This window comes from Dufourea novaeangliae, unplaced genomic scaffold (genome assembly GCF_001272555.1).
Source record: "Dufourea novaeangliae isolate 0120121106 unplaced genomic scaffold, ASM127255v1 scaffold105, whole genome shotgun sequence".
Classification (NCBI taxonomy): Eukaryota; Metazoa; Arthropoda; class Insecta; order Hymenoptera; family Halictidae; genus Dufourea; species Dufourea novaeangliae.
The window spans coordinates 18,997-80,052 of NW_015373975.1; the positions used below are offsets into that span (position 1 = coordinate 18,997).

The 61,056-nt window shown below is 36.6% G+C and overlaps 3 protein-coding genes across 3 annotated transcripts in view; 2 read left to right on the top strand and 1 right to left on the bottom strand.

The window, feature by feature from the left end:
* The window catches only part of LOC107187091 (putative inorganic phosphate cotransporter), a 22,510-nt gene extending 11,263 nt beyond the window's left edge, over positions 1-11,247 (bottom strand). Inside the window, exons 1-3 of the mRNA XM_015575095.1 lie at positions 11,166-11,247; positions 2,529-2,662; positions 1-218 (exon numbers count right to left, since the gene is read on the bottom strand). The exon at positions 1-218 is cut by the window's left edge and continues 83 nt beyond it. Coding sequence (XP_015430581.1) covers positions 1-218; positions 2,529-2,662; positions 11,166-11,247 — 434 coding nt within the window. The remainder of the gene's footprint in view (positions 219-2,528; positions 2,663-11,165) is intronic.
* An 11,590-nt stretch (positions 11,248-22,837) lies between these two features.
* Positions 22,838-52,512, top strand: LOC107187093 (zinc finger protein 43-like). The gene is made up of 6 exons (XM_015575098.1): positions 22,838-23,062; positions 24,434-24,575; positions 40,601-40,756; positions 46,047-46,307; positions 50,401-50,570; positions 52,300-52,512. Exons 1-6 carry the CDS (start codon positions 22,838-22,840, stop codon positions 52,510-52,512), a joined length of 1,167 nt encoding a protein of 388 aa, XP_015430584.1.
* Positions 52,513-57,817: 5,305 nt separating this feature from the next.
* Positions 57,818-60,565, top strand: LOC107187092 (flap endonuclease GEN-like). Its single transcript, XM_015575097.1, has 6 exons — positions 57,818-57,975; positions 58,055-58,328; positions 58,404-58,690; positions 58,956-59,117; positions 59,192-59,357; positions 59,426-60,565. Exons 1-6 carry the CDS (start codon positions 57,818-57,820, stop codon positions 60,530-60,532), a joined length of 2,154 nt encoding a protein of 717 aa, XP_015430583.1. The 3' UTR covers positions 60,533-60,565.
* Positions 60,566-61,056: the final 491 nt, after the last annotated feature.

Here is a 61,056-nt window from a genome sequence, read left to right on the forward strand (position 1 = left end):
GCGATAACTCTTGAAGTACACACAGCTCCCCAACCACCATAAGTGGCTGCTACGGGAACGAAAAGGGTAACCACGCCGCAGACAAACAGAGCGAGCGAAAATAGTTTATGAGCCCCCCAATGTTGTGCTATTATGCTCCCAATAATTTGTGTGCACACGTAACCCCAGAAGAAGGAGCTCAGAATTACGTCCTTAATTGAATTATCCCATGGGAATTCCTGTAACACATAAAACAAATAATTAATTAATTTAATTACTTACGTTGGCCTTACTCGTTCAATTACACTTGTAACAAATGTTATACAGGGTGAGTCATTTAACCCTTTCATTATCACTGTTGCCATATGGCTACGTATTTTAAATTACGAAATAACATAACGCTATCGTATATTTTTTCATATCTGTCTTTGATATAGCAACCTAGGATGATTTCAATGATTTTTAAATATGTTGTCTGGGGCATGATTCTGAACAACTTCTTCCTTAGATACAATCGACGGACGGCCCTAGTTTCTGTGGTAATCGGAAGAAACTGTCGGTACCACTACAGTGAATTCTGCCTATAATTGTGCGTTCTTAACAGCGTACACATACTACAGGCTTGATTGTATCATATGATTTATGTTTTTATTTATTTAAAGTCACATCAACTTTGCGGTTATTAGCGACTACAGTGTCTGAATACATAATACTTAGCACGTAATACAATACATAGTACATGGTAATTTAATCATTGTACACATACATAAGTATCGGTTGCAGTGACTACTTACTTGGTCGGATAATCTCAATTTGCAGCTTTATATTCTATCGTACATATTAATGTCTTTAAAAAAGCACAGGGGGTTTTACATAATTTTCGGTTATTAAGAATTAAATGAAACCCTGGTGGAAGATTACCTGGTGGTTCTTTTATATAAGACATTTCTGCAGTTGCAGTGGTTGCATTTTTTAGCTCTTTTCTGGTTAGTAAGTATATGTGAGTAAGGTTGGTATTTATTCAATTCTCAGTTTCGTGAGAATCATCTGATCTTTTCTGTTGAACAGGAGTGCTGGACTTTTTTCTGATAGGTTCTTCCGTATTTTATGTATGTTGGATGTGGGCATACTTTTCCAATGATCGTTTTCCATAGATATCAATCTCTGTTTAAGATAAGTTTGGAAAACTTTGTGGAAAACTGGTATTTGTTGGTTATTTTGTTGGATCCTTATTGGCTGTATGTTAGAGTTCCGGACATTTGGATTGGTGTAGTTTAAAATATAATGTGTTTGGATTTTACTTTTAGTTTATGTGCTTCATCGATAATTTGTTGTACTAGTGAGTGTTGTTCCTTTTAGATGTTTTGGGGGTGCAATCGTTGGCTGCTTCAAGGACTAGATTTTCAAATTTGTTGAGATGGCTGTCAATTTTATGTGGATTGATGTTTTGTGAATACCGCGTGTCAGTAATTTTGTAGTATTTGGTATTTTTAAATGTAGTCCAATCTGCCCTTTTAAATTTTCATCTTGGTTTAAAGATGGTTTCTTCAATCATGCTAATTCTATAAACAACAAGTTTTTCCTTAGCAAAAATGTTATTGGAGGCTTTGTTAACAAGATATTAGCGAAAAACCCCGACCAATCAGAGCGTCAGTCTGTCAGCTGAGTTCCCACGATAATGTTGGCTACCAATCACAGCCCGTAACCAACGTTACCTTGGCAATTCGGCCGGCAAACTCGCGCTCTGATTGATCGGGGCTTTTCGTTAATATCTCGTTAACAATGCCTCGGAAAACATTTTCGCTAAAGAAAAACTTCAAATCACCCCACGAGTCTCCCATTTCCGGGTTCTCCAACATTTTTGTTAGAGCCTGTATCTACAAACGCGAGGGGGACACCATCGAACACGGACCAAAATGCTTTTCTCATAATTATATAATTTTCTGTAAAAAAATGAAAAAAAAATTGGTCACAGTATGTTCAAACTCCATTGATTTTCCATGGAATGACCCAATTTTAGAGTGTTCGCGAATTAAAAAAATGATATTTAAAAAATAATAGTCACGGAATACGAACATATTGTTTTCAAATTTTTCAGACTTCAGCCAGGAGTTAAATTTAAAAAAGGGGATATTTTAATATTTTTACACTGCAAAAATAACTTTACGTATAAAACAGAAAAGTAGTTGAAAACGATGATCCTTTACAATTGAAATGAAATAAAAATGAAGTTCGTATCTTCAATGATTGCAGGGATAAATGTTCTTTTGTGAAGCCTGTTTCCGTCAAAATCGGTGAAAATTGTCATATTTTTAGGTCTGGAAATTTTTAACAATTTCGAAACCAGTAAAATGATGACTCCTCCCCCCCTCCATTTTCATATGGGCTATAACATATTTCAATTTAAGGAAAATCCTAGAAATCGTGTGCAAAAGTAAGCCGCTTGGCATGGAATGATCCATACATATTTCAATTTTATATAGTATCGAATGATAAGATACGCGAAAGATAAAATGAAGGAAAGATAGAAATACAAAAAATAGTCATACTTCATAATCAGGATTCGCAGTGGCTGCATTTGTCATCGCCTCCAATGTTACAGATGTAGTAACTCGAATTGCATAGCAGCACATGAAGCCTAACGCCATTAAGATGATTTGCACATGTCTACATCCGAATGAAGCTGTAAATCACGAAAGGCATGGTACGTAATTATAATTTCTTAGGATAATGTCCTTAAAAATGCTGTAAGACATTGAATATATACACAGGACCGGTTATGATTTTTTGTGGCCCAGGGCTATTAGATTTTCGGTGGGCCCCTTGGTTGAAAAGCAGGGGAGGGGGCAGGGGGTTTGGAATACAGCACAAAAATATACATAAATCTTACAAAATTGAAATTTATTCAATAAAATTAAATAATATTTTTATCATAACGAAATGGAAGGTTCAGATCGGGGGCCGCCTGGAATCTGGGGCCCGGGTCTACAGTCCCCCTTAGGTCCCCCTTGATCCGGTGATGTACATACAATATATAGATAAAGTATAGCATGCAGAGTGTTTGTAAACTCTAGATTAAGGTTAGTGCAGGTATACAATAATTTGCCAAAGGAAGTAGCTTTCAATTGTAGCCTTCAAAGTGGCTTAATCCCTTAAGTGTGAAAACAAGATAAGAGATGTTAGTTTAACGCTACGAAACTTCTCACGACCAGGAATTGGACAACAATATACAGAGACATAGTAATAAGTTTTGTAGCGACCTTTGCACTAAAGTCGGTGGGCACTATATAGTGTCCTCGTAAAACCATTAAGTTCTAAAAGTACCCCGTTGGGGTAGCCGAAACTACAATTTGAGATGCTAGAGCTTCTTCAGGACCGTGCAATGTCAATTAGGTGTTACATCTAGTAGTTTCAGAACCTCTTTCCGTTGCACATTTTTTCTGATCACCACTCCCGGAAAAACGAACGAAAACCTGCAATTCAGCGACACGTGGAAACCACGCGTGTAGTCGACCTTCCAAAACGTCTAGCGCTTCATCAATAATTTCCAAAAACCGCATAGGCGACTCGATGATTCTCGAAGTATCGCGAACTAGCCCGTTGCTACCCCGAATCTTCGACACTTCCTAATAAAGGTGGGTAGAACCTATAAAACGTTTGCTCGAAACCGGGGAGCAGCTCTCTGCTTTTTGGTTCTTGTCTTGTTCTTCTACGATGAGTACGTTCGTTCGTTCTTCGGCAGTCACGGTTCGTTCCATCAGGCCTGTCCAAGTTGGACAGTCCAACATGTGGCCCGCGAGTCATTTCGCCAGACGACGCGGTCCCCACCATCACTCAGTCCATTCCCCACTACTCGCTTGCGCTGCGATGCGATCGTGGGGCAAGAGGTACGTGCGGGTAGGAATTTCTGGAGCGTCGGAAGTGGGGACAGTCAGAGCATGTACACACGCTTTCTTGTCTCTATAAGTCGATCGTAAGACTAGTGTAAGTTCAAGAAAGAAGACGTCGATCATCCGCCGGAGGATCTTCATTTTATTTTCAGATAGACTCAAGAAAGAAGCCATCCGCCGAGGGAAATCAACATTAAAGCGTTTAAATTTAAGTTACTTTTAAGTTATTTGTAAGACTTTGTACAAAGGGAGGTAGTTGAAACTAATGATTCCATCGATTTAACTACGGTTACATAGATGGGATTGGGTTCAATCTAGCTTTCTTTGGGTGTCTACTCGCAGCAACCTCCTCGTGGTGAGACCCGGGCAATTGGTATTATCTTCGGGAAAGTATTGTAAACCGAAGGTAATACCGAACTAATGTCTGCGAACTTAAAATTAATTTCTCTAGTTATAAGAATGAATGTAAGATCGAATATTTTTGGTGAATGTTCTATCTTACATAAAACTTAAAATGTTTTAAGGCTACATATACGATAGATAATCTTTGTTTATTATAAGGATACGTAAAATAAAACTTTGTGTTTCAATTGCTTTTTTGATACGTATTACTCACTTATGTGTGATAATGCAGAATAGAAGTATGTTATTTGTATTTGAGAACATATAAGCCTTTGTTGTCACTGTTACACTGTTGTATTAACAATGGAAAAATAATGTATTTCAATTAAATTTACATAATAATATTATCGTGTTTATAATAGCAACATTAATCGTTATTACTTTCCTGTATTCGAAAAAAAAAATAAGTCTTGCAGGACTAGAACACAAAACCTCTTTCTACTACGTTTACTTTTCAGCGAACGAACAGAAGAGTTTGCGATCATCGTTCTATCGGTGATTTTCGAAGATATTGAGCACTCAAAGTTACTGGACCATTTTTTATAATGCACGTATGATTAAACAGTATTTTCATTTATTCGTCTTTATTGAAAACAATGTAATCAATAGTGTGAATAAAATTGTACCATACAAAATGATTAATAACTAAATTTGCTTAGTTATCTTATTTATGTATAAAAGTGTAGAAAAGCATGGGTTAGTGATTGCAACAAATAATGTGCTGGACGACAGAGTGGGGTGCGCGCACGTGGGTGAGAAATACGTGTGAGCGAAGGGTGTTCCTATGCTACAATAAAATAGCCTGCAATAAACGAACATTTATCTTTATACATTTAAGAAACTGTGCATTAAAAACAAACACAGTGGATTTCACTTTGGTTCATTATAAACGTTTTATGGAAAATATATATTTTAAAGAAAACATTAATAAAATAAACATCATTCCTTTTTTTTTGTTTTTGATTTTGAACAGCTTGGACAGCATTATTCACGTCTTATTGCGAATAATTTTTTTTACTCACCTTTCCCTTCGGCATCTTGAAAGTCTTATTGTTATAAAAAATTCCCGAAACACAGGCAGTAAAATAGAAAGGTGATTTTTAATGAATATTCAGTACGCCAATCGCTTAGGTTGTGGTTGTGTCCAAATAATATGACATTTATGTATGAATTATGTAAAAAAAACTATGAGCTTAAAAAATTTAATATTGTTATTAATATAATAAACACAAAAATACCTACTGTAATATAACGAAAATAGTTTTGTAAGTCATACACTAACTGTCTGCTCGATGCTCCTCGAGTGACTGGATAAGCGTCCAACGACTACGCAATCAGCATTCTCATGTACCAGTAAATAAACTCGGTAATTTCGAGATCAAAAGAAAAAGGTTTCATTAAAATAAAGTTCGTCTCATTTCTGGAGACTTTCATAAGTTCATGTCGCCTCAAGTTCATGATTGCTAAATAATAATATTTTTTTTAAATAATACATCGCGATTTTGCAAATATTTTTGTATGATTTATGATAAGAAATAATCAAGGATAATTATTTTCTATCCTGAAGTTCGCTATCAATTTTTTAAAATTTAATATTAACAAAAATTCACGATAGTGTCCAATCACCAGGACGTGTCCAATCACTGGGACATTTATCTTACAGTTTAGGTGGGCCAACAACTCCCATAAGATCGTAGACATAGAAATATACACTGCGCATCTCCCTGAAAAGGGCGTCCCAAGTTTAGAAAGAGGTTGTTACGTACGAAGGCACTCACATGACCTTTTAACCTTATCGGGAATTGGAATCCATCCGGCTAGATTACGTTCTTACCGACGGGGTGTTATGGCGTGACCAGATTTTCTTGAAAAACTGATTCCGTTGAAGAACAGGCGTGTCCCCCACTACTTTTACACTCGAATTTCGGGGTATAAAAAGGGACGCGTACAGCTCATCAGCGAGTCATACTCCACTTCATTTCGTACGCTCGCCGTGAACGGACCATAGACATATACAGGGTGTAACAAAAATGTTGTTCGACCCAGAAATAGGACACTCGGAGGTGATTTTGAACAACTTTTTCCTTAGAAAAAATTTAATTTGAGGCTTCGTTAACGAGATATTAACAAAAAACCCCGACCAATCAGCGCGCGAGTCTGCCGGTGGAGCTCTCGCGGTAGCGTTGGCTACGCGCCGCGCTTGTCCTACGAAGCTTCGAACAAACAATAAATTGATTCGAACTCACTCTTTCGGAAATTCACCTGCAGTTTACAAACCTGTGTCACTAGGTCACTGGACCGATTCTGGGCATCGACGGACGAAATGGTTTATGGCAGGGTAGAGTCCATGCCACAGGTGATCGCAGGTATGCGACACCAGCCGACGTTAAGAGTCGCAACATCAAGTGCGTGCGGGTTCTTCCACTGAATATGCATTCACTTTACTTCACGACCACCAACAATGATCACCTGACACGATCAATTAATTTATTTCTCATTTAACCTGTTGTTCCTACGTTACGAACATTGGTGGTCCTGAAAGGGGCCGATTTGTATCAGTTTAGAAGGTGCTCCACGTAGCCAAATGCTTGCAGAGCAGCAGCCGCATATCCGTTAGTCTGTGGGTACCACCAGAAGATTGCGTGATACTACCGTGAACTGAACATCTCTATCGCCCGATTGCGAACCGACTGACAGAATTTTTCCGAAAGAGCTTTTTCTACTCCCAAGTAGTTTCTCATCGTTACATTATGAGTTCACTCCCACCGCGTCAACAAGATTTAGGTAAAAAGAATCCAGCGTTCTAGGAAACCACGTGCTTTGCAGAAGTGGAACGAACGAACCATCGTGCAGTTTCACCGAAACGCGGGCTTCGTTAATTTACTGCCAGGATACCTATTGCTTCGAGATAGAAAACAGACCTCACGTGAATCGTCTTGAAAGGGTCCGAAGAAAGGACTTCAAGTCAGGATCAAGAAAGGACCTTCCCTTTCAAGCGCTTCGGGTAAACTGCACGACGGTTTGTTGGTTGCACTTCTGCAAAGCACGTATTTTCCTGTAACGATGATTTCTATTTACCTAAATCGGGTTGCCGTATTCGGAAGGAACTCACAATGTAACGATGGGAAACTACTTGCGGGTAGAGGAAGCTCCTTCGGAAAAATTCTGTCAGTTGGTTAACAATCAGGTGATAGAGATGTTCAGTTCACGGGAATATTACGCAATGTTTTGGTGATACGCACAAAATAATGGAAATGCTGCTGTGCTAACGTTTGGCCACGTGCAACATCTGCTAAATTGGAATCAATTGGCTCCTCTTGGGGCCACCAATTTTCGTAATGTAGGAACAACACGTTCGTTTAAAAATACATTAAGTGACCGTGTCGGGTGATCAGTGTTAGTAGTCGTGCAGTGAAATGAATAAATACTCGGTGGAATAACTCGGATGCACTTGACGTTACAACTTTTAACTTCCGCTGGTGGCGTGTACGTGCGAACACCTGCGGAATGGGCGCTAACCTTCTATAAACCGTTTCGTCCGTCGATGATCACGATCGGTCCAGTGACCTAGTGACACAGATTTGCAAACTGCAAGTGAATTTCCGAAAAGGTGAGTTCTATTCAATTTATTGATGATATTATTAGACTGCTGATTGTATGCATTTATAACTTATAGGACTATGTGGACAACAATGAAAGACAAAACTTTGATCAAATTCATTGAGTTGTCCATTTTATTCTGAACCCGAAAAAATATTTTACAGAAGAAAGAAATTCCTACATTTGTTCTTGTCTTTGTGCATTACTTTACACAATGTTATATTGCATAAAACCGGCAGTCTAGTGATTATTACTTGTTTAATTTAACGCAAGCTAAGGTTTATTTTAGGCGATAATTCTGCAAGCTACTGTACGTAAATTTTTCTTCGAGCTTTTTAGAGAGACATATTCATTATCAGTAATAGTGTTGCCAGTTATTAATCTACGGATTTGTATCTCAATAATGAACTCCGATCACTTCTCGTTCATTTTCTGTTACATTACCCTTTGGTTAATACGTTATTTGAAAAGGAAATTTACATATTCCTTATCAACACTTGAAATAATTATTATTTTTGATTCTGTTTAAAAACAGGACTATGTACAGTGGACACTAACTATATTGCCACTAAACATATTGCCACGTGAGGCACTTCCCTTTTACACGTACTTTCGCGCACACAAATTCGCTATCCCACCACGTTACGTACGCCGGCGCACCAGCAGAATCCAGCTTTTGCGCAGGCGCCGAGGACGAGACTACAACGGCAAAACTTAGCATGGAGGGGGCTCTGAACACATTGCCATTTTACTCCCCTACAGCTCCGACCATGGCAATATAGTTAGAGTCCACTATATTCGTCTTCTTACGTTACACATAACTTTGCTCTATTTATACTTTATTCATTAATCACTTTAAATGACATACAAAAGATGATAAAGAGTTCGAATTTATTTGTTACGTCTTTTTCATTTGCTATTATGCGCAGTTTCATTCGATGCATGCCTATTTGCTTGTTTGTAGCTTCGTAGCAAAAGCGCAGCGCGTAGGCAATGCTATCGCGGGATCTCGACCGGCAGACTCGCGCTCTGAGTCGGGGTTTTTTGTTCATATCTCGTTAACAAAGCCTTGGGATTCCAAGACCTCCATTCCAAGGACCTTCAATATTTTTATTACACACTGTATATTTAATAAAGACATTAATATATTTTACACGGCCACCTCCTATAGTAAAAAGAAAGAACTGCATGGTATCACAAAAGGAAGAAGACTACATAGTAGTATTAATGTTGAATATGTATAGAAGTTCTACAAGTTTCCTATTTCTCTATAAAATTATTCAGATAAATTCTATAAAGATTACGTTGTTTATTCGTTTAGGCACTTTTACTTAAAGAACGTTTTATTAAAGTATGTGTAACAAAAAAATGATTTTTATCCATTTTTTCACTTAAATCGCACTTTTTTAGAATCCTGAGGGCTTAGAAAAATTCTGCTGTGAAGGTAGTTTTAATTTTAATTTGTATTCTTCTGTGAAGATAGCTTTCGTAAAAATCGATGAAAGTTACCAGCTTTGAGGGTGTGTATTTTTTAAACAATTTTGTAACCAGTGAAATGATTACTTAAACCTCCTCTATTTTCACATGAACTATAATATATTTCAATTTGAGCAAAATCGCAGACATCGTGTATAGAAGTGATCCACTTAGCGTAGAATGACGCATATATTATTATGTAGTGCGGTTATCCTTACTATTATTGTCCTAAGTAGTTTTTAAATTTTCACGGTTCACGAATGAACACAATAATGAAATTGCAAGTGAATTCATTCAGGAGACTTGATCCTTTTAGTATTAAAAATTGCATAATTTGAAAATTTATATTAAGACTGTACAATACGTTCAGAATAATTTAATTTTATTTGATAGGTTCACTTTTAAACAGAAAAAAAAATGTTCATATTACAACTTCAAATAGTTCATTATTACTCGAGTATCAAGCGGTATCACAAAATCACTATTAAAAATTTTGCAAACAGTACGTGGTATGTCACATTGTACTTATACAAACAAACAGCTGTTTCCTATGTTCATTATATTCCATGGTCAAATAATGCAGAGAATGCGGACAAGCAATTCGTTCGTTTCACATCTTTAGGACTTCGCAAGAAATCTGACATTGAAGAAGCGTTCACGTCATGTTTTGGAATTCAAAGCGATTCGTCACGTTCGTATTCTATACGCGTTGCACGAAAATCCATTATCTTATAATGCGTTGCTTGCAATCGTACACCATACTCAGAACTGTCCTTGCGATTTGACAAGTCGAAATTCAAAGATATTTAACATAATCTATTGAAATTCACTTCATCACCGTATGTTAATCTTAAGAAAGTAAGAATTGCACAATTTATAGAAAATATTTGCTCGGAATCGAGATTTCATCTTACAATGTATAACTGAGTGGTGGCAGTTGATAGTTAGCTACATGTAAAGTATTTTCTAGAAACGAATTTTCTTTGTAATGTATTCAAAATGCTCACATGAAAAGATATTTTGCGTTATTCATGACTTCGCAGTTTATAATTGCAGACAGTACAATTAATTTTCTAGTGTAATGCACCTAATGACCTAATTTTTGTGTGTGAAATTTAAAATATCTTACTTAATGTGTGAAAACACTGTCGTTGGCATAAAATTTCCAAAGTGATACATGTAATAATACTACAGAACTCTTTGATAGGTGTACCTACCAAATGTTAAGTTTTAAAACAAGTTCTAAAAAAACCATTTAAAGAATAGAAATTGTGTGGACGAAAATTAAATCAGTATAGATGAATATCTTAATAGGTCTAAAAAATGATTACTCGAGTGGGAAGCACGCTTGTAAATAAAGACAAGCGAGGCTAATCTTTGCAGAAGTTGTAACAAAAAACGCCTTATCTGTTGTTAATGTTACTAAGTTGAAATCAGATTAATTTCTACATCATCTCTTGAAATTACCAACATCTTCGTTGAATGCTTGCATTTTATCGTAATTTATTGATAAGGTTTTAACGAAATATATCGGTTCAATTTACAAATGGGACGCAAACGTTTAGAAAATGATCGTGATATTGAAGATAAAAGAAACCAGGAAAGTTAAAATTATAAAGAAAATAAACCTGGAAATTGCAATTAAAACTTTTTCCTGCAATCATAATAAATCAATCATCGAATGTTTTGTCATGTTTTATAGGAGAAAATCGAAAAGTTGTTTCTATTTCTTGGCCAATGATATTTTTGTTATTATAATCTATTGAAATATTATGAGAGCTATGTAGAAAATTAAGATATAAATCTGATGGTACGTACCTTCAGGTTTTGTGGCCGGTATTTTCATTTTTTCCGAGATCGATATAACCGATACTCTCTTCATGGTGTACGAATGCGTCATTGATTGATAACAAAATTCGTCTGAACACACAATTTCTTTGGTAGAGTCGAGTACTAAGTTAACTTGCGAAAAAGGCACTACGATCCATCAATCGGTTGATCGTGGCTTTATAGTCCATCACCGAAAAGGGATTCTCCCACTCTTCTTTTTTAACTTGTACGCTTTGTGAGTGTAGATACATATGTATATACCACATATACGTATCATTTATATACTACATATATTTATACATACACCTGTACATATAGACATTACCGTACATATAGATATTATATAGTTTATAGCCGCATTATAATAATTTTTCTCAGGTTGAATTGAAAAGTATAATAAATATTGCTATAAACACATTATGTGACATAATAGTAAATTAAATGATATTCAATTGTTTGTCATTCAAGTAAATTAAAAGACAACTGCAGTAGTAATTCGGTAGAAATTTTCAATAACGAAAACTTGAAGGCAAGGTATATATATTGTAGAGAAGTAAAAGTGTATTCTTAGATTATGAAGCAATTTATAATTGCATTGGTCAAGTTTTAGATACGAATCAAAACGATTTCTAGAACGATAAATCTTCGTTGACGGACAAAATCTCGTGACACAATAAGTAATATTTACACCGATAAGATTTCACATGAGAATCACAGTTCATACGAATATCTTAACGTAAGTGTTACGATTAGTGCAAAATGGAGATTTTTATTTAACCTACATTAAAAATGTATATTACTATTATGGATAAATGAACTTGTTATTAGGTGTACATCAAATAATTTATTCATACTTTTCAATATTACTAAAAACCTATCACTTAGATCGTAAATGTCAATACATTACAATACACAAAACATATTGTAATATTTTACTTCCATCTAACCAACAAATTAAAGAACGAAATTTTTAAACCATACACGAGCCTACAAGTTGTTATATGTGTATTTAACCTCTGTTTATAACGATATATAGATACTTTTACATTCATCACATCCCAAGTTAGCCAAATCTGCAAAGCCAAATTTTGTCCAATGTCTATTATAAAATTATGGCTACAAGTTTGATGCAAGAGTTGCGATAAACACCTTGCGCGCAAATTGGTAGCAACATATGCAGCAAATTGGCTTGCGTAAACCTTGTTCCGGTTTTGCCCTCAATTTGACATAGGTCATGTTGCAAGATTTCTGCCAATTTGCTTTACCATTTTGTCAGCTGGCGTTGCCTGCAAAACCCAAATCAAATGCGGAAACAGATGGCTATGGTGTTTTAGACAACTTTTGTCATTTATTGCTAGCAATTTGCTCGAAATTTCTACACAACTGCTAATCAGGGCCGTTTAATATAATTTTTGGAGTTAGTTATTTATAAAGTCTTCATTGTATCCATTAACATATCCCGATTTTAACTTCATTGTCACAGCAGAAAATTTTCTATTTCAATCAAAGCATTTAAAGTTGTACTCAACAGTAATTATCTCTCAGTAGTCTGCTCTTAAGATATCGATCACGCTGTTTAAACCGCAAGTATGCGTATCTTTTCATTTCAACTCATCGTTATTGTCTGTTGGTATTATGAATAATTGGCATCAATGTTAAATCAGATAAAGTTAAAAGGTAAAGAGTCAATGTCTATTATTCAATGTCTCTTACTCCAAACAAAAATAAAACAGAAGAAGCAGAACTTTTCAATTATACTTCGTAGACAGAAAAAGAATTAAATTTTTATGAAATTATGTTTTCATAACACATAAGAAAATTTAATCAAAAAACTCGATGCCTCGAAAAGTATACACACACATCGGTAAAAAATCAGGTCTTCAACAACATATCAAAATTGTTTGTTCTACAAAAAATCTTCTATGCCATTGTTACTTTTGGAAAATAATTTTCATTTTTCAATCCTATTCAACCGTGCGCCTGGCAACGGAAAACACCCTAAAACTCCGTCTGTTTATTCCTCAAGAAATAGGGAGAGCGTAATCTCGACCAACTGGATTGCCACCAAAGACAGAATCACGACACACTCGCGACCGTTTAGGATTTCCTTATTAGAAATTCTAATGAAACCCCCACCATGTTTTGGGACTATATAAACCCTCTGGTTTAAACCCTCCGCGGACCAGAACAGTACAGTTACTGGTAGAATCAAGATGTATTATACCCGATAAAGAATTGGTTGTATCCAGTGAGATTGAGATTAAGTTCCCTTCCGAATCATCAGTTAATCTTATCGAATCCGCGAGTTCGGTTGAAGTTCTATTCCGTAATTATTTTAAACCGCTCTTATCCCTGCATTGCCAGTGCGGTAACACCGAGCATTCACTTGGAAATATTACACTTATACTTTACTGCGACAACATTACACCACACATATTTATACCAAAGACTGGTATAAACAATTTTAACTAACAATTTTATTCCTCAAAATTCATTGGTTTAGTAATTATTATAGTCGTAGTTGACCTTTCCATACGATACAACTTTACCGCTCGAGTTGTATCTAAATTTATACAACGAGTTACGAGGCTTAACTAACATTTCTTGCGGCTTCCTTTCGCATCAGGCTTGTCCTCGTGTTTATTCGTCCTAGCGGCCTCCTGCCTTCGCGTCAGATTTATCCGTGCACCTCACTAACAAACTGATAAACCATATTTCTTGGAAAACCTATACCCGTCGATCTCTCGTGCTGCTCGCGACTCTGACTCGTAACACCATATTAAGGGGGGAGACTCTGTGGGCTGTGAGCTGTGTCCGTGCGCTCACACAAACAACGGGAACCGTGTATGTATACATTCGATTTCGTAAAATCTAACTTCTGCCTCGATAATTGCATCAATGAAGTTTTCACAGGTATAGTACTCACGGGTAGACTTCATAAATAATATAATATTATGAGCTCGCCTTGTTTTTTCATTTATTTCTTCTGTGCATGGTAGATTCCAATTTAGAGACTCTATTGTTTACATCACTCGGTGTATTATTCAAAATTTCAAGATTCGATTGAAATATATTTAACTCTTTTATAAGTTTAGAATATTTCTATAGGAAATGTGCATTAGTTTATAATGAAATACACGATAGAGTATGAACACAGTTTCTTTATTATATGGCAAACTACGGAGCACGACTGTGTGGTTTGGAAGCCAACACGAAAGGAAAGAGCGAAAAGAAAGTCGCACGAAAAAGGACCTCTGTTGGGTCCACTTGAGGAAAACTAAAAATAGATGCGACCGCCGTTTTATTGCTCAGGCCCTTTTCCGAAGGAAGACTGAAGGCCTTCGATCTCTGACCTGAGGACCGTTAACTAAATGACACTGTTTGTATCCTTCGACACTCGGCTTATTTTTGTCACCAGATATTCCAACAATTTCGATTCGAAGAAATCCTTGATTTTCTCAAACAGATCGTTGTTTTCGCCTTCGCGACTTTGTAGAGGACTTTGTGAAGCAGCAGTGGTTGTCTTTTCACCGTACGTAAGGAGTTTTCCATTATCCCATGGATGAGCATATCGTTGTAGATATGAATTCCCCGGATATGAAGAAATGCCACAATTACTGTAAGTAACTGGTTTTAACACCGATGTAGAACATCCTTTACATATGATTCTTTTTGACGACATAGTTTAGTTTCTTTTTAAAGGGGGGACTCCGTGGCCCGTGAGCTGTGTTATGCACTCACACAATCAACGGGAACTGTGTATGTATACGCGATCCACGAGAGAGACATTTGATTTCGTAGGAATCAAAGTGAGCCTCGATAATTGCACAAATGAACTTTTCACGGGTATAGAACTCAGGGGTAGACTTCACTACAGGGTGGTCTGTTCCTTAGAAATGTTAATAAACATCGTACGTTGAAAGAATTAGAATTTTAGAAAGCGTGCGACTGTGACAGACGCCGATGAAGCACACAAGATGGCTGCTCAAGTTACATTTTGTCAAATATCACAAGATTTAGTTGTTTTCTCGTCAAAAGCTGATCAGACCACCCTGTACACCACTGTCACACTATTGTAGAAATCCGATTTTTGTTAATTTATCACTTGTGGAAGGCGTAAGTTGGATTCTACGATTTGACGCGTCCAGACTCAGGAATATACAGTGGTATAGTTCAAAGAATCTCCGCTAGGGACGCTTATGGTATTTGTCAGTCACTTTGGCCATGTTACCATGAGCATCGATAAAACAGAGGGACTCGTTGGCCCGCTTGTAATCGGATGTCGCGCGTCCACCAATCAGGTGTGGGAAAAGGCCCTTCCTGCCGCATCGCTCAGTGACTCCGTGTCGTGTTTGCGCCGGATAGATAAGAATTCCAATTATTAGTTATTATCGCACTTCTCATAAAACAAACGACAGGACCTTGTTTTCCTTATAACATAATCGGCGGTCTCTCATAATTCTTTCAATACATATATTACAAATATAACATTTCCATTAATATTACAAAATAGTGTTGCTACTTTAGTGACGCTGACGTTTAGGGGCATCAACCCCGATGGTCTACACCTTGACATATGTTTGCAAGGACACTATCTCGAATAGAGACAATCTTATTGACCGCCTTCAGTTTGTATATTTACTGTCTATATTCATTGTGAGGTTTTCCTACCATTACTTATGACTCGTGCACGCAAGTGAACTGTGTCCCATAAAACGAGGATCCGCATCACAGGTCCTTCCTACCTTTAGTGGCAATTTTTACGACACAAAGGATAATTAAAAATACGAAACACAATTTGCATGCCTAAAGTGTAATCAAATTTTATATCCTTTACACCAGGCTTGGGAATTAACTGCTTGTTTAAGGCGACATTTGTATCGATAGGTTTCCATATCACCCATGAGGTACTATTGTCAATACGCTTTTTGTCAGTGGTATCCCCTGTAGGCCTATTCCACTGTGTTACGTCCTACTCCATTTGCCCTGTTATTGCTTTCCCAAAATTGTGTTACGTATAGTATATCCAACGGGGCTATTCGATGAGATTCTCCTGATGAAAATAAGTCCAAACCCGACATAAATCGGACTATTTTTTAGAGCATACAATTTGTATCGCGATTGTATGTGTTTTACCATGTTTAATTATAATTAAATTCCAAATGCATTAATATGTACATTTATGGAATACATGCAAAAGTATTTATATTATTCAATTATAATGTGTAAATTTATTATAACATCCTTACATCTTTTTTGCAATACCATTCATTTAAAAAATGTAAAATGTGACACCAAACTAATATAGAATAAAAATTAATAAAGAAAAATATAATAGAGTAAAATATCAAAATAGCGCTGCACCAAGTGGTGTCGATAGTGGAGTAAATACTTTAGAATATAGAGAGTACAGTATTGTTTTAATCGCTTCTGTTAATTTAACTATTTTAATTTATGTACTGTTTTGTTCAATATAAAAATATTTTATATCAGACTATGTACTGACTTAATAAAGTAAATACAATCATTCAATGCTTATGTTATGTTACTGTAAAAATATAAATCTAGTCATTAAAATTTCATTAGGAAATTTCCATTTGTTAGCATTTTTAAAGGTTCTTCATTTTTTTCAACTGCAATTTTCAAACGAAAAATTAGAGTCTAGTAGAAAAATAGTCAGAATACAGCGACAGGTGTATATGAATCTGACATACTGTCTGAACTTCCATGATATCAGATGACGTGCATCTGACGTAGGGCTCTTACTATTGCTCGGATTTTCGGATATCCGAGTCTTGAGTATCCGAGTACTCGGATACCCATAAATCCGGATACCGAGTATCCAGCTATCCGGATATCCGGATACTTGTTTCATTTTGATTCGAGTATAACAAACATTCTTGGATGTCAATACACTTTCGAATTTTTTATTCAAAACTGTCTCGATGAATAATTTACTATGTGGTCGCGGTCGAGCCATGCAGATTTCGGCCGTAACAATTTTCGTTTAAGTTAATATTTTGGGAATTATCGCAGTGGTTCCACTTATGCCACTTCGAATAATTGAAGTTAAAATATCTCTCAAAATAATTGACTTTTCATATGAACAGGTTAATATTGTTTGTGCAGAATTACGAGCTGGATTGACTGACGCAATAAAAAATATACAATTCCATTTAAAAAGACAAACTTGACCTTCATATATCATCTACGTATCCACTTACAAAAAAACTAATTACGTAATATTATGTCCTGCTCAAAACCGTTGAACTTTGATCTGAAACATTTTTTACTAAAATTATTACTTACGTAGTAATTGAAGTGGTTCAAGTTATGTGCTCCACCCTGTATATTCGAGTCGTCATGATAAAAGATCCGAAACCAAGTACTCGGATACTCGGATCCAAGTACGAACATCCGGATACTCAGATCCGGACTTCGATTCGGATTTCGAGTTATAAGGAGTAATCCGAGTACTCGGATATCCGGATAGTAAGAGCTCTAAATCTGACGTCAGTTTGCTCATAGGGATGTATACATTCGCGTGTCATGCTTCATAAGTTCTTTTGAACCGAAGCATTCCATATTTTTGTTCCCGCCAAATCATGTTAAACACACGTGACACGAACAAGATATATAATGTTTCACTTATGCTAATAATATCACAGACGAGATACAAGAATAGACCTAACATTTTATGGGACTTGGTGTCCAACGAAAATCACGCTGGTTCTAGCGCACCTCTACATAAAAGTTTACGATTTCAGGAACTACGCTCGATACTGTGATAACACACAGCATACACACACACACACACACACACACACGTGACTGCATATAGCGATACATACATGCATTATTGTCCCGGTTTCGCTAGCAGGGAATGGAATACTGAAATGGTACGGGGGCTTCTGACGTCCCCGAAGCATGGGACAGAAAATCACATTTCATATTAGGTCTATTCTTATATCTCGTCTGAGATAATACTCAGAAATCATGCTTTATCGGTAACGTTGAGTAGTAACATTACAACTGTAATGGGGCTCTAAAGCCCTTCAAACTGGGCAACATTGACCCAGAGAAGTGGGCCGAAAAATGTCGGCGCAGGTTCTGTATTATACACTAGGGTGGCTCTTATTTTCAACTTCCGAATTTTTTTCGCGGTGGCCTCCCAAAGTAGTTCGAATTAATAAAAAAAATAATCCGTGTGAAGTTTGAGCTCGATGGGATAAGGGGAAATGGAGTTCCTGGGCCATAACCATTTAAATAATTACTTAAATACACACAAAATCCATATTACTCGAGTATTCTCTAAGTTAATGATTATATCAGAAAACATGCCAGACAAGTATTCAAATGTGCCTTGATTATTTTTTATGAATGAAGACCAAAAAAATATGCATTTGAACGCTAAAGGACTATTTCTATAAAATTTTTCAAATTTCTTGAAAACTGTACAATTCTTATAAATTGTTGTAATGAATGTTGATAAATAATGTATAATAAGGAATAAAAAGGTTAATACGAAAAAAATGGTTAATTCGTCTTCAACTGTATCTGTTTACAAAGGTTGATTTTCAGAAATGTCTCTTCTTTGTAATCAGGAAACTGTTGGCGATACTCGTTTACAATTTGGTGAATATACTCATTTTGCTCCTCATTTTTCGTAAATAGTTTATTCTAGTGTTCAATTAATTTAACAGCCCTCTACCGTATCATTAACAACTCGCAGTTTATTAACTAGTTCTAGCCCTTTAATAAAACATCTGTTTTCAGATCAAGTTGATGGTTCAGTCTATAGAAATTTGTCATCTGATTCAAATCTTTTATCAAATGCTGTAGTTTTGCTGGAACCATAAGTCAGTTTGACTGTAGGCCGGGCTACTAAAAGATTACTCAAAAGAATAAAAATAACGAAAGTACAAAACTAAATTTACGAATGTTTGACCGTATCGTCCCTTCGTTGTTCCTAAAACCTCGAGAAAAACATCTGCTGATGTACCCATTGTACCATATATTTCCTTGTCTAAACTAGTCTAAACCAACCTAATTGGAAAATAATTTAAAAAAATAATAAACTGTATGAAATTCTCAAGAAATTAAAACAATTTTTTGAAATTATCGTATAGCGTTCAAAACACAAATTACACATTTTTTCAGTCTTCATTGATAAAAAACGATCAAGGCACATTTCAATTTCCAAACAAAAGAACAAATTTTACAATATCTTCCAGACATTTTTATTTTTTCCGAAAATCGTTTGTCGCACGAAACAAAGTAGTAGAACATATACTACATAACTCCTTGTCTAAAAAACTTTTGTCTGACGTTTTCCGATATAATTAATAACATAAAGGATGATCGAGTAAAATCGATTTTTTGTGCATTTAAGTAATTATTTTAATGTTTAAGGGCACAGGAGCTCCTGTTACTCTTATCCGATCGAGCTCAAACTTCACACAGATTATTTTTTCTTAATTGGAACAGATTTATTTTTATTAATTGAAAAAGTGTTTAAAAAAATGTTCATCAAGGGTAAATAACACCTTATTATACACCAGTGAAAACAGCAGGTCACATGAACGTACCGTCAGTCGTTCGTTATTGGGCAATCGTATTGGACAGTCACCACTTTTATAGTCTTTAGCTTGTTATTACTACCAAGAAAAATGTCAAGTAATGTTAATACTTGTATGTTACTTAGCGAAGTAGAAAAAAGAGATGTAATATGGGATACTTTCAATGAAGGTTATAAATACGTCATGTAAGGAGACATTACAACAACACACGCTTCCATATTTTCTGCACTTCCTTTTCCAACTAACGCAAAAGAAGTAATGCTCGTGTGCTATGTACACGTACGTCCGTACGAATCAGGTCCAAAACCGTAAATACATATTGAAAAATCATAACGCTCATAATTATACGTTTTTCATTATAAAAAGAACGTTTTTAGTGGTATTTTGAATCAAAGAATAGAAAACTTCTCTTACAAACTTATATTAGACATAATGGGTCAGAAGTTGTAGTACAAGTGGAAAAGGAGTGATTCTACGTGAAAAAGTAGGAAAGTACTTTTGTACATATGTAAATATGTAGTATACTATTTTTCGTTTGAGACTTCGTTTTCGAGAAAATTGAATTTGAAGATTGACAGATACGCTTACGATTGAATATGACTTGGCTGTCGTGTAATATGAAAAAATGTGATCTTCCTGAAACATGCATTTTTTCCATTTACGAAGCTTTCCTAAACAATATTGGGTGACTTATGGCAAGCCTTATGCATGCCAAAACTTAGTCCATAAATACAAGGATCTATGGCGAACATATCATGCTTTTCCAAGGAAGTCGGGAATTTGACTTTTGAGCACGTTTGTACTTCATGCGTATTTAGCCCTTATGCTCAAAAGGTATTACTATAACATAACACTTAACTCAGAAACTAAGCTTCGAACGCAATTTTGTCATTCTTGGTTTTCGTCTTAGTTTTGCATGTTAAATCCACCCAGCCAACGTGTCATACATTTTTCTTAACACATTGTACATCTGGTTACATACAAACAATATGAAAGTACTTAAGTACTTAACATATTCGCAGCCAGCGGTTTTGAGAGATACTTAGCTGAATACCGCGTATAATTTTCAAAAGTCTATAGCTGAAATTCGCAGGGTTCTACTATTTAAAAGTATAACGGATTACAATTCATGTTTTTTAACATTGAACTACCTTAGCTAGTTACCATATAAAAAGAATATCTAACCTAACAAAAATTTTAAATCAAGATAATAATCATCTTGTTAAAAAGAGACGGGTGATGAATGCTACAGATTTTGAAATGACTTAGAACTAAGTTACCGGTACTCAGCTAAAGATTTTAAAATGACGTAGTACGTAGACGGTTACGAATGTGTTAAGATAAGAAGTGGCTATTACCCGTGAAAGCATTTCTTTTGCATTTCCTTGTCACCACCTGTAACCTTTATCCTAAAGAAATGTTAAAATTACACACTAGTATTTGATAATGGTTTTCTTTATTATAACTTGTTTATATTTCTGTAACAAACAGTTAGACTGTGAAAAATTTACATTGGTTGTCAGTTTAATAATTTATGCATGTATAAGTGATTTTGTACTGACAAACGTAAATGAAGTGACTCATTTCATAACCTTTTATATGTAATATTTGTAACGATAACCGACACATTACATGAGAAGTATCGATTTCGAAATTACGAAAAGTACGATACAATCGAGTCACATTTATAAAGGAATAAATTAATATTTACATGTTTGACGTTTTGCGCTGTAACTCATTTCTGGAATAATTCTCTTGCGAGAGACAAAGAGAGAAAGAGAAGAAAAAGAGACTTAAAGTCGATAAAATGAGAAAGAAACTCAGAGATGCAGTCGGAGTTGGTTGGTAGATCGGCGGTACAGACCCGAGGAAACGCGTCGAAAGAAAGAAATAAGATGGTTTAGGAGGCTGTTACGTAGAAGAAATGGCGAGGAGAAGAGAGCGGTGAATAAAAGGATGTATGGTAGGGTGTGGAAGCGAGAAGACGGTAAGGAATAAAAGAAGAGGGAACGGAATGGAAGAGAAACGGGAAGGAAAAAGGAAGGGCACAAGGAGCGACAGGTGCCCAATCGCCCACGTAGGTTCTCTCTTTATGGTGCTGGAGAGACGGTAGAAGGGTGAAGAAGACGACGAGGACGACGAGCCGGCTTCCTTGTGCTGGTGAAGAAGCCGATACTCGTTCTATACGCCAAGTGCACTCGCCACAGGATGAACATAGTGGGGCAAGGAGATCCATTGGCGTATACTTCTACTTTCTTATTATGAACTAAATGTCTCGTTTCTTTCTCTCCTTTATAGGATTAAAACTCCTAGCTCTATGGTTTTTTAAAATACCGCATCTATCGTTCGATTAGGAAAAACGGTATTGAAAATAAGTAAATATATTTGTTTCGCTTGCATTAAATGAAGGTTTTACCGACTCTGATCAAATTGTCGGAAGAGACTACGCTATTGAAAAAATCTATAGCGGGCCATGTACTGTGAGTGGGAAAAGAGGTAAAGAAGGGGAAGGGCTACCCATTCGGTAGCTGGTAACCCGTCGCAAGGTCAAGATCAGTCGGTTAATCCTATCCAGTCAGCCGAGGCCCTTGCACCTTGGAGGACGAGCGACCCTCACGCACGGAACTGAAATTTCATTTTACAATCTTATAATATAGTTTCCATTTGTTGTATTCTATAAATTTGTTTCGAGTGTAGTCTAAATGCGGCACCGTTCTATTTCGAAAATCTCAGTGCTTCATCGGTCACGTGATGAGTCCTAATTAATCGATATATCGATAATATTAACTTGTGGGGTAATAAATATAACACGGCCCAAATGTTGTTTTATTTTTAAGTCTGCTACAACATTATACTTAGTATTCTCTGGTCTTGCAATTCGCGGGCAAATCATTTCGGGGATTTGTGAAAACATATAGTATTGTCATAAATTTCAATCCCTCTACCGACAAACAACAAAACATTGCGCGTTCAATATCAACGATTAATCTGTCATCGTGGGATCAGTTAAAGACAGTGTTTATAGTGGAGAAAACTGTACTTGTGACTTTTTCAACACATTCCCTCTAGGGGGCCTCTGTTATGGAAACCTGCGTTCTGATACCTAAAGAGTTTTCTCTGGTTCATGCTAACGATCAGTCCATCCACAAGGGTCTCTTCAAGAATGATTCAGGAAGCCTAATCACGGACGTCCGGATATCTGTTTGGTCGAATGTACTTATCCCGTCAGGGACGTTGATTTATCCCTTTCAGGGATCCATTCGATTTGACAAGATTGACCTCTATTCTCTCCTTGATGATAACGATGTAAGTAATCGTTACCGCAAACATGTCATTATGTCACTTTTTCAAACCGTTCACGACGATTACAGTACAAATGTCCAATCACATCTTGTTTCTTCTGTCTAACTCATCAGTTTCAAGGACGAACAAGGAAGACATAAGACAGTAGATAATCATACTTGAACTCGCTCAAGTTATGAAATCAAAGAATTATTATCTTGGAATTCTTATGATTTTTCATCCATTCCTTACATTGTACTACTTTTTCTTTAACTTTACAGTACTATTTTAAAAGTTTATCCCCATCGTTGTAGTAGCAATATAAAAATGATGATACAAACTTTGTAACATACGTGTGACATTCTATTGTTTTAACTTATTCAATTTTGTGTTACTCCAATTGTTTGAAATAACGTTTAATTTTTAAATTTTTCTTTTTCATAACGTTTCAATCGATGACATGATTCATATCACTTGAATTACCTAAGAAATGAAGGAATTCTTAGATTTAAAAGTCAGAGAAACGTTATTCACTTATACAACTTTTATAAAGGCTTTTAATTTGCAAATAATATGTACTACATTACATATAGTTCACAACTATGGACCATGGATCATTTAACATATGGTCCGGAATATTCTGATCTTAGGTAATAGTCACTTGTATATTACCTCGTTTGTAAGTCATGTTAGACATTATATTTTGCAAAGTACAGTCTACAATTTTGTCAGGTCTATATTAGTATCACAAAATAAAAGAAACTTAATAAACTGATTTTTTCTAGGTTTACAACTGTTTACATACATTCGACTATATGCTAAAGAAATCTATACTATTGGTAAAATTGTAAATGACACCGATCTGGAAACATTTAATGTACCTTCGTTTTCGAATGTTCTTTCCACTTTCCAATTTTTTTCAAATCGACTTGAAATAGCGCCAATTTTTTCAACGGTTAAATTAATTTCATGTATATTTCTAATAATATGTAGGTTATCATTAATGATTCACGAATTTAAATGATCTTGTAATCGTAAACATAATAAATTTATATACCAGTTGTACCTATAAAGTACTATAATTTTATAAATTTTATATATAGCACACAAATTACTATTCAATTTACTTCATTTTAATTCTGCAAACTCTAATCTAAATTTCGTCATGAAAGTAATTGATGAAACTCTATACCTACAATTTGAAGATGTAACAGGGGCATTGATAATCGAAATCCTTCTGTTAATCTGTCAAAAATTAAGAGGAATAAATTTTGGAATTTTTGAAAGTTTACGTCAAGCTTAGTCATCCTTCCAATGCGGTTTTATAAAATTTCAATAAATGTGACATAAGAAAAAGAAAATCTTATGCTTTTCCATAATTACTTTTGGTTACAGATCAGACGCGAATATGGGTGCTACGATGAAGTATTCCTTTCAAACTATAGCCTTAACAAACGCCAATGCAATTGGATAAGATTCCTTCGAATCGTGCAGACTTACAACGAGCAAGTAAACTTAATCGGTACCAAAGTAAAAGGTAAGACAAAAAAAGCACGTTGCAACGGATCGCGTTGTATAATTACACAATACATCTATGATACACCTCTTTACATGAAGTGTAACGTATTCTAATCTTCAAGCGACTCAAAATATTTGGTAAACACGGATTTAAATAGTGTGTGGTAAACGAAACAAAGCAAAGTCCGTTTTAATGTACTATACATTGGCACAATTATTTAGAAATACAAAAGACACAATACTAGACATACAAAGAAATAAAGATCTGATATAAAGTACAGTGGACTCTAACAATATTGCCACTAAACATATTGCCATGCGTGGCACTTCCCCTGCACACGTATTTTCGTGCACAAAAATTCGTTCTCCCACCACGTTGCATACGCCGGCACACCAGTAGGATCCAGCTTTTGCGCAGGCGCTGAGACCGAGGCTATGACGATAGAACTTAGCATGGAGGGGGCTCTGAACACATTGCCATTTTACTCTCCTACAACCCCGACTATGGCAATATAGTTAGAGTCCACTGTAATGATAACACTAATATACATAGTACCGTTTCAATGTTAATAACTAAACGATCAATTATAAAATCCTAATTTTTGAAATACATATATCCTTTGGAATTGATACAATATCTGCTTATTTGAATTATGCGATGGAATAATCTAAAGTTTACTTCTGTACGGTGTCTATGTGATAATTGTGATAAAAATTGTTAATTTACAAGACTTTAAAGCCAAAGTCACACTAGCGGTCAAAGGTACGGTCAGATCACGATCAGTTGGAATTTAGACTATATCTCTCTCGTTGGACTACGTGTGAGCGTTAAAAACCGCTGCCTGGTTTGACGTGATCTGACCGTACCGTGACCGCTAGGGTGAATCTGGCTTAACTCACTTCCCAAATAAAACAAAAACGTCATATATATATATGTCCCGAAAACGTACGTTCCGGACGTTCGGTTCATTCAGAGGATGTCTCGAAAAGGTCCACATGTCCCCCCTATATCCTCGTTAAGATCTTTAAATGTCCTAGGAAGGTCCTATTTACCAAATGGAACGTCCTGTATCAACATTCTAAGAACACTTTCCGAATGTATAAAAGTAACATTTTCTGTACTTTTTGGAAACGTTTACAGAGTTTTTAAAAACGCTATGGTAACGTCTTAAAAGGCGTATAAGAAACTTTCCCAAAGTTTTAAAATTACGGTTAGATTTCATTGTATGCAAGGTGATAGAAGTTTTTTTTTTATTAGAGGGGGAAAATGCATTCCGCACCATCAGAAGGCTCATGCTGCTCCTTCTGGTGTGCGGAACTCTGGTTTCGTGCAGTATACCCGCTAAAAACACTCCTTCATGTCAGCGCCCAGGGTTCCGCGAATTTCCCCGTCTTATGGAGGTAGGTACTTAACAGGCCGTGCTCTGTCAAAAGTTGCGTCAAATAATAATTTACCACGCCATGTTGACGATTGGTCCAAACGGTGAGCTCGCCGATTAGGCAAGCAGTCCATATACCGTGCGATTCTCGCGTCCATCGGTCCTGTCAGGTCGTCAGGGTGTTGGCTCTGGCAGTATTTTTGGCACACGTCAAGCGGAGAGCAGCCTTCTGCTGGTGGACAAAGCGTCGCTTCTGAATGATGACCCCACGCGATCAGAAGGACCCCTTTTCGTTGCACTGCGACGAGGCGCTTGCGATACTTTTCGTGTCACATCGCATCGGCCCACACCTCGGCGCCGTACAGCATAGTAGCTTCGGCGGTGCGCATAAGGAGTTGCCTCTTGCAGGATCGCGGGCCTCCAATGTTTGCCATGATCCTGCTCAGTGACGCCGTCACCGCCGCCGCTTTGTCCGCCATACGTCTGATCTGTTCTTAGGAGGTGAGCTTGGTATCGAGTATCACCTCCAGGTACTTCACAGTTGTCTTGATCTGGACCATCACGTCTCCCATCTGCATAGGGCACAAGGTGTCGATGCGCCTCTTCGCGAGCATCACGATCTCGGTCTTTGCTACCACGAGTTCCAATCTATGGTCGTCCATCTAAGAGCGAACGCATAATTGAGTCACATCCGTGCCGCGGTCACATCTCTTGCGATAACAGCAGCAACGCCATCTGCGTACCCAATCAGGAAAGTGCCCTCAGGCATATTCATACGTAGGATGCCGTCATAGAAGATGTAAGGTAATAGAAGCTAGGTTAGGTTGGTTTGTGTTTAATAAATAACAGATTAACTTTCCTGGGATTTCCGCAGTTAGTAGAAATTAGGTCAAGTTAGTTTCTGTTAATAAATAAAAGGTTAAATTTCCTATAAGGAATTATAATGAAAATATAGGTCTGGGGGTTATGATCTGTGTTTACATTGTGTTTATTTTTATTTTCAGAGCAAAATAATGATTGTGTGTTGGCTAGAGACAGTAAATGAAAAAAAATCACCGTTGGTTAGAGAGAGTTAGAAAAAATCACTTACTCAAAGGAAAGTACCGATTCTGTGTTGGTTAGAGACAGTTTAAGAAAATGTTTTTTCAAATTTCTTGAGGTTTCCACACAAAACTACTAGTGTCGTTAGACTTTTGTATTAGTTCTTTATGAAATAACACCTTGCTCACGTGGATACATCACCTTGCATGGAATGAAATTATTGAGCCAAAATTACTAAACAAACCATCCGTAATTTAAATCCTACGAACATTCGTAAGACTTAAAAGACAGACATTCCTAAAACATGTAAAATTTAAGTCTTGAGAACATCCGTAGGATTTCCGAGTCGGACGTTTCTAGAACATCCGAAATTGAAGTCTTACAAACATCCTAGGGATGTTCAAAATGGACGTAGGATATAAACTGGACATGAAACTGACGTCCTTTGAATGTACAGTGCTATCTGGGAAAAGGAATTTCTAAAAGTATCCCCTACGCCACAAAATTGAAGGATCACTAAATTTCGACCGAAAAATTGCCAATATTTATTTTATGTAATATAATATGAATTTTATGTAACTTCCTAAAAAAAAATCGTATCAGACTATCTGGGCTCGTTTTAAAGCGTGAAGCCTCTACTTTTGTAAACTTAAACTTAATTTTTTGGAATATCATTTTTTTTTGTAGGACGCAGTAAAAAACTAAAGTTGCTTTCTTTTATTTCAAATTTCACAAAATTAAGCGACTCTACAGAGTTTAAAAAAATTTCTGGGGAATTCGGTTTGAGATGACTTTCTACCGGAAAGTTTTATCACACTTTAAATAAAATGTGAACTGCCGGCATTAGCATAACTCAAGGTACGCGACGAGGAGGTTGCACGGTCGGACTTGTATCTTGTGTCTGATGTGTGTATAATGCATGTTTAGTGTGTGTTTAGATTGTGTTTAGTGCGTGTATTTAGTATATGTGGTGTGTGTGCGCGTGCAGCGTGTATATACTTGCGTTTAGTGTTTTTACAAATGAGTAGTACCCTTTCGTTGTTTTATCACTTATTGCCAAGATTCGTGTATGTCGGTTCATGATTTACTAAATACTAGTATCATCCATCACATTTTCAGTTGTAGTAGAAATATAATAAGCAGTTTAAAAAAATATAGAAAAAAGAAAAAAATTTATGAACATTTAAAGAAAAAAAAATTAATTTTCCGGATTTCAAACCATCGATACAGTGGTTTAAGAACCTAGCACATAACCACCTTCGCCAGCATAGCTGTTGCAACTTTTTTTTCTATCATACTCGAGTTTTTACAATTTGTCCAGGTGTGGATATTTGGTAAATTCGTTTAATGGTTTGGTGATAATAGCACGTAGACACTTGTCCCACTGGAGAAACGTCGGTGATAATTGTTTAAATGCAATTGTTTTTTTTTTTAAATTGTGAAGATTTTACTCTAAGCAAAATAGTAGGTCCATCGAGTGTTTTCTCCGTAATCTTTTGGGTTGATCAGTGGAGTAGAATTCCTTGGCTGTAGTATTGAGATGATGATTCAGTCTGGTTTTGTAATTTCTGCATAGCTTCGTTATTTCATCAGAGACCGATATTACGTTTAAGTCTTCCCGAATTTCATCATTACAAACGTCCCATGGACCATTAAGGGCGGAGACTTCGTCGGCTGTGAGCTGTGTGCAAGCGCTCACACAGTCAACGAAAACCGTGTATATATGTGTATATATATGCGATGCACGAGTCAGACAGTCTATTTTGTAGAATTGAACTTCTGCTTTGATAATTGCACAAATGAAGTTTTTGCGGTTATAGCACACACGGGTAGACTTCATTATAGGGTGGTCTGGTCCTCAGAAATACCAATAAACAGCATATGTTGAAAGAATTGGAATTTTATAAAGTGTGCGATTGGGGTAGACACCGATGTAAACACACAAGATGGCTGCTCAAATCACATTTTGTCAAATATCACACGATTTAATGGTTTTCTCATCAAAAGCAGACCAGACCACCCTGCATACCACTATCACACTATCTTGGAAATGCGATTTTTGTTAATTAATAACTTCTGAAAGGCGTAAGTTGGATTCTACGATTTGATGCGTTCAGACCAGTGATGGGCAACTCAGCGCCCGCTAAACTCATTAGCGGGCAACAACGTGCAGCATGCTGGCATATGGCAGTGGTGGGTGAAATGTGTGAATGAGAGCACGTATCTATTATTTTCTTCACACACAAATATGTCGTGAATCACAACTCGTGACTCGTGTTGTGTCCTGCTTCGCAACCCCTCCACAGGATTCCGACATGTATCGTATGTCCCCAAGAATGAAAATTTCGACGACAAATGTATGAAACTATTCCATATGAAGCTTTGAACATCGTACGGAAGATTTACAAGTTACAGAAGAGGGAATTATTTTTATTGTTATATGTCTGAATAATATTTAAGCCATGTTTTATTGAATTTATGCACATATTGTTACAAATACATTGTAGACTCGTATATATATAAGTAGTATTTAAGGCAATTGTTGTGAAATTTATTCAAATACTATTGTAAATTGTGTATTTTCATTAGATTTTTTCAATAAAGACAGTATTTGAAAAGACAGTTAAATGGTACATATGTGTTGCTTATTAAGCCTATCACTACGACTATCTCATATTTTCCCATAAATGTCCCATAAATTCCCAAATTTTTTCGGCACTTTTCTGAATCCAAGATGGCGGAAAAACCTGCACGTTTGTGGCGCCCCCACCAGTGGGTGGCAGAAATTGGAACTAATTCCCGAACTTAAAAACGAGTAGTTTTTTCCAGCATCTTGAATTCAGAAAAGTACCGGAAAAATTGGGGAATTTATGGGACATTTAGTGGCGCCCCCACCACTTTGGTGGCGAAAATTAGAACTAATTCCAGAACTTCTTCTAGAACTTAAAGGTTTTAGAATTAAGTATTTTGTTATTATGTATCATTTCTTATTACATTTTTGGTTAATTGATACTGGGAATAGGAGTGGAGATAGTGCGGGATTAATGAATAACGCATATGTATGGTTTGACTTTTTTTTATTGAAAAATCGTAAGAAAATATACAATTTACAATGGTATTTGTATAAATTTAATAACAATTGCTTTAAATACTACTTATACATAATACTACTTAATATAAAGACACCATTCTCGCGTGGCCGACACAAGATCAGGTTGCTCCTATCTGTTTTGAATAAAAAGAAACATAAATGATTATTAATCTATACGAGTGATACGCTAGTTTAGATTAAAATGTGAGAGAAGGGTCAAGGAATCCCAATACGCAAATATGTCGTTATGTTTCCTGCCTCGCGTCGCCTTCACAGGAGTCCGCGGCTGCCCGCCACTTGCCCGTGCGGGCAACATGCCCAAGCGTTAAAAGTTAATTACTGTTCAAGAGTTGTACAACTATCACGTAGACTTCCAAACGAAATGAATTTTTAAAATTAAACCACCGAAAAATGGCTCCAAGGAATAGGTATCTTTTTTTCTTGTAAACAATTTCAATTACATCTTCATTTTTTATTGTATCGAATTGCCGTATAGACCATTCAATATTTGTTATTTGTCTACAAATTTTGAAACAAAATATTTTACTCTAAGTTAATTAGGAATTGCGCTAATTTTTGTGTTGAAAAATCACTGTAGCGTCAATTTTTAACATTAAGAGTTGAAATTTGAAGTCTGGAGGAAGAGTTAAATTATCTGTTCCTTAGTGACTTTTCTTATAAAGATCCCAAAGTTCCGGTATGTAAATGGACAGCGCGTAGCGGTAGCGGAGTGGGGAGAGCTCACCATGCGAGTGAGCTCGTGTCGCCCGAAATTGATCTTGCGAGTTATATCTAGCTGATCCGGAAATATGCAGGTTTTTTGCGCAACAAATTAGCGTAGAGTGATGAATTTTTTTCATTTGGGGTAACTCGACGAGTTATTAACAAAAAAAAATTACTTTAAGCCCGAAATTGTCAGTATTTTGATTTTTTATGTTTTAAACGTGCTGCTGAGCGTCGAGTTATACAACGTAAGCAGGTAAGAAATTATGACTAAATGGAAATTTAAACTTTAAAATTTTTCAATATGCTTTAATGAAAGTTTCACGAATTAATTGAAGAGATTCTCCCGATGAAAATGAATCCAAACTCGAGTGTAGTCGAACAATTTGTATTTATACATAATGTTGCGATAGAAATGATGTATTATTGAAAATGGCCCAAATGATGACACGTTTGGACACATTCTCATCAAGATTATCTTCTCAATTGATTCGTGCCACTTTCATTAAAGTATATTGAAAAAAGTAAAAGTTTACATTTTTATTTGTGCATCATTCCTTACCTGCTTACGTTGTATGCCGATGAACGGTCGCTGGTTTTTGTGTCTTTGACCTTCGGCGCACGACGCACAGTGGAGTATTTGACCCGAAAAGCTGGCCAAAACTCCAAATTTTATCTTTGTTCAAAATGAATGAAACTTTGTCCCTATGTTCCTAAGAATGAATAAAAGAAAACCGCTATCTTGGTTTTTCGAAAACAGCAGTCTTTAGTAAAAAATTGAGGCTTGAAAGTCAACAATTTTTGTGCTCGAAGAAAATTCCAAGAAACCTATATTAAGAAAGTGATTTATTATAAGTGTAGTGTTAAGGAAGTGCAATAACAACTTATGTAGGACATAGAGGAAGGTATCTAGAGTAATTTGGCACCTTGCTTCCTTCACTTTTTTGTGTGATTTGGATAAAATAACAATTTGAAAACAGTGTTTATTTTTTCGTAAAATCAAGTATAAAACATTGAATTACTTTTTTGTACCCCAAAGTACCCCTTTACTTTTGATATATTCTTATCCATGGACGTTACTTTATATATTTCTTGAAAAATTAGGCGCTAAGAGGTGCTAAAACTACAGTTCTGTTCAAAAGTATCGCCTCACTTGTGCACTAGTGTCAAATTATTGAGATACAATGTTCCATAACTTTGTTAATATTCGTCAGAATTTGTTTAAATGAAAGGCAAATTGAAGCTTGAACCTTCTACATTTTGACCCTTTCGTTCGATTTTATTTAACTCGGTGCCCAAGAGGTAAAATCTTCCCTTATAAAGAGGGCCTTCAAATTGTAAAATTTTGTTCATATTTGAGAACGGATGTTCCTCATAGACAACAGTGTCCGGAATTTTGTATATATTTCAGAAATAATGATTCTTTGCCGTAAAAACAAGCCAAACTGCATCCAAAACGGATGTTTTTTTACGAAGTTATACTCATTTATAGAAACGCAGACCATTGAACGGTCCCATGCACGAAAGACATAAAACCACAAAGAGGCAGGCGTTTCTGTAAATGGCCATAACTTCGTTAAAAAACATCCGTTTTGGATGCAGTTTAGCTTGTTATGAAGGCAAAGGATCATACGATAGGCGTATATTGTATGGTTGATCTCATGATGTGTTAATTGAGGTGTGAATGATAGATCGATGACGGACAGATATATCATAAGCAAGAAATACTGTCTAATGAACAATCTCGCACAGCATTTTCTGACGAAAATTAATTCTATTATATATTGCAAATAAAAAATATTCTTAAAATATATATTATTTTATATATTATATAACATAAATCAAAATGTTTATGATCGTAGATACAATCGACCCGCGTGCATCCATCTCTGTCAGTTGATTGTTAACTTATTAAGTAAATTTCGTCTGTCAATTCCTGATGATTAAAGTTTTTAGTATGTTATTAACTTTATTAGGACTAGGGTTCGTTGATGACCTTCTATTATATGTATATATTATACCATACAAAACATTTGTAAAATATAGGTTTCCTTTAAAGGGCTGTATCTTTGTTGAATAACATAGTTCTTCGACGAGGTTTGTTTTATTTTAAAGACAAACGATCATACTTTCCGGTGGTATATATCAACATTGCAAAAAATATTGTTTGCACTCCGTAGCACTTGACGAACATGAAGGAAAAGTACAGTTTGACACACTCGTATTAAAGGGTAAATTTTACCCTCTAGACAACCATTTTGATAAAATTGATTTAAAGAACAAAATATTAGAAAGTACAAACTTTAAAATGGTTTTCGTTTCATCAACTTTGGATGAATAGTAACAAAGTTATGAGATTTTGAAAATTGAGTAAATTTTAAAATAGTTTTGATCAGCTTTTCGGGTCAAATACCCCACTGTGCGGCCCTCGGCAGCATATTTATTCGTGCTGGCAAAAGTTATTCGAAGATTTATACCAAATCTTTGATTATAATACATTACATGTAAGAAAAATGAATTTACAAGGGTAGCAGCATTATGTAATTTTGTTCGTGGTAACGAAAGAAACTATCGAGTTGTAATTCACATTATTACAAAGAGTCTACTTAACAACAATGAGAACATTAATTATATTGTTCATAACACTTACTATATTTTCTATTTTAAACAAAACAGTGTCTAATGTTACGTTAGATTAATATTTGGACACTTTGGAAAACTGATAATTCTTTATCTAATTTTCACAAGCAATAAATTGATTTAATATTTTGTAGTATATCCTTCCTGTTGAATGACCTCTTTCTTCAATCAATAAAAATCACAAAGACGCTTTATACGTAGCGCGCGAGGCAGCCTGAGCCGCATAGTAGGGGTACCCCTGGAGTAGGAGACTAACTCCGGGAGCAGAAGTTATGTAGCTCTGTTATAGGCTGTACTTAGTGGTAGGATTGCGTGTTCTATTCAGAGAAGAAGACAAACAGACAAATAATAGGATCGATCATTCGGGCTCTAGGGATAAGGGGGACCATCTTAGGTACTCTTTAAGAGTCCTATCCGTGTCACTATTTAGCTAGGAGGAGCGGAGCCTGAATGCGATACTAAACAGCAGGACGTAAACTGGCAAATCGAGTCTCGGAAAGATAAAGAGCATCACTTTGCGAGATATCGACCCAACGAGCCCTGTAATCATCGTAATTCGGAAGGCAATCCATAAGGATAAGGCGCCGGACGTAAAGTATGTCTTTGCTGAAACCAGGCCACGCTCTAACAGGCACGTGCCGGTAAAAACCATGACTCTGGACATTAGCGACGAATTATGGAGCGCTTGGCAGACGCTGCAACGTACCGTGGTAAGTCTGAGAGAGAGAGAGCATCAACCCTAGGGATGGGTTAACAAATTAACAAACCCAGAACGCGGTGTTAGTCCCTGATGAAACAGATTCAATCCTCGGAGGGAATTTCGGTGAAGTCCGGTGAGCTATCATTCGCGTCACGTTCCTCGTATTTTTCATGGGAAGGGGTTATGGTAAAGGAGGGGAAACCGGAAACGTTAGGGCGCGAGATCTACTCTTTCCGTCTGTTTCTATCTTAACATCAAAACATCCCACTGTAGCGAGATTAAATTCATTGGCGATGAATTCATTTACGGTTCATCGTGGCTCCCGGCGGATGTGATCGTGCGAACCCGGCCACGCCTCTCCTTGAGGCTGGCTAGCAAGGCCTCCCCTTGTACACTATTGGAGCATCGGTGCTCCCTCTATATCCTTGGGGATGGGGGTGTGGTAGTTCGTTGTGGGCAAATAGGGGTGGGAGTGTTCCTGAAATATTCGAGACATAGACAGGTACTGATACGGGGTTGAAATAGGCGATACAGCTCTCTCTCAATGATGACGTTATGTGCGATGAAACCCCCATTCGTACAGATTCGGTTTGTGGGTGAAGCAAAGAGTGAGCTGGTACTCACTTAAGAAGACGAAGGATCGGTGGCCCCAACGTTCAAACTCCACTAGCTTATCAATTAGGTAGGGATGGGACGATCCTAATGACTCTCCGCCCCCCGCACGAGTACTTCCCCACCTCTATGTGGCCCAGACCTTAAAAAGTTGGGACGGTTGGAAAGTCGGGGGAATAGCCTTCCCGGGTAACGCCCACGGTAGTTGCAATGACGGGACTATGAGATAGCTAACGACGCCGAGTCACAGCTGGGCCTTGGAAGGGAATATCGAAATTCCTTTCTCCCGGGAGACCACGTTCTAAACTAAACTAAACTAAACTAGTGGTAGGATGGGACTTTTCAGTCTTTTAGTGGCTTTCCCCAAGGAGTAGTTTGTGTCGTCGTCAGCCGAGAGTCTAGAAATGTACAAATGGAATTCTTCGTTACAATAATCTCGTATTAGTCGTTTGGTAATTAAGTTTAGCTGTGTTTTATTGTAAGGAGTTTTTTGCGTCTGCTAGGTGCTTTTTAGTTCACATTTTTGTTCGATTTCCAGTAAAATATGTTCCGAATAAGAATTAATGTAGTGTTTGCTTGCGTTATGTCCAGTAGCATATCATCCTACTTTTTGAAACAGAGTAGTAACTTTATTTACAACGAGTTTTTTTAAGCTTACATGACAATCTTAGTTTTTGTTAATATGTTGTTTGAAGAGTAGCCAGTCTGTGGTACTGTTGCAGAGAGACGGTGTTTTTTGCACTGTTTACGGGTTTGTCTGCGTAATTTAGAATAATTGGGGTGTGGTCGGAACTGAGATCAAAACTTGCTTTGACTTCAAACATTCAAGGATTAGCTCTTTGATTATAGCAAAGTCTATTAAGTCGGGAGTTTTGTCACATGCTGTTAGCCAGTATGTCGGTTCGCCTGACGAAAGAACATTGAGGTGTAATTTTCGGATCGCTTGCTGAAAGGTTTTACGTTTTGGTGTCATTGTTTTGGATTCCCATATCCTATGTTTAGCATTATAGTCTCCACCAACGAGAAATCTTTTTCTCAGCGACTTAAAAAGTTCTGAATAGTGTTCCATAGTTAGCTTGTGTTTGGGAGTAAAGTAGACAGCGGATAAATTTATTGGACTGTTGGTAGTTTCAATATTTACCGTAGTTGCTTGCAAGTATATGTGTCACGTGTTACTGTGAAGATAATGTTTGATGTTGTCTTTAATAATTACTGCGGATCCGCCATGTTCATGACCAGGCGGGTGTTTAATATCGTATAGCGTATTATTCGGAATCTTCATGTAGTGTTTATCTGCTAAGTATATTTCATAAATAATGATGATTCATTATGTATAATCAGAAATAATGATGATTACATCGACATTATTGGTTTAAAGGAAGAGATTTAACTCCTGTATTTTCTGCTGTAGAGCATTAGCATTCCAGATTACAATTTTTAGTTTGTTAGCCATTTTTATTTTTTGTTGTTAGATATCTAGCGGTGTGCGGGTACCCGAAACTACGGGCGCGGGACGGGACGGCAAAATTCAGGCGGGATCGGGCGGGATCTCGATACTCCCGTATTACTCGGGATCCCGGGGGGCTTGAGCATGGGCAGGCTGACTTCGGGACGGCTCGACAAGAATCGGACGTCATCGGCTTGAGAGCCTGAGATCCAGCTATTAAATGGAGACAGAGACGGAAAGGCTTATCACCTGTATTCCCGTCTTTTTTTAAATCATAATTTGTATCTCATTATTTATTATTCATTTACATAAATTCACTTTTATTTTCATTACTACCAAATCGTTTGTAAAAATTGAATGTGTCCATATACCTATCTAGATAAATACCGTATAAAAACTTGGGAGATAGAGTATTTTGACCTCGACAGCATTATTGAATAAAATGTTTTATTTGTAGGAACGCTTCGAACCAATTACAAAATTAGATACAATAGTAACTGCTATGTTCTTGGATCCAAGGTTTAAAGGCCGCTTGTTGCCTCAGGAAGAGCAACATACAGCCATTCATAAATTAAAACAAAAAATAGATGACATTCATAGCGAAACTGAAAACAACTCAGGACTCAATATTGACGGCAATCTGAAAAGTACTTCCAGTAATGAAAATTGTAAGATATCAAATTATACGGATACCTACATACATGTATATACATAATGAATCATACTATATTAATGAATTATCAATGTGTTTTTTATTGATTAGCTACAAAACAATCAAAAGCGGATAAATGTTTTGACAAAGCAAAAAAGTGACATAATGGAATGGTGGAAATGTAATTCCACTAGATATCCTATTCTACAAACAGCTGCAAGACAAGTACTTGCGATTCCCGCTACCCAAACGACGAGCGAACGCTTATTTCCTAGGGCTGGACACATCGTTAGTAGTACGCGAACTAAGTTGCTACCGAAAAATATAGAACAATTATGTTTCTTACATGTAAACATTAAAGAATAAATCGTCATCTTTTCGTATTTCCTTTCTACCAAACATCCAGGAAATATCCATTACTGTGTATTGTTTAGAGGTGTGCGAGAACCCCAAATATCGGGAACCCGATGGTCGAGACGGGTTGTGAATATATCGGGTTCTCGAACATTTTGGGATTCTTGATTATGTCGTGATTCCCTAGAGTCTAGAGTATTCGGAATTCTTAAAAGTGTCGGGATTCTCAAAAGTATCGGAAATTCTCGAAAGTGTCGGGTTTCTCAAGAACTTGGGAATCCCGCAAGTTTTCGGGATTCTCGAAAATATCAAGGTTTTAAAACGTGTGGGAGGTTTAGAGCTTGTGAGAACTTATTCAATTACTTAATATGAAATTATTAAATTTGGAATATGTATCTTTTCGTGATATCCGTCCATCAGTTGGAAACACTAAATGTATCTGCTTATTCCATAACATACATATGCAGAACGCACACGAATAGAGAATATGTGCAAGTAACAAAAATTGTTGCCTTCAGTATTGTTGTAATATGTTCTTGCGATATTTGGAATCTACGATGTCACGAGTGTACGTTGTACGCACACCTCTATAGACGTCTGTGTGGCACCAACACGAATATTCGAATTCGTGCGACCTGATTTAAATGAAAATAATGAGCAATTAATTGTTTAAAATATAATATTACGTATGCTTCTGACACTCATAGTAATAAGTATGAATTAACTATAAAATGTGATAATAATGGGTATGTCTCTAAACTGTTCATAAATTAATCAAAAGTTTTAGAATCTGAAAAATACGTTATTCAAATATTTTTTTTATAGGAAAACCAAAATCAAAACTGTTCATGTTTGTTGAAGAGAATTTGGGCAAACACAGTACAAAACACACAATAGATAATTTGGCCGAACGTGAAGATGGTGAAACTAGAATGTATTTTGAAGAAGATAATGTAGTAAGGACGGTTGATATTGCAAATTGGTGGCAAGAAAACTGTAAAAGATTTCCCAAATTAGGAAAAATAGCACGCCGATATTTGGCTGTACCTGCCACCCAAACAACTAGCGAACGACTGTTCTCCATGACAGTAAATATAATCACATTGAACAGGGCAAGACAATTGTCTGAAAATGTAGAAAATTTGGCCTTTTTCCATGAAAATTAAAAAAAATAAACATTTCATAATTATTACTTCTATATTTGATGCACTATTTCACTTCATTTCCCATATTTTATAATTCCAAAGTGATAAACTGAATAAGTCCTCATGAATTCAAAAACCCCAATATTTTTTAGAATCCCGATCATTTTCGGAAATTCGGAAGTTTTTGAGAAACCCGACACATTCAAGATTCCCAATGCTTTTGAGAATCGAAAACCCGACCCGAACCCGATAAACATTCTCGATCCGTCCCGACTCGGTATTTTCGAGTTCTCGCACACCTCTAGCACTGTTATTTGTTTGTTCCTTTTTCATTGTAAACCTGAGCCTGTCCCGAAGAACATAGTTCTCTATATATTCCCTTTATATAAAATACTAAGTATGAAGTATCTGGTATTAATATTTTAAAATACCGTCGAGATGAATATGCTCTATTTCCCAATTTTGTAACACGGTATTTATCTAAATAGGTATATAGACATATTCTATATTTACAAACGATTTGGTAGTAATGAAAATATAGGTATATATAAATGAATAATAAATAATGATATACAAATTATGATTTAAGAAAAGACGGGAATAAAGGTGGTAAACCTTTCCGTCTTTGTCTCCACTAAATAGCTGGATCTCGGGTTCTCGAGCTGATTACAGGTCTTGCAATTAATGACTGTTGATATGCGATTATTGTCCAAGCATCATCCTGACCACTGGGGGGCGGGGCATGGAACTCGTCAACCGCATACATTGTTGCCGCGGCGCGCCGAGACGGCTTTCCGTTCACGAGCCGACGACTGAACGTTGGGAGCCCACAAAAAGGTTGCATTAGCGTTGTCTTGCGCGCCGGGCCACAATGTATACGCTCGAAGGACTCGACGGACGGAGCGGGGGACTGTACGACGATTAGTCAAAGCGTTCAATCGTCAGCGACTGCCCAGAAAGCTGTCGACGAATAAAATGTAGCTCGATCACCTCCATTCACACGCATTTTTATTATTGGCCGAAACGGTACACACACAATCGAACTGTTTGGTCGGCCATAATGGAACCATTGGTCGGCGAGAGCGTTGCAGGCGGATCACGCAGCCGAGTCGAGTGGGAAAAGAAGCTTTCTCTCTGTTTTTTACTGACTTGTCCTTTTCTACGTTCGGAATACTACAAAGGCGAGTGCCGAGGCTCGAGCTTCGGGCAAAAAACGTATTCACGAGGGTCAGAAGTGCTTCGCGTGATCCACGGTTATAATCTCTACGCGGACACGAGTTCGGGACAATAATCGAGAGACCCCTGTACTTCCATTCTTATTGAGCCGTCCCGAAGTCAGGCTGCCCGCCCGTTTGTTATACGGACATAAATTAATATATACTTTATTCACTTACACTTTTATTCTTTGTTGGAATGCAACTAAATTTTGTATTGTATGGGGTGGTAACGAGTGCGTAGAGATGAGTGTGTCTAATAGGTTGATAGCATTGTAATATCGAAGGCGCGGACACGACGATGTCCCTTCTTCTGGTTTTCGGGTGTAATTGTGCGAGAGCGTGAAATTTCCTTGTAAACCGTGATATTGCGCAAATAGATTTTTGTTCAAGTTTTTCAAGTTCATTTATATATGCATATAAATACGTATTAAATAAGTTTTGTTTGCGTAAAAGAGAACCTTCATCTGCTTCGCAATAAAGACCATCGTGATCAAACATCCTTTATTTAAGATTTTTACTATGGTTAAATATAAGGTAAGGTATGAATGGTGAGAAATAAACAAAAAAAAGTATTTGGCCGCATGCCTTTAACTGAATAAACTATATGTGTAAATGTGGTCATATGCCTGTGTCATATTTACGCGTCTCGTTCGTACTAATTCTCGTATTCGACTGTTCGATCTCCTTGTTGGCATCTCTAATGCCCTCTAGCAGGTTGCCCCTGTCTATATCATTGTTATTACATCTAATCGTAAGTATACATTGAGTGTCGGTATTGGCGGTTCCTACACTGTATTTGCTGAAATGATAAAAATTAAGTACAAAATATTTTCATAAGAAATGAGTATTGGCGAAAACGGCAAAATACGTGTCGGCTTATTTGTGCTCTAGATTTATTAGAAAAAGTTTCATTAAAATCAATGAAGTAACGACTGTGACCTCTCCTTGTTGTTAAAGGTGATCCTTTAATTTTATGGCGTAGTCTATATGATATCGTAAATGTGAATACCAGCTTTTTCTTGTTTTTCGTTCCTGGAACCTAGGGGATCCAATTTTTGAGGTAATAAAAAATGTTCAACCGGATACTGAATTGGTGGCATGGTTTCTTCCTACGGCAGAGCGAGATTTTGTTTTTATATCACATGATATGTGTTCGAGATCCGCTTTGTATAGATGCACGATCGACTCTATTTTAAATGGTGAGTTATTCAAAATTTTAAAGTACATAGATTTAGTTTGTCGATATGCATGAAATTACACGTACCTAAAAGTACGTTTCAATTTAGCGTTCATAGTATTTATTAACAGCACCTATCGTTTATATAACGTATTCGTTATGCATGTTATATGTTAACGTAAAGGACAATAGGTAGTAGAAATTGGCAAATATTGGACTCAGCGACCAACGAAAACTTTGTGCAAGATATGTATTTCTACAGGTTTCAGGTAGTCCAAAATGCATAGTGATTTACCCGGAAGTTAAGGGGGAAATTGTAAAATACACGTAGATTTCGGATGTCACGATCAGTAATACACGCCTAATTAACGTATATATTTTGTCGTTATCTTCTTTGCATAACGATCTATCAAAATAATAATTTATGAAATTGACAGGTAGGTATGTTCGTCGTAGATTGGTGTCGGGCATATCTATAACGTACAACCGTAAAACTGTTGTTTACGTGGGAGCCATAACCGACAACCGTTTACTCTTCTTGTACACGCACACAATAACAGATGATATTTGACTTAAATATTCATGAAAAAAATAAAACTGCTCCTGAAGGGCAACAAGTCACCGGAAGATCCGTCATCCTACCGTCCAATCTGTCTACTGGATACGGCAGGGAAGATTTTAGTGAGGATAATACGTGACCGATTGGAGAAATGCACCGAGGGAGACAGAGGCCCAACGGAACACCAATATGATTTCAGAAAGGTTCTCTTAACCCCTTAACCTACAACTACGGGCATAGCCCGTAGTAGATGATCGGACCAAACGTAAATATTACGGGCATAGCCCGTAGTGGATGATCGGGCCAAAAGTGAATATTACGGGCATAGCCCGTAATACGATAATCGGGCCAAATATAAATATTAGCGGCGGCGCCCTCCTAAAGTTATGAATATTTGTGGAATATGTGATAAGTAAATCGTAGGTTAAGGGGTTAACTCTGGATACTATCAACCCGCAAGGCCAATGGAGAAAAGAGGTGGAAGAAAGGAGCTAAAAAATATTATGCGGTCGTGACTCTGGATATCAAGAATGCTTTTAATTCTGCGAGATGGAGTTGTATTGTTGAAGCCCGACGCCAGCTGGATGCGCCCGAGTACATCATGAGAATAGTCACCGGCTACTTTAAGGAGGCCTGTCCAACATGTGACCCGCGAGTCATTTCGCCAGACGACGTGGTCCCCACCATCACTCAGTCTATTCCCCACTACTCGCTTGCGCTGCGATGCGATCGTGCGGCAAGAGGTACGTGCGGGTAGGAATTTCTGGAGCGTCGGAAGTGGGGACAGTCAGAGCATGTACACACGCTTTCTTGCCTCTATATCGTCGGGCTTCTTGTGGATATGGGGGGGGGGGTCATTCCCCTCGGCTGAAAGAGCAAGCCGGTAGGGGCGATTATCGATTTCGGCCCGCGGGCCACAAGTTGGACAGGCCTGCTTTAAGGATAGGACCTTACATTACAGTACAGATGAGGGATATAGGGCCTACAAGGTCACCGGAGGGGTTCCACAAGTCCCTGTGCAGGGCCCTTTGTTATGGAATGTGATGTACGACAGCATATTTAGGCTTCAGATTCCCGAGGACGCAGAGATCATTAGGTTCGCTGATGACGTTGCTATCGCAGTGGTGGCAAAGCATCTGGAAGGAGATGTGCAGATCTACAACAAGACCATCGCCACTATTCGTCGATGCCTTTCAATAGTGAGTCTGCACCACGCGGATCATAAGACTGAGGCGGAGTTCACTACAAGCAGGAAGTGTAGTGAGACCATTACCCTTACTGTTGTCGAACAAGAAATAACTTCGGGACCATCGCTGAAATACCTGGGTATCCTGATCGATGTGTGCCTGCAAAGTAATACCCGATGACGGTCCCGCGAGGGACACAGGAAAACGAAAGTGAAAATCCTACAACCCATAGAGCACGGGCTCGTGGAGTCTTTGGAAGATTTTCCATCCATCCTCACAAACAAACGCACACGCGTACTCACATGCAGTGTGATTGTGGGTTGTTGGAACCCAAAACGGGGAAGTCAACTATCCTGGTTGTCTGTCCAATTTTTAGCACTTGGCGTGGGTGTGTGTGGGGGAAGGGGGGTGGCACGTAGAAGAGGTACGTTTAAGTTTTAAAAGTTATTTTGTTAATAACTTTTCAACAAACAACACGAGACAACTAAAACGTTCTGAAGTTCACTCAGGAAGATGACTTTAACAACATAGATCAAGATCAAGGTCATTGCGGGTGCATCCCCTAAAGAGCAGTTTTACCTACATTTTACCACGTTTTCAGGAAAGTGTAGGCTGTAATTTGTGCAGGGTTCTTCTAGTGTAAATAAGTCCAAATATAAAGTCATTCGGACTATATTTATTGGACATTCCACACCAAATCTATCACTTCTTACACTCAATGTCAGATATTTTGTTTAAAATAAAATATGTTGTAGTTCACGTGAAATTACGGAGGGGATTTAAGTTATCATTTTGCTGGTACGGCATTTGTTTAAAAAATACAGGCCGCCACAGTTTATAATTTTTGTGAAACCAGGGTGCCTCTATGTATTTTTATTTCCGAAAGGGTGAGTTCTATTCAATTTATTGTTGATTACTATTTTTTTAATTTACACAAGCTACATATGACTTTTTCCCGGCAATAATTCTGCAAGTTTCCGTACCTACATTTTTCTTCGGGCTTCCTAAAGATTCTGTTAAAAAAATAATTGTGTATTCGTCTTTTTACGTTACACATGATTTTCTTACATTTATGTTTCATTCATTCATCACTTTAAATGACAAACGAAACATGATAAAAAATTCGATTTGTTATGCTTTTCTAATTTGCTATTATACGCGCTTTCCTGGGATGCATGCCGACTTGCTTGTTCGGAAATTCATAGTACAAGCGTAGCACGTAGCCACCGCTAGCGCGGGAACTCGGCTGACAAACTCGCGCTCTGAGTGGTCGGCGTTTTTCGTTAATATCTCGTTAACAAAGCCGCAGATAACATTTTCGCTAAGGAAAAAGTGGTTTCAAATCATCCCAACAACCCCTCATTCCCGGAAGAGAGACATTCTTGAGACACCCTGTGTAAAGAGCGACATCAAGTGCGCGACGGCTCAGTTAATTAAGAATATTCTGCGAATGAACATCAAGAAGTTGTATTATTATATTAATAATAAAAGTGCTAAGTGTTAGTCATAGGCAAGTGTGAGTGTCATTTTTTGAAAAACGTTCCGAACGGTCTACGCCCGTAACGAATTTTATTAAGAAAATATAGAAACGTGAGACTACGCATTAGTTCATTGAAGAATGTTTTCCTGTATTACAACTTATGTAAATATTATTAAGAATATATTGAAAGAAATTGTAACGTAAAGACGGTAATACCTACTTTAAGGAAGAGATCAATGTCTTAGTTTTAACTTGAGTCGGAGGCACTGATAACGCCATTTTATCTAATGAATGCTCTTCCGGGATATTATGTTTCTTCTTAGATCATAACTGTAAAATAGCGCCTTTCTAATCTAACCGAGGGTATTCTAAGAATTCCCTTAACATATTCATAATATTTAATGCACGAATAAAATTATTATGACCGCGTTTGTTATCATTAAATTACTCAAAAAAATTTTTTCAACATCGTCTGTTTCAAATTCATCTTCATTTATGATTGAAATATTCGGCACATAATTAGTATGCAACGCGTATGTTTTCTCTGCCTATTATACTCGCAAGTACAGTAGTGCCCGATAAGCATCCGCGTTTCTGCCCATTTTAGCGTCCGATTCTGTCATCAATACTCGTTAGAACTGCGTTTACGGAAACCTGTTTTTTTTCATAACTGTTATAAGGATTTTTCGAGTAAGTTAAATAAATAAAGGAATGTTTCGAATTCACAGTCTCGGTGTTCATTTTACTTAATTCACAATACGACAATTGATATGAAACTTATTGTTTATTGCGTTACTGGGGCCGTTAGACAGGTGATACGTTGGAGTCTTGTGCACGACGGTAATGTTACGTGCCGAAGAGGTGGTTGCTATGTGTTGGTACCGTATACACGGTTGGTTTAGTAAACGGTGGTACTATGTGCCAAAGAGCCGGTAACTATGTCACGGTTTTACAATAAGAGTTGGGCCTGACAAGTTGCCGGTGAAAATATCGGACGACGTGACGCAACCTACAGACCCGAGTTCTCGTCCCCTATGTAGTGTCAGATATCGGTATCTCACTTACAATCGTTATTGCTCTCTCGTTTAGTTGAATTCTCAAGTGGGCACCACTGTATGTATAAAATGGTTACTAGCTTTAACGGTGTGCTGGGTTAAAACGATATTGAATTTCATATTAAGATACATTCCTGCCAAAAAGTCATTGTTATTAACTTTATCTTGGCAGTTTCTAACATATAGTGTCCTCAAGTGCGATAAAAGTATCCAAAATAAATTGCTCCCCCTAAAATTTTTTAGTCATATATTTGCTCTCTCCCAACCCATGCCTTGTTTATAATTTACTATATAACATGTAGCTGTACACTTAGAAGAACTGGAAACCATTCGTGTATTGTAAGAGCAGATCTTTTTCTACTTTTGCGATACGCTGTCACGCATTTTTTTTAATGCTGATTTATCGTTATTTCGATCTGAGATTTCACATGAGACAGAGGCGGAGAGGCAGAAATGTAATGCATATTTTTCATCTCGACTGTATTATAAATTCAATCGCGTGGATTTATTAAAAATATTCCTTCATGCTATGCCTGTAACAAAGAATTGTTTATAAAAGTAATTCCTGCAATTGGTATACTATACTCTTTGATAGCTAATTCGCTCGTGTGATTTGGGGTCAATTTCATCAACACTTGTAAACTTTGTATGAATTATGTTCACTTAAGCTGGGCCATAAGTTACAAAGTTTCAGTTTTAGAGAGATCTTATTAAATATATAAAAACCAGAAAAATACGGTTAATTATTTCGAGTTTGGATATATATATAGATTTCCAAATGACACCCCTGACATGATAACCGTATCAAAATATGTAATACCGACTTTCAGTTCCTGCAGTTGGAATCTGTTTTTTGCTAGCAGACGTAATGTGAATGACACTTACTTGTACTAGGTTTCTGTAAATATAATATGGACCACTAATCACGTCGACTGAATTCGCTTATAGTGTTAAAAATTCTGATCTATATGAAAATATACCATTAAAAAACAAGTGAAAACAGTATACAATATTTTGATTTTGGTTTCCAGAGTCTCCATTAGACTTGTCCATGGCACTTCTTTCTCAACACGTGCCATCTGCAATTCCACATCCGTATTACGAAGTTGATGAATACGAGTCGACATCCGAAGAGTCTTCTTCATCAACATTATCTCTGGCGGGAGATCATTTGGACTGTAGTATTCTGACTACAATTAAGAGAGGTGAAAGGCTTCTACTACCGTGCGAAGTTTGTGGGAAATCTTTCGACAGACCTTCCCTGCTAAAACGCCACATGAGAACACATACAGGTACAGAGACTATAAATTTACGAATAAAGATTTGACACCTTCAAAAATATGTTTAGAATGTTATTTCGTTTCTCTTGTTCTATCGTGTATTTACGGTGCAGAATGGCAGCAATACAAAAGTGTGAAAATTAAAAGAAAATTGGCAGGGGTGACAATAAAGATCATATCGGAGTTGCTCGCAAAAATAATCGCACACCACATACGTATAAACGCATTTTACATATGTAATCAATATTATTATTAGGAATAGAAACTATAATTTACATTAATATAAACCTTGATCAATATACTTTAAAGTAGGATGCATTCAATTAAGAAATGATACATAGTTTATTAAAAAAAAGTATTGTTGCCAGTAGAGTTAGCAAAAAACACGCAGAAGTAGTCGCTGGTCTTGAATGTTTATTGAACTAACTTAGAATAAATAAATACTTTTTGGGATATCCTTGCGATAATGCTATAAGTTTTAACTTATTCTGCACAAGTTTTTTGTTCTACTACTATTGCATAAAACAAACAATATTTTCTTAAGTAAACTGCATGAGTCCTAATCTGAAGTGTATTAATCGCAGTTTACACTATTGTTTTATGAGTAAGTGCATATGATTAATTACTATCAATCGTGCAAGACTGTCACCTCTATACTTTGTATACCAACGTTCTAATTTGTTAATTATGCATGATTTTCTGCTAACTGTTATATACAGGGTGTAACAAAAATGTTGTCCGACCCGGAAATGGGTCACTCGGGGCGTGAATTGGAACAAGTTTTTCCTTAGCAACAATGTAATCTGAGGCTTCGTTACCGAGATATTAACGAAAAACCCCGACCAATCAGAGCGCGAGCTTGCCAGCCGAGTTCCCGCGCTAGCGATGACTACGCGCTGCGACTGGTAGGCAGCGTTACCGCGGGAAATCGGCTAGCAAACTCGCGCTCTGATTGGTCGGGGTTTTTCGTTAATATCTCAGTAACGAAGACTCAGATTACATTGTTGCTAAGGAAAAACTTGTTCCAATTCACCCCCCGAGTGCCCCATTTCCGGGTCGGACAACATTTTTGTTACATCCTGTATAATTGAATATTATCAATAAAGTACGTATTAAGTACAATGAAACAGAAGAATATATGAGAATAGGTACGATGTAATTACCCTAGTAGCATTTATGGTTAGCCAACGGTGGCCAACAGTTGCGAGTTAGTTGGGATGTAGTTAGTGTTTTTGTTTACAAATTCAGAAAATAGGGCCTACGACGAAAAAATTATGACAATTTGTCAACGAATATCCAATGTTGGGCCGACAATTATTATAATTTGTTAATTAACAAGAAATTTACAACGATAATACAACATTTTCCCACCCAAAGTTTGCCAACATTTAAATATCGTCTTAAAGACGTCAGAAATGTTGCTACAACCAAAAACTTGTTATTAAAGAATAAAAAACTTGTTATTAAGAAGTTGAAAAATGGGAGAGTGTTACCCGAAAAAGACGATGAAAGAAGACGTACGCAGAAGACATTTAACCCCTTGCCATACTTTGACGAGTCTGACTCGTGATGAGAATTTTGAGCCAAACATAAATATCACGAGTCGAACTCGTGGTCTTAATCTCGGGCCAAGTATGAATGACACTTTGTCTCCGCTGCTTCGGCTCTTTCCCCGACCATTCGGGCTCATCGCTTGGGCCCGGATTCTTCCGAGTTAAATGGTATGGTAAAGGGTTAAGGGCGAATGGCCGAGTGTGGGTTTGGGACTTCCATCCAATGCTCCTACATATATAAATTGTACATAATTATAAAGGTAACTTTTAACTGCTGGTAAAACACTTGTTTACCTGTTTAATATACATATACAATTTATACATGTATATAATTACTATAACAACCCAGATAGCACACAGCTGACTTAAAGACAGGTTAAAGACGTCTGTTTCAGATGTTCCAAGCGTCTATAGGCGTCTTGAATAGCTTAGGAATAGCGTTTTCACGTCTTTTAAAGGTCTAACGTGACAAATCAAGGCGTCTTCAAGACATCGTAAACAGACGTAATTGCGACATATTTATCGGATCTAAATCAGGTCAAATGCAGATCTTTATGAAACGCTATTCGGACGAATTTAAAATGTTTATCGAGACTCATTAATAATAATGTAAATTTAACCAAACAGGGTTATCGAAGTGAAATCAAACTTAATACAAATTCATTTGTATTAATTTCATTTGTATTTAATTCTTAAAATTTGATTACAGTTGATTTTATTTTTATTTTTATTATTATTACATACCATGTTTGGTAAAATATATCATTCACAGTATGTTTACAAATATTGAAGAGCTATATTTACACAATACTTATTTTATATTACTTGTTTGTTATACAGGCGCATTTTATTAAATATGTATATTTGTATATTATATATTTACAAATGCGCCTTAAACAGGTCTACACCAATGTCTTAAAGGCGCCTTTAGATGTCTTAGGGACGTCTATAAACGTCTTAAAGACGCCTAACAAAGGTCAAAAGGCGTTTTAAAGACATCTTTGTTACTAATCAGGACATTCGGTCGTTCAGACCTAAAATAGCTGTAAAATGGATGTCTTCAAGTCGTTATGTGCTATCTGGGAAGTAATTATTATAATTATTATTTCCAGTGTTATACTTCTCCAAATATTTTTAAAAGATTTTATGGAAGTGTAGATATGGAAGTGTGGATAGCCAGTTGTCTTCCTATTATTGGTTTATTGTAGATACTCAACAATTGGCCTTACAGAAAGAAACCTTCAGTTGGCCCTTCGTATTATAGTGACGTGGGCCCTACGTTGGGTATGATCGTTGGCCCAGGTACAAAAAAGGACAATTCTAACTTTTGGCCAACCAATACTGCAACAAAGGCCCATCAAAATGCCAACAATAATTGCTACTAGTGTAACTACAAAAAACTATAAGTATTTGAATTATAAAACTTTGGTCTTGTGTAGCCTAATATACAGAGTGGGATAGGACGTGTGGTACCACCGGATACGAAGTCATTCTACGTGCCAAGTAAGTCGAAAATGTCGAATAAAGATTGCTATATATATGCATAGGGTGTTCGACCACTAGTGGGAACAAATTTAAGGGGTGATTTTTGGTTCAACTGCCTTGTCTGCGGCATTGTCACGAGGGCAAAACGCTGCCACAAAGGTAAATTTCTTGGACAGTTATGTTCTGGATCTTATCTGGATGCTTATCTGGGCGATAGATGTGTCGAGAATTCGATTGAGCGAGACAGAAGTAACGAATGTGAATGAAACATGTTTCCGTGAGCCCAGTTCCAAGAACTGGAAGCGAAGAATTAATATAATAAATTAATAATTAATTAATAAATTGAAGAATTTAATTTAAAGCTACGAGGTCAACGAACATTCCTGATGGTACCCCGATGGTAAAATAAGCATCGGTTGATCCACGAAAACCAACCTACTAATAGTACCCCGGTGATGAAATAGGCATCGGCTGATCCACGAGTCACAATTTGTCTCACGCAATTTGTGATTCACAAAGTCCCTACGTGGTACCCTGGTGATGAAATAAGCATTGGCCGATCCACGACAAGAATTCAAACAACCGATCCTCGGCTATAACGAAAGCCAAAAGCCCATTTAGCTCTCGGCTCTTAACAAGGTATTTAACGGTCATTTTATTAAAAAATATAAAATTAATAACAGGTGTTTTTTTTAGTAATAATTTTTTTATAAACACAATAAAGAATTACTTTTTTGAACGGAGTTATCATTGTCAATCACAAGTTCTCTTATGTCATTTTCAAAAATTAATGGACTTCTTTCAAAATTTTGTTATTGGCGCATAATCCATTTTCATTGGAGATATGAAGTAAAATTTATTGTCAGCACCAGTACGTTATGTTACATGAATTTTAGAGTTCGATTATCTCGAAAGGGAAGCATCATGCGAACAAATTTTATTCTGTATTTTCGACTTTTTTAGCAAGTAGAAGGAGCCCCTGTCCGGTTGTACCACCAGTCCTGCCCCACCCTGCATAATTACGATTTGAATAATCTTTGAATAGTATTAATATTATTATATTCAAGGAGAGAAACCGCATGTTTGTGTGGTATGCACCAAGGGTTTCTCGACTTCGAGCTCTTTAAACACGCACAAACGGATTCACAGTGGTGAAAAACCTCATCAGTGCCTTGTTTGCGGTAAGAAGTTCACGGCCTCTTCCAATTTGTATTACCATCGCATGACTCATATCAAGGTAAGTTCTGGACAAGTTACTTTTGATAACAAGAAATATATAACTATCATGACGTTGGATAAATTCTGTCGTATTTCAATTTTTATATAATTCTTTCAAAGCGTTTAGTAATATTGAGGTTAAATTTTTTTCATCCCAGACTTGTGTTGAGATTGTTATATATTAATTGTTCCATTAAAGACGGGTATTTACAATGTAATATAAAGACACCTTAAGGAAATTCGACATCTATATCGACAAAAAATATTTGAAGTGTAGAGGTGAAGTAAATTACGAACACTGCTTTATCTTCTTACACAACTTATTACCAAATATACACTGTACACGATCTTAAGTGTAAACCACATGAAAGGTCATATACGTTTCTCGGCACTAGAAAGTGATCAATGTTTTGTGAGTGATAGAAAGAAAACTATTAGGATTAATTTTTTTGGAACAGATACAGGGCGTAACAAAAATGTTGCAGGTCCCTGAAATGGGACACTCGTGAGGCGATTTGGAACAAGTATTTCCTTAACTTATTTATGGGGGGCTGAAAACCTTTCCGCCTTGCTATGAATGCTCTGAAGCGGAGCCGATTTCGTCTCTCTCATAGAGGAATTACTGTACATCTGATTGTACTACAGAATACAAAAACTCTTCTGAACTTGAAAGTTCAAGTACAAAATCCGATTGAAAAATCATGAAAAAGCATCATATTTATGTGGTTACAAACTTTTGGAATCCCAACCCAATCCGACCTGACTTCAGCTCTGGATACCTTAACATTACAAACATTCGGGATCCCAACTAGAAAATTTACAGTGTCTCTAATTTATCTGTTTGTCTACTATCTGTGAATAAAATTTCTTACAAATTTATGCATAACAGTTCATGCAATTCTCTTGTAATGTCTATCTAGGGATTTATCTTCACATTGCAAATGCCAGTAATTGTGAACGAGACATTAATTCGTAACTGGTTCTCGCATGAATTTTTGTGACAAAACACGGAGAAATGGTATTAATCTTCTAAACATAATTGTATTAATCACTTATAAATTTCAGACAATCTTTGTATCATTGTATAATTGCGTGGCTGTAAATGTTAGGTAGATAAACACAAAATGAGTCACATTTTCATAAAGAAATAACCTGTTATGTTCTTTATTACAGATTAAGGGATATTTATAAGAGATTATTAAGATTTTCCTGAGGAAAAGTGTCCAAATACGACAACATTTGGTCTATTTTTAATTATACATAATTCGATGTACTGTAAAACAGTCGCATATTACATACCAGTAACACTTACAAAAAATATGTGTTTGGACTCATTTTCACGTGAAAGTCTCATTATTCTGCTGGCAAAACTTTTCTAAAAATACAACAATTAACGAGAATATTTTTTTTTCCCTGAATGGTTGGTATATCAATTCGTATGTGGTGTCCGTTTAAATTATCGAAAACCGCGCGAGTAATGAGTCTGTCTCGCTTACTGTAGATGTATCTTATTCACACTCAATAGGGAATGACTAAAAATTCACACTTCATATATCGTTGTAGGTCTCTGTTGAAATTTTTTGTAGTTAAGGTGTTAAAATCAGACAATATAGAGTAAGGTTAAGTCTGTATTTTAGAAAATACACACTTGCTTCTTCCTCATTTTTCAGTTCCTCATTTAATTAAAATCATTTAGCCATGTAATATAATGAAAATTGTCGTTGCAACATTATTTATATGCTTTATAGGAGAAACCACACAAGTGTTCTCAGTGCTCCAAATCGTTTCCGACGCCTGGGGACCTTAAGAGTCACATGTATGTACATAATGGATTATGGCCATTCAAGTGCCATGTATGTAGTCGGGGTTTTAGTAAACCGACTAACCTAAAAAATCACATGTTACTACACTTAGGTAGGTGTTCTAACAAGAAAATCGCTAAATCTATCTCTGATTATTAATCATATGAAAATATTCTTAATATTTCAAAACGTTTAGCGAAGAAACCAAATCTTCTTATTATAAATATATAGTGATAACTAAAATTATCCCTTAACATAATTATTTAATAAAAATATTTTCCTAAATCAAATGTTTGACGCTTCTTGGTATGGGTACGTGCGTGAGTGGGTGCGTGCGCGGTGTACGTCCGTGTACGTGTACAAGGCAGCGCGAGAAACGTCCCGAAAAACGAGAGAATATAAATGAAACACCTGCGCCGCGAGTGACTCATATTACCAGTCGATCCTGTAATTGTAAACACGGAACTGTCAACGTCGCGACGTACTACAAGTGTCATTTAATTTTTTATATATACTTTTCTTGTCTGTGTTTCAATAAAATCGATTGCTTATATTACACGTCATCATTCCGTTATCTCCCACACTCGTTGTTTCGGCCAGCTCGAAAGTTGGTCGAGCGAGGTTGGATGACCAAAAAAGATGTACTCCGAATGTCCGTGGTGAGACCCAGTTTATTCGCCTCTAGGCTCGTCTCTGTGAACAGTTATAGAGAATACAGCATGATGGATAATTTACAAGTCGGTGTATAACAAAACGATACTGTAACAGTATGTAAAGGACTTCAATAACGCGAGAATAGCTTGGTATAATACGCAAGTAACAAACGGTCTCGGTACGTGTTTTCGCTCGTGGAGTTCAAACAGTTCTGTCTGATTCTGATTTCTGCCCAGGGTCACGACGGTTGACAGTACGCGGGACAGTTGACCCAACGGTTCGCGCGAGTTTTTGTACGGCGAACACGTGTTTACTTGATCGCACTGCAGGCGTCTCAACGGCGGGATTTGAATCGTGGAAATCCTCGTATATGAGAATTTCTTTGATCAAAGTCCGATACCCCCCTTCAACTTTTCTGTTTTTTTATATTGGATGTACCTAAATTAGATCTCGCTTCTTTGTTCTTTTCTCTTCAGCTTACTGTGCGTCTAAAAGTATGACTATTAGTGCCTATTCCTCGTCGCTTTTTGATCCATCATTTTTTACTGCTAAACGTCAAGTGACGGACCTTTACAGTAACAGTGTAAACATGTGCATAGAATTCATCGTGCTGGTGACGGTTGGGACATTCTGACGATTTCCAGGAAAAGAGGTAACGATAGTGCCGCCCTTGTCCAAACATTACGGACTCAGGCTTGAAAACTGTCCTCTACACAGGGCAAGTAATGAGATTCTCTCAATAGTTTATTCTCTCCAACTTATAGAACGAAAACACGGGCAGAGCCAAAGAGCTTAACCTCTCTTTAGTGAAAACCATTTTTCCCGTAAGTTTCTTAAGTTACAGGAGCAGGAAACAAGGGGTGAGCCATCAGTTCAAAGCCAACCGCAACACGACACTGAACCATTACGTGTGCACTACTGCGAACAAAGGTAGAGTCGGCCGACGCTGCCTACGGTGCGGAGAAACGAACTTTTTTCCGGACTCGAGAAGTTGCTGAACTGGAGGTACGGCGACGACCACGAAGACAAGACAACCCTCCGGTGGAAAGGCCGGAGACCATCCTCACTTCCTTACCACCAAGGGGATGGAGGCAAGGACGAGCACGGCTGGAGGAACAACGACCAACAAGACCTGGGCCTCCAGAGTGCTGTCATGCTGCGGCGGACTACCAAAACTTCCGACCGACATACAGTAGACATTCGTTTCCCGCACTAGTCAGGGCTGTAGCGGGCCAGAATTCCAGGAACCGTGCAGGAAGCAAACGCCAGTTACCTGAGTTCAGTCGTGCGACGCAGCTACATGTAGGGTGGGCTGGATATGCGCACCTTACGGTTACATTAACTATCTCCGTTATTTTTAGAGATATCAGAAAAGTTTATTTACAGAAGTTGTTCAGTATGAAGAGGGCTAAGTTTTCAAAGTTAATTATGTTATTTTTATTAATGATATTGAAATATTATGGAATAAAATACTTTTATTACATAAATCAATTCTTTCAAACATTCTGCGTAATAAAGTATTAAGGTAATATGTGAAAAAGGTAATAATTCGTGACATATTTTAGTGGCAAATGTCTAGCTTGGTTAGCATCTGTTACCCGTTACGTGTGATTCGCGAGACAAGAAGCAATCAAATTGCTACCAATATTCATTCCACCAATATTCATTGTACCAATAAAAAAATTATTAAAACAGTATTGTGTACACTGTGCTTTCCGTGATGAGATATGCGAGTTAAACGCGACACCGTATGTGTTCCGGTCTAGGCGTGCTGGGCGACAGAGTAGGGTACGCGCGCGTGTGAGAAATATGTGTGAGCAAGGGGCGTGGCTTTCGTACAGATAACGGTGGCGCGGGAAACGAATGTCTACTGTTGTTTCTAATACCGTTAGAGTACTGCCACGTAGCTGGCGTATACTGGCACGTGAGTCCAAGATACGCCCCTGGCATGTTAAACTCCACATTGTAGTCATGATTTGATAATAATTTTGGATCCTCACTCGTTCAAAATGCTAAACATACCCTGTTTAAACTTATCTGATTCATTATTTAATTACTCGCAATAAATAAAATTTTTGTAAGTAAATAACGTGTAAGTAAATTCATATGTAAAAATTTACCAATTGCCAAAAGGTAATTGTTCGTGCGTATTAAGATTCTTACAGTAGGCAGTAAAACTATTCATACTTCCATATAAATTATAAATATATAAATGTTAATAAAAGCGGTGTATATTCTCCCACATGTAGATTTGATAAACTATTTATGACACTACATCTATTCTGAATTTATTTGTTACAAATGTACAAATGTAAGGCAAAGTATAAAAACGAATAAAACAAGAATATGTAAAAAGAAACATTAATAAAATGTCCACTAACGATGCATTTAGAATAAATTGTCTTGTAGTTAAGTGAAAACATACATATACTTTCCCGTTTCATGTTTCATGACTGTCATATTTATCCCTTAACCTTAAACTGAAGCATCGGATATTTTTATTCCCGTCAAATCATGTAGATACACGCAATATGGATGGAATATATAACATTTCATTTGTGCTAATAATACTCAGAATTCATGCTTTATCGGTAACGTCGGGTATTGACACTAAAATGGTAACAAGCTATGAGCCCTGCGAACGTGGGACAGAAAAAAGCATTGGATGATTGGTCTATTCTATACCTAGTCGGTGGTTCAATTTAACTGAAGAGAACAAAACACGTAATTTAAATTCCCCGCCTGTAGAAATTCATTCTTACCCTAAACCGCAAGAGGGTACTGTTCGTAACAACTGTTACGTTGTCGTGGGTAGTGTCTTTAGTTCAAGCGATATTTAGGGTTATCGATATACGAGTGTTGGAAGCGCGAAGTTTGAAAGAAATGTAATAGGAGAAGGGAGAAAGGTGAAGTTGGCACATGTAGGAAACGATTTGAAATCAGTAGTTACTCATCCAAAAGGATAGATTTCAAGTTATTTATGTTTGAATAATTTCTCTTTATCTCCTTCTCCTAATATGCAAACCAATGCTAAGATGTTAAACACTCGCAAACTGGACAGTTGATAAATGACAGGGAATGGATTGGCAAATAGGAAGTCGTTTTAATTAATTAATAATTTCCTGATTGGATGTCAGTATCTAAGACATTTTGTTAATAAACAAATTGTATTTGTTTTTATAATTCGGCAAGGAGATGACGCTCCTTGCTTTTTTCTTCCACCATTCATCTCTGGACATTACAACTATCCAGACGCGTTCTCGAACATAGAGAGTATTTATAAAATTAAATTCATTTATATAAGTGTAAAAGGGTGTTGAAATTAAAATTAAAGAATTGTGAACAGTTTGAATTGAAATTGTTATTTAATTGAATACTTAAATACAAAATCACAATTAAAAGCGCCCCATAGGCGCTAGCTCACGCCATATTTCCCACGAAGCTTTAAAATTCCCTAAGAAGAACGCAACACAACAAAAGAATACATTGAGTGTCGTGGCCCTGGTCGTTCCTCTCTCGCTCGCACACATAGCATGTATAGACGAAACATTAACTGAGCGAAAGGAGTAAGATTCGCGGTAAGGGCGTGGGTAATGGTAAATCGGGTAACTTCGTTCCTTTTCGGTGCTATTCGGGTGTACAATCACATTACATACATGTATGCTATTAGAGTTCCCCTCCAATCCTACGGTCTCCTTGCTCGAAGTGGTACCTTATGCTCCGTCTAAATATGTCTATGCTCGCACATCGCAGAGGGTGGGTAGAAAGTGCTTGGGGCTTGGAGCCCTTCGAGGGCGATGAGGAAAAGGAATGCTGCACACATTAATGCCTTCATCAGCCGTAGGAGAATCCCCCACCAACATCCCCATTAGAAAGAGAGGATAGTTACTCCAGTTATTGTCCTCTCTTTCTACTGCCGACTTCATGATGAAGTCTTCATCCCTACTATAAGACCACGCAGTCTATTATATGCATATGACCAATATGACTACGATTAACGGAGCTGAACGGAGCCTTCTACAGCTACAGTAGAGATGGCGTGAACTACTACTTATGAATCACTCGTGATTCGATCACGTTCGTTCCCAATCACGGTGATTTTTCACAGTGATTCGTGATTTCTCGTGATCGTTTCTGATTGGTGGAGAAATCTAACAGTTCTTTACACGCGACACGTAGGGCGGGATTCATAGTCGTTGTTTATTCTTAAACAAATGCTTAAGTGCCCAGTTATAAATGTGTAGTCCATACATATACACGTGTACATTCATAACTGGGAACTTAAGTATTTGCAAGAATAAGTAGTGACTATGAATCCCGGCCATAATCTGTATATTTTATATTAACAACATCAAAACAAAAATTCGAGTTATATCGTATAAAGTGAAGGAATAATTAGAAACAATGAAGAATAATGAATAAATTAATGATTATAAATTATAATCTACATGTTACCTAGCAAATTTTTCTTTTAGAATTTCTTGTTTTCTTCAACTGATTTTTACAAACACAAATAGTAATGTAATTCACCGTAAAATCATATTGAATACGTTTTTCTGTTTAAAGAGCAAGGACTTACGATCGCAATGAGCAAATTCACTCAAGATAAAAAAATCACAATCATGGTCGTAAATGAAGTTAAATCACGACCGTGATCGTGATTCGGTGATCACTGTGATAAATCACCGTTAGTGATTTTGCACGCCATCTCTAAGCCTAAGCTACAGCCTCCTAAAGGGCGTTTGTGGTGTGTAGAAGTTGGTAGAAGTTGATTACAGTTGTTTATGATATTTGATTCAAAGTGTTTAAAATGGGAGTGAAGGATCTTTGGAATATTGTATCGCCTTTGTGCGACAGACAGCCTATGTTTGAACTCCAAGGGAAAACGGTAGCAATTGATTTGAGTTGTTGGGTTGTGGATAGTCAAACAGTCGTAGATAATGCAGTTCAGCCGAAAATGTATTTAAGGTTCGTTTCTGTCAGTTTTATTGGTCATTAATTTGGAATTTAAACTGAATAAAATTATATAATTTCTTGTTTATTGTAGGAATTTATATTTTCGTACAGCATTCCTTCTTCTGCAAGGAATATGGCCAGTATTTGTATTAGAGGGAAAAGCACCTACTATTAAATATAATACTATTGCCAAAAGAAATGATGTTCGTAATGGATTTCAACAAAGAACTTCTCATAAAGGAACAAGATCACAATTTAACAGAATTCTTAAGGAGTGCAAAGAAATGCTTATTTTCATGGGCTTAGCCTGTGTGCAAGGACATGGAGAAGCTGAAGCAATGTGTGCTTATTTAAATGAAGATGGAGTAAGCAATTTGCAATTACTTATATTGAGCAACATGAATTCTGTTTAATCCTAGTTTCAATAAATATTTTTATAGCTCGTTGACGGATGTATAAGTCAAGACAGTGACTGTTTTTTATATGGAGCAAAAGTAGTTTATAGAAATTTTTGTACAAGTGCTCAAGGAAATCGGGGTGGTTCAGGTGGGGCTGTAGATAAGTACACTTTAGAAAAAATAGAGAGGCTATTGAATTTAGGGAGAAATAAAATGATAGCATTAGCTCTTTTATGTGGATGTGATTATAATGATGGATTGAATGGAGTTGGTAAAGAAGCAGCAATGAAACTTTTTAAAATTGTAAAGGATGAAGATATTCTTGAACGGTGTGTAAGACATTTCAATAAATATTGTCATGAACGTGCACCGCTAAATAGCTTTTTTATAAATAAACACAAGACTTGCCTATCACTAATCACTTTAAGTACACTTAAACTATAACTGTGCAGTGAATGTCGTGTGCTTGATGTTGCTCTTTATATACTAACTTCATAACGTAATATACCTTATCTTTGTTTATTTTACATAATATAAACATCGAACCCAATAATTATTTATCATATAAGGGTATGTGACACATTATTTTTCTAGAATAAAAAGTTGGAGGACAGATAGTAGGCTAGATCAGAAGGAAACAGAATTACAATGTTCAAATTTATGTACATCTTGTGGTCACAATGGTAAAGTACAAAAGCATGCTAAATCAGGTTGTGTAGATTGTGGGACCGCTGTTAGGTGTAATGATTCTTATAAGTAGGTAAATTTTTACTTATATTGCATTACTTATTTAAGACATATAAAACATTTGTTGGAACATATTCTTTCAGAGAAAAAAGGGCATTAATATTAAATGAAATTGCTTTACGGAAAAAAGCACTTCTAGCAGAAGATTTTCCCAGTCAAGAATTGTTAGATGAATTTCTGATTAGGAAAGATCCTGTACCTAGAAAAGTAGATCTACAATGGAGACAACCACAAATAAGTAAATTGATAGTAAGTTTTTACATAAAATAATATGTTTTAAGTAGGTTTTGTGAACTTATTAATTGATTTTTAATTAGGATTTTATGGAACGACATTTATCTTGGGAACCACAGTATGCGTTTGAAAAAGTATTTCCTTTAGTAACACGATGGCAACTTCTACATTTACCGAATATTTCTCTTGAAGATCGCTTATTAATACCCGATTTATTCGTACCTGAAGCGATAAAAAAAATTCGTAATATTAGATCCGTTGCTAGTTATGAAATAATGTGGCGTATAGACCATGATGTAGTAGAAAAATTGAAAAAGTATATGGCATCATATAAAGAACGGGATGATAGTACTGATGACAGTTTAACTGAATTAACTAGTATTGAACCACAGGATATAGTATTGGACTGTTATCCAGAGATAGTTGAAGCGTTTGATAACGCTAGAAGTTTGAAAGCAAAAAAACGACCAACTAAGAAAAAGGCAGAAAATGTAATTATTGGGAAAGACAGTGAAAAAGATAAAAAGGGAAGTAGACTGCCAAAAAAAGGTGGCAAAAAGCCTATCGATATTGAAAATAATAGAAGAATTGATGAATTTGTTTCCAAAAATACTGCTTTATCGTTGGAAGAATCATTTGAAAAAATGAATATTACACCAAAAAGATCTAAAATGGTAGAAAAGCAACAGGAAAACCAAAATTACAGTGTAAATATAAAACGTGGACCTCAGTTTGATAAGGTATTACAATTGGAGAAAATAAATTCAAAATTGAATCGTACATTGGACAGAATGTTCAATGAACTTTCACCGGATGATTTTATTAGCGATAACGAGGAACAGGAGCTAAATATGTCAGAAATAATTGATAACATATGCAGCGTGAAAAAAGTTTTTCAGTTTAGTAGTATATCTGTGGACGAAACTAATTCCAATGTGAAAAGTACTGAAAATTGCAATAGGATGCAGACAGTAATTAATAGTGAGGCAGAATCTAACAAATGTGAAACAAGTATTGCAATTTGTGATCAGTCTAATGATGAATTTGCTGATATAAAGGACTCTTACATACCACTTAATCAAAGACTTTTAACACTAAAAAATAGGAATGAATTTCCCTTACATTCTACAGAGATAAATCAAAGATTTACTTTAGGATTTGATGATCTTATGAATGACACTGACCCATAAAATACATAGTTCGTCACTTAGAATACAATATATATATATATATTTTTTGCCCTCGCATGTCTTTTGCGCACGTCTTTTCGGGTAACACTCATCCATTTTTCAATTTCTTGGGAGACGTGCCCCTCTTTTCGTCATCGTCGTCGTCGTCGTCGTCGTCGTCGTCACCAACTGATGCCAGATTCATGGGATTTCCGCGCGAGCGCTTACCCTCTCCATGCCTACATTTGAGTAAATTATTTTATTATTCCATTGTTATTACAACAGTTTAACAGTGACAACGAACATTTGTAATAATTATGAATGCTGTGGGGAAATCAATATTATTGAAATTATGGAATATACAACGACATATCACTGTAACACTTAAAAAAGTTTTAAAGTTCCATTTATATCATTGTCCTGTGAAAATGTTCATACTTCCAGCAGCATTCATATTCCAATCAAAGAATTTACAGAATAAGGAAAAGGAATCTAAAGTAATTTTCAGTAGTTCCATACATCTTTATCTCGAATAATTTTCTAAA

Excerpts from the sequence above, each read along its gene's own strand:
- LOC107187093 (XM_015575098.1), top strand. The coding sequence starts at position 22,838 with ATGGAAACCTGCGTTCTGATACCTAAAGAGTTTTCTCTGGTTCATGCT. Across the intron at positions 23,063-24,433 it reads CTCTCCTTGATGATAACGAT|ATCAGACGCGAATATGGGTG; the intron begins GTAAGTAATCGT and ends TTTTGGTTACAG. Across the intron at positions 46,308-50,400 it reads CCACATGAGAACACATACAG|GAGAGAAACCGCATGTTTGT; the intron begins GTACAGAGACTA and ends ATTATATTCAAG.
- LOC107187092 (XM_015575097.1), top strand. The coding sequence starts at position 57,818 with ATGGGAGTGAAGGATCTTTGGAATATTGTATCGCCTTTGTGCGACAGA. Across the intron at positions 58,691-58,955 it reads GATGAAGATATTCTTGAACG|AATAAAAAGTTGGAGGACAG; the intron begins GTGTGTAAGACA and ends TTATTTTTCTAG. Across the intron at positions 59,358-59,425 it reads CACAAATAAGTAAATTGATA|GATTTTATGGAACGACATTT; the intron begins GTAAGTTTTTAC and ends ATTTTTAATTAG.